The following is a 63,865-nucleotide window of genomic DNA, read 5'->3' as shown; positions in this document are numbered from 1 at the left end:
CAACGGAAATTAAATATTACGAGCGTACCTCCAGCCATTGCAAATTGAACACGAAGCGGCGCATACATGAACTTGAAGGTAGTTTTGTTCTTCCCGACCCTTACTCACTCTGAATAGATGGTGTATTTTTTCTGAATAGAGAAGTGAGTTTGGTGATACAAAACTGAGAGCACCCCATCCTATTTATAGAGTCTGTCCATCACAGAGCTCAACCAACTTGTTATCAGAACGTGAGATAAAAGTTATCAGTACATGAGATAAAGGATGGGTACGTGATTTGTTACTGAAGGTGGTTGCAAATATGTTGCAAAGATATGGGTTGAATGTGGATGGAAAATGGACCAGATTCAAAAATAACAAAATTTTCCAAAATAATGTAATGGGAATAAAAATTGGAACGTGGAATATGGGCTTCCAACATTCTCCCACTTGGTCCATTTAACTCAACATCAACCGTAATAAGAAACATAATATATGAGTCATGGTGATAGGTCCTCTGATGATGAGTAGTATCTTCCATGTACCATATTATATCAACTCTCTCAACACTAGCTCTCAACTTAATGAATAAACCATATGTTTATTCTATATCTAAACCGAATGATTTTTCTTGAAATAAATAAATATGTGCACAAAACCATATGAGAAAATATCTAACAGAATAAGAGTTTCATTGAAAATAATAAATGTACGTACAATGAAATTACATCATAGAACCAAGTCCCATTCGTACTACATGATCCTTAAAATTCTTTGGTGGCATGCCTTTAGTTAAAGGATCAGCAATCATCAACTCAGTGTTGACATGTTCAATGACCACTTTCTTTTCTTTTACACGTTCTCTTATGGCTAAGTACTTGATGCCAATGTGCTTACTTCGACTTCCACTTTTGTTGTTTTTAGCCATAAACACCGCAGCAAAGTTTTCATAATACAACTTTAATGGCCTAGAAATAGAGTCCACAACTCTAAGGCCAGACATGAAACTCTTCAACCATACACCATGCGAGGTAGCCTCAAAACAGGAAACGAACTCAGCCTTCATAGTGGAAATAGCAGTTAAGTTTTGCTTGGCACTTCTCTAAGATACAGCTCCACCGACTAACATAAAAATATAACCAGATGTTGATCTTCGTGAATCAACGTAACCAGCAAAGTCTGAGTCAGAGTAGCCAATCACTTCCAGACAATCAGTTTGTCTGTATATGAGCATGTAATCCTTTGTTCCTTGAAGATATCTCATCACTTTCTTTGCAGCTTTCCAGTGGTCAATACCTGGATTACTTTGATATCTTCCCAAGACTCCAACAACGAACGCAATATCAGGTCTAGTGCAAACCTGAGCATACATAAGGCTTCCAACTGCTGAAGCATATGGAATATTTTTCATGTGTTCCCGCTCAAAATCATTTTTGGGGCATTGAATCAAAGCAAGTTTGCCACCCTTCACAATGGGAGCTACACTTGGTGAACAATCTTTCATGTTAAATCTCTCTAAAACTTTTTGATATAGGTTTCTTGAGACAATCCTAAAATGCCTCGAGATTTTTCTCTATGGATCTTTATGCCTATGACATAAGATGCCTCTCCCATACCCTTCATATCAAAGTTCTTTGAGAGAAATTGTTTCACCTCATATAGCATACCCTTATCATTAGTCACAAGCAGAATATCATCTACGTATAATACAAGGAAAAAAATCTTACTCCCACTGACCTTCTGGTATATACAGTGATCCATGACATTCTATTCAAAGCTCAATGAAGAAATGACCTCATGAAATTTTAAATACCACTGGCGGGAGGCTTGTTTCAATCCATAGATGGACTTATTAAGCTTGCAGACTAAGTGCTCACCAACACTAGATAAGAATCCCTCAATTTGTTTTTTGTAAACCTCTTCTTCTAGATCACCATTTAGGAACGCCATTTTCACATCCATTTAATGCAACTCAAGATCAATATGAGCTACTAATGCCAAAATTACTCGAAGAGAGTCTTTCTTAGATACAATATGAGCTACTAATGCAACTCAAGATCAATATGAGCTACCAATCCCAAATTTAGTTAGATGCCATAGAATCCATCTCATCCCTCATAGCATTATACCACAAATTTGATTCCTTAGAACTCATGGCCTTTGAAAACGTCTCAGGATCATTTTCGGCTCCAATGTTTTAGTCTGATTCTTGTAGATACACTACATAATCACTAGGAATTGCTATCTTTTTTACTCTAGTAGACCTTCTTAATGCTGCTTGGTCATCCTGCTGAGGAACTTGTTCAACTGATTCTTCACCAGTTTGTTCAATATCATCATGTTGTTCCTCACAAACAACTTGATCTACATGATCACTTTCAATAACTTGTGGAACTTCAATCACTGGTTGTCTAACACCCATTTTAACTTGAGGGGTGGGAATGACTACCAATCTATTACTTGTCCCAGAAGGTTCAACTTCATAGTGATCCCTTTCAGAAGAAATGTTCTGAAATTAATCACTCCCACTAATCAAGCCATTTTCAAGAAACTTTGCATTCCTTGATTCCACAATCCTAGTGTTGTGGGATGGACAATATAACCTATACCCTTTAGACCTTTCAGCATATCCAATGAAATACCTAGTAATAGTCCTAGGGTCTAGTTTCTTCTCTTGTGGATTATAAATTCTTACTTCAGACAGGCATCCCCAAACGCGTATATGTCGCAAACTTGGTTTCCAAATCTTGAATAACTCAAAAGGTGTCTTTGAGACAACCTTGGTTGGAACTCAGTTTAATATATACGCAGCCGTTTTAAGAGCATCAATCCACAAAAATTGAGGAAGCTTTACATTACTCCTCATGCTTCTCACCATGTCTAATAAGGTTTGATTTCTTCGTTCTGCCACACCATTCTGATTCAGAGAACTAGGCATAGTGTATTGGGCAACAATCCCATGTTCTTGGAGAAATTTTGCAAATGAACATGGTGCTTGTCCATCCTCTGTGTATCTACCATAGTACTCCCCACCTCTATCTGATCTCACGATCTTAATTTGTTTTCCACATTGTTTCTCAACTTCAGCCTTAAAAACTTTAAAGGCATCTAAAGCTTCATTCTTAGAATGAAGTAAGTAGAGATACATATATCATGAATAATCATCTATAAAGGTTATGAAGTATTTCAGAATATTTGCATCCATGTCTGGACAACATATGTATGTATATATGATTTCTAATAAATTAAAACTCCTCTTTGCACCCTTTTTAGACTTGTTAGTTTACTTACCCTTAATGCAATCTACACAAGTCTCAAAATCAACAAAATCCAAAGTACTAAGTACTCCTTCATTTACTAATCGCTTGATTATCTTAATAGAGATATGTCCTAATCTCTGGTGCCATAACATAGAGGGATTCTTCATTCACAATATATCGTTTTAACCCAACAGAAACGTGCATAGAATTATAAGTAGCGTCGCTTTTCAATTCAATCGAATAAATACCACCAACCAATTGACCACAACCAATAATTTCATATTTATTCAGTAAATTAAAATCAAAGTCTGTAAAATTAAAATAGAATCCCAAAGGTGCAAGTTTAGAAACAGAAATTAAGTTTTTACAAAAACTAGGAACATAAAAACTTTCTCCAAATGTAATTTAAACCTTAGGCTTTCCATACCTTGCAAGATATTAGAAACATGGATTGTAGAACCAGAGTCATTCCACCATGTATTATGATTCACATTAATCATATTAGATTCATAACAAACGAAAGTAAATGGTGTACCTTTCTTCTCAAACCAACTTTTAAATTTAGGGCAGTTCTTCTTTATGTGTCCTTTCTTTTTACAGAAGAAACACTTTGACTCTTTTTTAATTGTTGGTTGAGTCGGAATCCTTCCTTTATTGGTGCCTACAGACTTCTTCCTATTCTTTCCAAAAGTAGAAGTAGTCAAATTTACCTTCTCACCCTCTTCCATTATCAATCTCTCCTCTTCTTGAACACACATGGTCATCAGTTCATTAATAGATCATTTATCCTTATGTGTGTTGTAGGAGATTTTAAAGGCTGTATACTGTTGAGGTAGGGTGCACAAAATGAAATGTACCAGGAAGGATTCTGACATGGTAACTTCTAGGGTTTTCAACTGAGTCACTATGTCCCTTAAGCGCATGATATGCTCATGCACACCTCTTATTCTAGTAAGCTTAATGGAAGAGAATTGCATAATGAGTGTGCTAGCGAGCGACTTCTCAGAGGTCGTAAATTGTTCATCAATGACTTTCAACTGATCTCTGACCTTATCATGCTGGTCAACTGAACCCTGGATACTAGCGGATATGTTGGTTTTTATGAACATAATGGAGAGATGATTAGATCTCTCCCACTTTTCATAAAGGTCAACAGCATCAGGTTCGCTAGTTTCAGTAATAGCCAGTGGCTCATCCCTCCTTATAGCATAGTCAATATCCATCCAGCCCAAATGAAGGAGAATTTTTTCCTTCCAAACCTTATAGTTATCACCTTTCAATATGGGAAGGTCACAAGAAATATTCATAGATTGTGAAACTGCAAACAAACACACATGTTCACTAACAAAATTTGAGACTAAACAAATGTCATGTTTTGCCAATGCAAATCATGTCTCAATATATGAATCTAGTGACACAACTTGCTTGTGGGCTAAAGTCCTACTCAATTAGATTCATCATGCAACTTTACAATAAAACTATTAAATCATGTTCTTTTCCTTAATTCCTGTGGGTAAATTAAGAAATATAATCTAATATTTTATCCTAATTAATCATACAAATACAACAAAATTCCTGTGGGTAGATTTCATCACATTACATATGATTAATCACAATTAATATTTCTAATGTGATTATAAATTTAGCATATAATTTTACTCAATTAAAGATGTTGTGGCTACTCTCTAATTTAATAAAATTATATTAATCACTTAACATTCAAAAATAATCTTTGCATAAACATACTTAATAATGCAAACGTGCTCAATATTAAATCATAAAAATTACATGTATACCAATTCAAAATAACATTGTCCGTATATCCATTCAACATGTAATAAACTTTAAAGAATCAAATCCAATGTATACCAGCATTTAACATAATATTGCATGTTCAGCATAACTTAGAGACACACAATTTTAAATAGTTTGTGCATAAATGATTTATCCTTTAGAAGTTATAAATATAGATGAACTGCACCGAATAAATAAGTAAATCACAATAGCTTAGTGGCAAAAGGAGTTATTTCATACTGCAGGGCAAGGGTTCGAGAAAAGAAAACAAGCAACAAAAAGGTTACCAATGAGATTCGAACCCACGATAGAGAAGTAATATAAACCAAATCAACCACTAGATCAAGTCATGCTTTGTTTAATATTGCTAGTTTACAATTTATATTAACAATTCCAAGACAGTAAACAAATCACGCACATCTTTGTCTTCAACTTCCAGCCGAGTCATAAAAAAAAATATGATTATTACCTCCAAACCCAATTTCGAAAAACCCACACCATTATATGCATTTTAGACACCCAAAAATACGTTTTAAATCATAGAAAAATTAGAAAACTCATATCATTCCTAATTTTGATGTTATTTCGAATTAAGGAGGCTTAAAACATAATACTCATATACTCAGAAAATAAAGTCCATAATTGCATAATAGGAACGACCCAATAAGCAAGGCAGAGGTACAAACAAGCTCTGATACCAAATGTAAATTAAAGAGGTACTGATCTGAACATGAAAATCAATTTAAATGGCATATTCAGATCAAACAGCGGAAATTAAATATTACAAGCGTACCTCCAGCCATTGCAAATCGAACACAAAGCGGCGCATACACGAACCTGAAGGCAGTTTTGTTCTTCCAGATCCTTACTCGCTTTGAATAGATGGTGTATTTTTTCTAAATAGAGAAGTGGGTTTGGTGATACACAACTGAGAGCACCTCATCCTATTTATAAAGTCTATCCATCACAGAGCTCAACCAACTTGTTATCAGAACGTGAGATAGAAGTTATCAGTACGTGAGATAAAGGATGGGTACGTGATTTGTTACTGAAGGTGGTTGCAAATATGTTGCAAAGATATGAGTTGAATGTGGATGGAAAATGGACCAGATTCAGAAATAAAATTTTTTTCCAAAATAATGTAATGGGAATAAAAATTGGAACGTGGAACGTGGGCTTCCAACATTACCTCCCACAACACAATACCAACTACCAAATGTCAAAGATAGTAACAATAAACCAGTCATGGCCGTTCCATTCAAAACAAAAGATGTCAACGAGGAAGTAACCTCTAAGGACATTAAAAGCCTAATGGAATAGGCAAATTATACCAACAAATATTTACAAGTTTTTGGAGAATCTATCAAAACTAAGGTAGTTCCTAAACATAAATTAGTTGAGGAAACATCAACAAGTATTCCTATTGAAAAGCCACTATTTAAACCTTTTAAAATTAGTGATAAAGCTAAACGAAAAATTAGGGAACTTAGAAAAAACAAGTCCTTGATTGAAGGAGTAGGTGACAATAATAGCGAATTACTAAATAAACTTGGTAGTTTACTTAAGGTCATCCCAGAAACTCCCCAAACTTCAGAAAATACATAAAAAATGGTAACAAGAAGTACCTCCAAATTAATTAATGTCATTAATGAAGATAGTGACCAAAACTTAGAAAACACAACTGAGATAGATCCCGTATCAGAAAAAGGTATAAATCCAATTAATTCTAAACACTGGAAAACACCTTCCAAGTTATATTATCAGCGTCCAACTGCCCCTGACCTTCTTTTAGAAGAAAGAGGTGAATTTTTTTTAAGAGTTTTAGTGCAAACAACATCTAGGAATGGAACATAGATGCACAAATGGAGTATAACATCATGAATACACTCCAACATATGACCATGGTAGCCACGGCCTACCAAACCTCCCATGAGTGCTCGGAAGAAACCATTATAGATATTTTAGTGGTAGGATTTTCCGAACAATTGAAAGGATGGTGGGATAATTATCTCACTAACGAAGAAAAATAAAAAATTTACAGCGCAGTTTACAGCGCAGTTAAGACGGATCTCAATGGAAAAGTCATTACTAATGACGATGATAAAGAGATTCCTGACGCTGTTAATACATTAATATTTACAATAGCCCAACATTTTATTGGAGATACGTCTCTTTGGAAGGATAGGTTTCCAAAATTATTATCAAAAGTGTAGAACTTTAGCAGATTTTAGGTGGTACAGAGATACCTTCCTAACTAGAGTCTACACCAGAGAAGATAGTCAACAACCTTTATGGAAAGAAAAATTTCTAACCGGTCTTCCAAGATCATTAGGAGATAAGGTTAGAGATAAAATCCGTAGCCAGTCCGCTAATGGAGATATTCCATATGAAAGCCTAAGTTACGATCAATTAATATCTTCTGTCCAAAAGGTAGCCTTGAAAATTTGTCAAGATGACAAAATCCAGTGACAATTAGCAAAAGAAAAGGCACAAACAAAGAGGGATTTAGGATCCTTCTGTGAACAATTTGGACTACCAGCTTGTTCAAAACAAAAGAAAAAATAGACCTCTGGGAAAGAAATCCATGAGAACAAACCTGTTTATAAAAAGAGATTTTCAAGAAGGAGATACTCGCATAAACCTTCAACTAGTAAAGAAGTAGAGAATCCTAGACAAAAACTAAAATAAAAAAATAGCATGCTAAAATTGTGGAAAACAAGGCCACATTAGTAAATATTGTAGGTTAAAAAGGAAATTAAGAAATCTTAACCTAGAACCAACTATTGAAGAGCAGATAAATAATTTGCTCATAGAAACTTCGGAGGAAGAGACAGAAACTTCATCCTCCGTGCTCTTTGATGAAAATCTCAATATAATCCAACAAGATGACCAATTATCATCAACAGATGGTGATGGACAAATCAATACTCTAACAAGGGAATAAGATCTCTTGTTTGAAGCAATCAATTCCATACCTGATCCCCAGGAAAAGAAAGTTTTTCTAGGAAAACTAAAAAAAACATTAGAGGTAAAACCTAGACAAAAGGATTTTATTATAAACAACAAGTTCGATGTTAGTACCATATTCAAAAGGTTAGAATACACTTCGGCCAAACCAACAACAATCCAGGATCTCCAAACAAAGATTAATAATTTAAAAAGAGAAGTTAGAGAACTTCGTCAACAACAAGAAATCCCCCAAATTATCCTTTCTCAGCTTGAGGAATGCAGTGATTCTGAGAATACTGAAAAGGATAATGAAAATGAAATCGAAAATGTGGAAGATGAAATCTTTATGGGATTAATCAACAAGATTAAAATCCAAAAATTTTACATAAACATTAGAATCATAATTAATGATTTTGTCTTAGATACAATGGCCCTATTTGACACAGGGGCCAATTCAAACTCTATTTTGGAAGGTTTAATCCCAACAAAATTCTTTGAAAAAACCTTAGAGAAATTAAGTACAACAAATGGTTCAAAATTAAAAATTAATTTTAAACTATCAAAGGAAATCATTGAAAATCAAGGCCTTAGGATTAACACAAACTTTCTTCTGGTAAAAAAACCTTAAGAACTAAGTAATTCTAGGTACCCCCTTTATCAGAGCATTATTTCCCCTTCAGATATCAAAAGAGGGAATAACTACAAATCATTTGGGTAGGAAAATTATATTCAAATTTTTCACTAAAACAATTTCCAAAAATATAAATCTTATAGAAAATAAGATTAACCAAATCAACTTCTTAAAAGAGGAAGTATCCTTTAATAATATCCAACTGCAACTAGAAAAACCTCAAATAAAAGAAAAAAAAATCCAATCTTTATTAAAGCATATTGAATCCACAGTATGTTCCGATTTGCCACATGCATTTTGGGATAGAAAGAAGCATATTGTTGATCTCCCATATGAGAAAGACTTCACAGAAAAACAAATTCCCACAAAGGCAAGACCGACTCAGATGAACGAAGAACTTCTTCAATATTGCCAAAAAGAAATTAAGGATTTGCTTGATAAAGGCCTAATCCGGAAAAGCAAAAGCCCATGGTCTTGTGCAGCTTTTTATGTCAATAAACAGGCTGAACTTGAGCGAGGAACGCCTCGCCTAGTCATAAATTACAAACCTTACGAACCAAGCATTACAATGGATTAGGTATCCTATTCCAAACAAAAAAGATCTACTCAACATATTAAATTCGGCAAAGATATTTTCAAAATTTGATATGAAATATTGATTTTGGCAAATCCAAATCCAAGAAGCAAATAGGTACAAAACATCGTTCACCGTACCTTTCGGGCAATATGAGTGGAATGTAATGCCATTCAGACTAAAGAATACCCCTTCAGAATTTCAAAAAATTATGAATGATATATTTAATCCTTATTCAAAATTTATCATTGTCTACATAGATGATGTTTTAATCTTCTCACAAAATATTGATCAATACTTCAAACACATTCAGATTTTTATCAATATTATCAAACAGAATGGATTGGCAGTCTCCAAATCAAAGATCAATCTGTTCCAAACTAGAATTAGATTCCTTGGTCATAACATATATCAAGGTATGATTATTCCTATAGAAAGGTCAATAGAGTTTGCCAACAAATTCCCAAATCAAATAACAGACAAAACCCAGTTACAACGATTTCTAGGTTGTCTAAATTATGTAGGAGAATTTGTTCCCTACTTAAATAACATTGTCAAACCATTACATAATAGGTTGAAGAAAAATCCGCCTCCTTAGTCTGACATCCATACCCAAATAGTAAAAGAAATCAAATTCAAAGTCCAGTCTATAAAATGTTTGTATCTTCCCATTCCACAGGCATTCAAAATTGTTGAAACAGATGCATCAGGCATAGGCTATGGTGGTTGTGACACCCTCTACCCCTCACATATATACTAATAAGGAATAAAAAAATTCAAATATTAATTAAAAGTATTTTTAAAACATTTTTTTTAAACAAGTCTTTCAAAGGGGAAAAAGGCTCACATTCATTTTCTTCTACATCATATTCAAACTTGTCCAAATAAATAATAAAGTATTCTCGACTCAACAAGGTCGTCTAAGCTTCATATAATTAATATAGAACCTATATCCTAATGTCACATCCTATCAGAGCGTTGTGTTCCGGTGTCCTCTAGCATGAGGTTCTTCATAGTCATCCACCTATTCATCTGCTCCCCCGAACACAAGTTCAAGATCATCACAGGATCCAAACACAACAACACACAGGGAGTGAGTTATCACATTCCTAGCTAATGGAGAAACAAGACAATTAAATATACATATTATATAAATGAGATACCACTTGCTTAAACATAGCTCACGTAACTTCACCACTTCGTCATTCAAAATTCACTTTTCAATTATCAATCACATTACACAAGAATCCCACACTTCGATCAAGATATAATAACACATCAATTAGCAAGCATATGCAATAGTTATGCTAAGACTCAATCCTATATGCAATGTGGTACCATGTTAGTGAAAAACCACCCTGGGGCGTTTAGGAGTACAAAACAAGACACACCACACAATGGGTTTGTCAGGTCACTCTCACTAAGTAAGATCATAGGGAGACCAGTCAGGGTCACGATGTTTTGCGAGAATGCTCCAACCTTATGGGATCAGCATAGGCTTAAAGGAGCACTCAAACCCGGTGACCCCCAAGGCCTACACTCCGAAGAGTCCGTCAGGGCCTCTCCCTCCTGATTCAGGTCAAACCCCTAAAATAATTTTTTTTACATGCAGACACTTCTCATGAATTATACAATACCCACGACCTTACACTCGTGTTTTAAACACGTTCAACACAATTGCGCTACGATTTAACACTGGTTCCTAAATAGGAAACCTACATTTTCTCTTTAACACTGCGTATCAACGCTTTTCTCAAGATAACACTGGTCGGGTTATTGTACAATTCATAGCTTACAACACAAGTAATTTCACATCAAGTGTTAACTACACACTTATCCACAAGTAGAACTCATTCACAATTTCACATCTCATAGTATCACAATTCACCATCACATGTTTACACGTATCTCACAAATTAACACATGTTGAACTTTACACTTATACTCAATCTCAATAACAATATTATAATCTCAAAGCAACATGTTCTTCTACAATTCATCACATACTCACAATTTGAATCATCATTTCATATCCTCAATATAACAATTTATATAAAAGACTATCACAACATTAGGACTAAAACCCTTAAATAATATTACACAATTTTATCAAAATCATAGGTCGAAATATACAAATATCAAGAGCACAATTTATCAAGCAATTTTCATTAGGACATCAATATTTTATTTATAATCATAAAGGAAAAAATTGCAATTTAATAAACATCTCAAAATAAAACCCCAATTTAATCCTCTAAGGATCCCTACACATGTTCTCACTAAGTTCCAACTGTGAATAACTCATCCCTTACCTCTGAGCGGACTCACGTGTCTTCAGCCAGCGATAGCAACATCTCTAGCGGTTCCATGAAATTCTTTCAATTATTCCTCCGACTGCTCCGATAGAATTCCCAAACGTCAGAGAGACGGAGAAGAGATTGAAACCTCCACTTGTACTGTCTTCATACGATTCCTTTTTCTCCCTCCACGAATATTATCTCGCAAATCCCAACGCTGAAAGTGTGAGGAATTGAATTTCAAATAACATATCCAAATTTCCTGAAAATCCAACGGCTAACGAAGCTGGGATCGTAGTTTTACCGAGACAGTTTTGGGTTTCTGCGGGAAATTAAAATGCTACAATGCGAAGGGTTTTCCTCTAAGCTCATATAAGATTTTGTAATTCCGAACGGTGAGAATGTTCGGAATTGGGTCGTGAACATGATACTCAAATTTCACGACGATCCAACGGTGAATGGGTTCGAGATCGTTGTTTTTCTGAGATAGGTTTGGTGGGCTGCGGGAAAAAGAAAGGGTTTTGAGAAGAGAAGGGAAGAACGAAAATGAGGCCAAAAAGGAGGCATCTGACTTAACATAATTATTTATACCTAGGGTACTCAGCCTACTATTTGCTCTATATTTATTTATTTATTTTTACTAAAAATCTTTTTAAATTTATTTACGAAAAACTGGGATGTTGTAGTGGTATCCTCAAACAAAGAGTCCATACCCAGGAACATGTCATTGCATACACATCAAAGCATTGGAATTCTGCACAAGAAAAATATTCAACAATTAAAAAGAAGTTTTAGCAATTTTTTTGTGCATTTCCAAATTTCAATTTGATCTATTAAATCAAAAATTTTTAATCAGGGTTGATTGCAAATCAGCCAAGGATATTCTTCAAAAAGATGTTAAAAACCTTGCCTCAAAACAAATTTTTGCAAGATGGCAAGAAATTTTAAGTGTCTTTGATTTTGAAATAGAATATATTAAGGGCACCTCAAACTCTCTGCCTGACTACCTCACACGTGAATTCTTACAGAGAAACACTGATGCCGCCTAAGGCGACGAGCTCCTCTGGTAGAGGAGGAAGGTCTAGCAAAGGAACAATATTGGCTCTACCAGAGCCAACCACCAAAAAGGCATCCTCAACATCTTCTGGGACACCTACCCACGCTGGGTCATCTACCCAGAAAACTTGAAGGGTCATTAACCCAACTAACAATCAAACCTGAGTCATCAACTCAGGAGTCCCCAAAACCAATCACCACCAAACAGACCATGGCAGATTATGCCTGGTCAATCCAAACCCTCCAAGCCCTTGAAGAAATGGGCCTCACCAAAGTCCCAAGGTTAGCCAAAAAGACCTCGCAGAAATGGCTTCCGAATCAGATGATGATTCTAAAACAGAACTCCGAAAACAAATCCAAATTGTCAAGCAAACCAAGACGGTTAGCAACCCCAAAGGCAAACAAACAATGGTTCAACAAGACCTAACACCTAAACCAGCTAACAGCTATGTTTCAAAGAATAATTTGTTTTTGTTTTGCAGATGGAGCCGGAGTATTGGGACAAGAATCCCTTTAAGGCGACTGCAAAAGCTTTCCCGGAGGGATTCCATTACAAGCCGACGACCCTCAACAAAACTAGAAAATTCTATGAGTTCATCTTAGTGGATACAAATTCAGTATCCATTAAACACTTCAAAGACCCCAAAGATCCAAACCTGAATACCCATTCAACCATTCAAATTCTAAAAGTAATGCAACCTCGGCATTACGGATCAAAGCTAAACCAACCTAAGAAATTTTCTGCTTCGTTTGACCCAGCAGGAGATACTTATTGGGATTACATTGATGCTTGAACCAATGTATTTTGGCATCAAAATAATAAATTTAAACATTCATGGTTAATCTACTTTAAAAACAACACAGTGTATAATTTCCCGAACTGGTTCCTCTAATGGTGGAATTATTTTGGACCAATTTAACAAATTTATCCAGATGAAGTCCAATAAGGATTTAACCAATTCAACAAAAGGTTTAATAACCAGGAATCAAGAATTCTAGCTGATTTAATGTATTTCTCCAGCTTTGCTTTGTCATGGATTTTCTCATGGCAATACAAAAAGACAGAAAACAGCAAACAATTTCCACCTTTGCAAAGACACGCTTTAGTCAAATGGTGGACTCAATTCAACACTTCAAAAGCCTCTCCAGACCAGGTCAAGAACTGGTTCCAAACCCACCCGGAATTTTTAAGACCTGCTGATCCAGAAACATCATTGTTTCTAAATCAAAAGTCTCAGCTAGCAGCATTCTTGGCATTCTTGAGAAAGCATCAAGAATCTGCCAAAAAACAAAAAAAAGGGCAATCATTTACTTGTCCAGAAATGATTTTTTTAACAAAAAATATATAAAATGGCCTAAGTCAGTGAATTAATGAATTGATAACTGCTAGTGATGTAAAGAACTCAAGATAGTCAAATTGTGAAAAATTATTAAAAGGCATAGTGGAAAGTCGATGTATATCTTGAAATTAATGAATATAACTAATACTTCAAAGCACCGAGTCAATAAAAAGCATTGTATTAATCACAAAAGGCATGCATTTATGCACTTTTTTCTTAACAACAATGTTACACTAGAAAATTTCTACATTAATATCAGTCTTCCAACTCCAAGAAATTCTTCAAGTCCTTCAAAAATTTTGAGTTAAAAAATTACAATAAATAGATGCTAACCTCACTACGATATTTTTGCAACCAGTTGTAGTAGCACAAATTCCTGAAACATTAGTTACAACACGAATGCTGGTCAACAAATTTGCAGGAATTGTTGGATTTATAGTGACTTTCTTAATCACTTCCATTAGTATGTCTGATATAACACAAGAGAAAATCAATGAAAGATTATACATCAACACTAAAGTATAGGAAGAAAAATAAGCTCCAAATTTCAATCAGTAATTGTACCTATTTCTTATAGAAATCCAAAGATCAAGAAAGTATATGTGACAAGGGGTGGAAAGGGGCACAATGTAGAGAAACATAATTAAGGCAGGGAAAACACAACTAACTACTAAGGTGGGGTGGGGTGGGAAATGTAAGAGAATGTTGTACATGATTTGTTAGTGGAGTGATGCGAGGGCAACCTGTATTAAATTGATTAATGTCATAATCTAATGTCAGAAAACAAAAAGATGGCTATGATGATACCATTTTCTGCTTCAAAATGCTTGTGAAGTAGAACAGCCCCATCAGGATGAAGAACTAGCATCCTTACAATATCAATGACTGCATAGAAAAAACACGTTGAAGTGAGGAAAACCAGACTTAAAAAGTTCACTGATTAAGGAGTGAGCATAAAATGAAAAAAAAAATTCTTCCAAGGGATTTTCAAATTAACAATGAAAATTTCTTTAAGTATAATAAAAAGGAGCAATGCAAGAGACAATAACTAACCAGGAAAAATCATTGCGATTAGCCATGAACGAAGCAGATTCAGACAAAGTTATATCAGGGTCTGCAAATTTACTAGAATGATAATGTGAAGTATCTTTCAGAATTTTAACAATGGCACCCAGTCTGGAAACATTGATCTTAGGAAAAGACGATTTCTACTTTTCCTACATGAGATTGACAATAGAACCAAATTACTCGATATTTGAATTGATGTAGCATCACAACACTAAGTAACGACACTAACAATTGAAGCATTCTTGCCAAAACATGCAACTTTATTTTATTAATTCTTATACATAGCAAATGTTGGAAACATGGTTTGCTGATGCGGTGTTTTTCTTTAGGAGGGTAATAAGTCAAGTGCATCATAACATGTAGATCGCAAGTCAAATCAAAAGGCATTTAAAAGTTTTGGTAGTCAACCTTATCCAATGTGAAGTTAGATCATCAAGTATATTGGAGTTTGAAATGATCATAGATAAAGTAGATTTAAAAGATTTAAAAATTTCTACAATCCTGACCGCTACAAGTGAGTTCATCACAATAAATTAAAGTTCCTTTTACCAAAAGAATATGATTTTAACATATCACAATGTAATAACTAAAGAATAAGAAAATCCCAACCATGCAGGCTACCTAGTCAAATTGTAAAGCATTATTGAACTTGGTAATTTTTTTAAGTATGCTGTCAAACTGAGCTGCATCAAAAAGAAGCATTCCTTTCTAACAACAGAAGAAAGAACTGGGCATGGGCTACCAAATTACATGATTAACTTGAAGAGGGAAAACATATGAAGTCACACAGAGGAGGTTTAACATAGGACTTGGTCTTAAAAAAAATATTACACTAGCTTTATATCACTAACCACTTCTAAGTGGGATCAAATTACTTGTACATGGAACAACATTCTATAAAGATGAAATACTAGCCTATCTGACTGTTTTTGCCTTCTTACAACAACAATGATGACAACTTTAAGTTCAAATTACAAAGAAAGCAAATTTGAAGTTAATACAATTACTCGTTAAGCAATTTCCTGAAGAGAAAATCTATTTGCAACTCAAATAAAACAAGGGCATTTATCAATCATTTCTTTGGTTCTTCCTATTGAGCTCCATCTAGAACCCTATTAGCCATGTACTGAATCAAGGAATCCTTATCTTTAATACACAGATACATAGACCCCGATTGCTGAAAAGTACAAAATTTGCAAATTCATTTTATGAATATGTCAATATCCATATCAGATGCAAATATTAAAAATTTACATTTAGGACACAAAATATAGCATGCTAGGGCTAAGAACATTGCCTCATAGCCAGGGTTTAGCTACCAAATGTAACCCAAGTTACCAAATAACAATGCTTTTTTTATTTTTAAAAAAACATAGCCACGTGTAAAAGGAATAATAGATCATCTACATTCTCCAGACATGAGAACTCCCAAGTCACTCTACCTTAGGTTGATCTGTTAATTTGTAAAGGAACCTAATTTGGAACAATTCACACCATTTGACACACACACTACATCACATGCTCACTAACAGAATTAAGCTCTCAACATGTAATTCTAACAGCATCTTCAAATTAAAAACCAAATCACATGATGGTAATATTTACATATCAACTACATTCAATTTTGCAAGAAAGAGCTGCAAAACAAGTTCACTTCTACATTCACACAAACTTGCCTTCACTAACACAACAATGTGGCATCGATCAACATAATTTTCAAGTCAATTGTACATAAGCCATAAGCAATTACATCCATTGATTACAAAAGAAATTGTAAAACATGGTTCAAATCAAACATCATCAACCATACTTCCAATTGCGACATTATCCCCATAAAACAAACTCTCACTTAAAAATCAAGTTGCAACACCAAATTTAAAAAACAGACATAAAAATATGAAAGACATACACCCACAATCAAAATATCAATTTTTTTTAACTCCAAACCTTTATGCATATTCTAGGATTATAATGAAAATCAAAAAATAAACGCCAATAAATTTACCAGTGGTCTCGATATTAGAAATGTCATGACAGCAAGTAAGTCTTTTATCCTCAAAATATCAGCAGCAGCATGTAATGCTAAAGCTATTCGTTGCCTACCTAGCCAACCAGCATCAACATTGTCATCTCCAACACCCATTTCCAGAATATACAATGAAAATAAAGTAGAAAGGGACTCCTAAAAATTATCAATAAATCATAAGATGAAAAACACATAGCAACAAAGTGAAAATTATAAATCAAACATACTTGTATAGAATCAACATGTTCATCCAAGGCAGCAGCTAATGCTTTTGCAGCTGCCACACAAACATTGTAGTTAATGTGAGAAAATACTCTGTAAAGTCCAAAAAAGTCAGTTCCAAAATCAAACCCATAACGATCCCATATGTCTTCTGCCAAGCTTTTGCACCACACTAAGGTATGTACCAAGGAACTTGGTATTGCTGGACTCATGCTTTATGAACCCATTCATATGCATTTCATATAGAACATGATCCTTTTGTGGATACTTTATAGGCAAAATGGCTCCATTCTCCCATTTAAATTTGAAATTTTGATGCACCAACCAGATTTTAAGAAAAATAAAATGAATTAATTAGTTAAACATTTCCAAATAACATATAAGAAATATAGATATTCAAATCAAAATGAATGAATGTAGTTTTCCAACCTGATTTTTGTTCTTGTGAATAGGGCTGTTAACAGGACTACCAAAATTCTCAGGTTGACAATGAGTTGCAAAATGGCAAGTGTGGGAGCACAAAAAACACTTATCCTATCAACACAGCTACACATTGCAAATACAAAGCTTTGTGCAAGGTCTTCGGTGCAGATAAGGGAGTAATAAACAAATATATATTACTGTTGAAATAAACGTCCTTAATTTACCAAAGTTGTTTATAATGTTAACAATAAACATGTTACGTTGCAAACAATTTCGTCCTGTATTATCTAAATCTTTGTAAATGGCATGTTTTTAACTTGTAAAACATATGTTGCCCATTTCTTGTGAAGTGTTGTTATAGCCCCGATGTCTAACGTTGTTCCATCATAAAACTACTACAAAATTTAAAATATACAAATTAGTCACGTACATGAAACAATGAATTAGAAATTGATACCAAACTAACAATTGAATCTTGTTATAGTAAATATACCCTGCTTCATTCATTCTTCAAACCCCCGCTGACTATGTTCCACATGCAATGCATGACATAATATCCACACTCATAGCCTCTGGTTTGAACATGGCTCTAAATTCAATATGAAATATATTTAACATGTTCTACTTACAAAGTTACAAAATGACACTAATCAGAAAGACCTATTGATTAAATAATGACTAACCTTTACTTCAATCCACCGAGGTACAGGTTGATCCGATTTACCTTCCAAACTAGTGATTAGTCTTCATTGCATTGGTTAAAAAAACACATAAACATATATAAGATTAAAATTATGTTTGCGTTTCCTATAATTGTTATATAGTAAATGAATTATAATTTTATCCATAACCTGATAATTGCAACTTTGATGTTAATATTAGGCTTCTTACGTAAAAAGCAAAACCAAACAACAATATGGTCTCATGGACTAACAACAAGCTACCAATGTGCCCTGAAGTCCACAAATATAATTAGGTACGTATAATGCATATATTTTTTGAATGTACTAGATAAATATTACTTACTGATTCAAGTAAGCTCCTAAGTACATGCCTCGTTATGATTCCTTCACTCATGTTTGAATGTAATGTCGAGGCTCGAGGAAACCATACATCGAACCATTACCTAAGCTTGTACTCTAGTCATCCATAAACCTATTTGGAATATTTCACATGAATATTTTAAATCATATATCATAAGGAATATCAATTATGAGTGAATATAAAATAGATGTTGTAATTCCATTTACTTACATTATCCATAACTATAGTATAGATATGCTCAAACATTTGTCACCTGATATTATTTCAGTTACATCTGCATCTGTGATGAAGAAGGATGCTTGTACATTAGGAATCCCAAATTTTGACCCATCCCATGACAACTCACCAAGCTTCTGGTAAACATCAAACTAGTTCTGAATCAGTTCTCCCAACGGATCAACTCCAACAACTGTATTGAACCTTTCAACAACTCCAACCGGTTTCGGCACACGATTACATGAATCCTATATGGTTAATGAAAATAAAAATTAAGCTAATTTTATGAAACATCTTTTAACAATGTAACATTCATTAAATAACTTTGAATGGAAAAAAATACCATATCAGATACAAGTTTTACGAGATGTGTCAGTCATCCAATGAATGTGTGAAGGACCTGTCTAACATACTAAATCTCAGACGTCAGAAAAGGGACCGGAGAACCATCGTCATAAATGTTGCAACACTCACCCTAACCACATCATCTACATAATGGACATTGTGTATAGTGGTCACATTGTCATACACTTTTCCCAAGGGCACTAGGCGTGTACACTGATCACCTACTATGCATAACCGCATAGTAGCCACATCAACGGCAGAAGGCTCTTCACCTAATGGATTTGCAATAGCTTTAGCACAACTCCCCTTGGTGCTCACACGTGCAACGAATACTTGTATATTTAGCACCTCAACGGGGGGTGAGTGCAACGATGCCATTTGGGATAACTCATTTTTTATCGTCTCCTTCAACTCTTGTTTCATTATCTCCAAACTAAATTTGTTTTCCTCTTCTACTTCTCTCCTCCACTCTTGCTTTAGGTTTCTGATGATGTCAACATATTGTTGCAAGCTGATTGATGTAAAGGAAGTGTTGGAGCCACGTGAGGCCTGTCCAAAGTACAGACTGATTGTGACACCAATCCCCACTACACGAACACAAACACTGACTATATAGGTCGCCTGTTCTTGTAAAGAGTCTTGTAACAATCACAAGATGGATTTAGATATATATCAACTTAGGTTCTTATTATACAAAAAATAACGCTTCAAATTCAGCCTTAACATGAACTCACAATTTTGTCAAATATTTCTTGTGCTTCCTTAGATGTCATTTGCCTGTATCGCTTTGTGCGGACCATCTTCCACTTCACATGTCTTACAATCAAGGATGGAGGGTTGACAATAATTGTTGAATCCTCAACAAACTCAGTTTGTTGTTGTCATGTCTTCCATTTCGCGTCCGTGAGTTTTTTTTAGAAGATCATAACCCCCACAAGACAGTAAGTTGGGGTAGCCATTGTATTTTTGAATTTCCTAATCCTCTTTTCCTATTCGCTATGATAAACTATAAAGAATTTCCACAAATTAATTAATTTAAGAAACATATTTGAAATCAAATTTAAAGAAAAATCCATAAACATCAAACTTACCAATTAGGGGTTTGGCGGCTTTGTGCAAATTCCTCCTGACTTTTTGGATCCAGACCATACTTAACAAAAAGATCATGTTTATGTTAACTCTCATTGTCAACATATACATATTTAGTGGTAAGGGAAGACTTAAATTGCCTCCATCTAGTGGTGATCGTTGACATCACCTTCTTGTTGGCATTCGAACCTTCAAGGATATCAAATTTTCCCTGCAATTAGAAATTGTTATGTAATAGTTAGTCAATGACGACATTTTCAACTTAATTAAACAAAATAAAATACAAATGATTAGTTAACTGCACTTACCAAAATGTCTTCCCATATTAGGTTCTTTAGAGATCCCAAGACAACTTTCCAATTGGAATGGATAATTGGAATTTTTCTCGTGCTACGACCCCAAATAACTATAGAACTATTCTTCATGGAGGCCTGATGCTCTCCCATTGAATTGACGTTAACCATTGGTCATGGCTAATCCAAGCTTCTGATAGTCAACCTTCTCAGTCGGGTGGGTTGACTAATCCTAGACGTAGTCTCTAAAGGAGCATCTGAATGTGGAAGGGACCTATGGAGTGTTGCCATGAGTCTGCGCAAATAAAACAAATTCAGTAAAGATAAAGAAATTAAAACAACATATAAGTATGAAATTGTAAATATCAACATTAATAAAATGTATTACAATTAATTTAATATGATATACATTACTTTGGTATACCGCAGTTACGTAGGAATGTTCTCCCATAAACCTTCATAATGATCATTACGATTTGCATGTACGTCATCTTCCTCATGTTCAGCACTTATGGAGGGCATTTGTAGGGAGAAAGCAGACATCTTATTAACATCAAGTGTTGAAGCATCAATTTGGTGACCGATACCACTTGTTCTTCCTTGTAGAACCATTGACCATCTTGAGTCACACAAATCTTGGACTTAAAACACTTGTCTGGCTTATGCTACCATGATGAAAGGCTCATCTTGTAACCCACCTTTTGAAGGTCTACTAAAGTAAATCCCATTTTGTCTTGACGCACATAGATATTTCCATTAACCCACTGACACTTAAAGATAGAGACTTTAAATTCATCGTCATCAAGCTCCCAGATTTCTTCAATCACTTCAAAGTAAGGCATGGACGCTCGAATTGGGTTGTTATTTGATGCACTACAAAAGTAATCCAAATGAGCATCAAGACTCACCTGACTGCTCTACATGCTACTTTTATCATCTTGTGACTTTGTGTAGAACAAATACTTATTGATATCATATCCCTTCTAAGTAAAGACATTGAGATTTGACCCAACAACTAACAATCTTAATGTTTTGGAAGCATTGTCATTAGCGAAGATTGTTTTTCTAAACTAGTTGATGAATGTTCTATTGTGTTCTTATATAACACGCTCATCATGTTCATTTTTGGGTGAGTAACTGTGACATTTTGTTTGTGAGCATCTATGTATGGAATAACCTTTGGTGTGTTAGTTAATACATACAGATGCACTTGTGAGACGTCCCGGTGATCCATTGTTACAACATTTAATCCTCGTGTACCCCTACCTTCCTATGTGCAGTCATGAAAACTTTGAGGAAGCCTAATAGGTGTAGCGGTTTCTATATACTCTGAACAAAACTCAATAGCTTCTTCAGCAATGTACCTTTCAACAATGCTTGCATCTGGTAGGTATTGGTTCTTCGTATAACCTTCAACACCTTTAGGTAGCGATCAACCAGATACATCCACCATAAAAAAAACAAGCCCACACAACCTAATTTCATGTACAAGATGATCAATTAAGTGAATTATTATGTCAATTAAGAAAGGTGCCAATTAAAGTATCACATACTTTTTTCTCGACATGCATTATTTCTATACAATGTCATACATCTAGATCACACCGGTAAGGAAGATCAAAGAATATTAACCTTTTCTTCCGAATGTTCTTCTCAGAAGCATCCTTCTTTTGTGTCTTCCCAAAGATAGTTATGATGTAGTTGGCCTGATCAACAATTTGGTGTCCAACTAAGGGTTTTGGTACACTTTCAATCTCCTGGCTTCCATTAAATGCTTTCTTCAATTGCCGATAAGGGTGATAAGGTTTCAAAAATCTTCGATACCTCGTATCTACTGTCTTTTTTCCATGTTTCAATTGGATGCAACTTGTCTCTTTCTCACAGATAGGACATGCATGGTGTCTTTTAAATATTCCCATCATACACATCAACCCTTAGGTTTCTTGGATATTCTCCAAAATTTGGATAGAAGCAATCAATTGTCTTCCATTGGGGAGAATCAAAGGGATGTTGAAGCAATCCATCATTTTTTCTGTCATCTGCATGCCATGTAAGGTTTTTTGCACCGTCTCCATTAGCAAAAAATCACTTAAATCTCGGTATTATTGGAAGATACCAGCACACCTTTGCTGGATGACTGTTGTTTATGATTGTATCATCATTGCATTCGTCATCATTCACTTTGTTGTGTGATACCCCACATGTTGGGCACTTGCGTATTTTGGCAAACTAACTTTTGTACAAAATACAATCATTAGGACATACATTTATTTTTCGATACTCCATACCCACAACACATAATATTTTCTTTGCCTCGTAGTGATTCTTAGGTAGCGTGTTATCTTCAGGAAGCATACTCTCAATAACAAAAACAATTCAGTGAAGCTTTTGTCACTCCACCCAAATCTTGCCTTCAAGTTCACCAAAGCTAACATTATCGATAACCGTGTGAAGGTTGTGCATCCCAAATACAATGGCTTCTTAAAATCACTTTGTAATTTTCATAATAAGGTGCATGAGCTTGCTAAAAACCCTTTTGCCCAAGATCACGCATCATGTCTTCTATACGATCTCCAATTTGTACATTAATTGCCTCAGCGTGAGGGACTATTGACATGTGTGGCAATTCACCATGCCATATCCATTTTGTATAATTCAGAATGATCCCCTCACATAAAGATGAGATCTTATGTCATTCACTGACTGTCGTCTCCCATTCCCACATTTAAGACATGGACAAAAATATTTGCCACACATTACAATTGCATTTTGTTGCGCAAATTGCAAGAATTCTTCAACCCCATTCTCATACTTGTCACTTATGTGTGATGCTTTCATTCAACATCGATCCATGCTTTGTGTTTTGTGATACTGACTAGGTTATCCAATATGCATGAAAATCTTACTTTTTCATAAAATAGGTATGGCCCTATCCCATTTAGGAAGGCATTTTTAATACTTGATTCATACATATCAGTTAAGTACGATACATTAAATTTGATGAAATTTTGGCAGCATTTCGCATTGATCTTCAAGTATACGACATGAAAGCAGTAACCATCAAGTATGCATCCGAAGAACAAAGCAATTTGCACTAAACCAAAATTGCATGAAATTTAATGCAACATATTTAACCTATGATTCACTCACAATGCACATAACTTTAAAATTAAACAATACTCACAGACGAACAAACATGTATCGCAGACATAAGTGTGATAATGACATACATACCTCGAAAGATGCTCACAAACAACAACAATGAGTGTGGTGCTGGCAGTGGTATATACAAGTTTCTCTTTGCTAAAGCAACAACAACATAAAAGTGTGGCTTAACTTCCTACACCATAGAAATACTTTTACCTACAACCAAAACCAATTGTTAAACATTGAAAATTAACAACTATTGGCATAACTAGATTAAGTACAACAAAGAATGTAGTGAATATGAGTTTTGTTGGATTTCCCCTACTGTTACTATTTGGTCCAATTTTTCTTTATACAAATATGTTCAAGGGAAATCTGATTCACTGGAAAGCGCACCAGATCGTCAAGTATTTAAAATTAAAACGGATGAATCTGAGTATCAAACTCAGGGAACTAGTATTAGACAAGGTTAAATTCAAAAATAAGGCATTGTTGAAACAAACATTGATAATTGATTGTTTAGAACATAATTAAACTAAGTCTGGGCTAAAGACAGTAAAAATGTAAGTAAGATTGACAGCAGTAGGTAAAAGTGTTGGGTCTTTCTAACAAACAAGCTGATGTATATTTAGATGTTTCTCATTATCAATCATGCTTTTGTGTTCTATGTTGTAGCCTAAACTACTAAACCTCGATCCCTAGTTAGGCTGAATCAATCCAAGCTTCATCCGCAGATCCCTCTTGTTGGACTAGGCTTAATTTAGACAACCCTCATAGGTTTAGACTAACTTAAACTAAGCTTCGTCCGTAGATCCCTCATTTAAGACTAGGCTCAGCTTAAATAGCTTACGAAAGTTTAGACTAATTTAACCTAAGCTTCGTCCGTAGATCACTCATTTAAGACTAGGCTTAGATCAAACAACATTATTGTAACAACATATTTGAAACCAAAACTTAATCTGCAGATCCCTCATTTAAGACTAAGTTTCAATCCTGCTTCAATCAAGTTCTAAGGAAACAATACATTTCCCAATGCTAAAGTCACCTAACTATGCATACAAATGGGTGATCAGACCAAGAGCATACAGAATTTAAGCACTGAAGGAAGCATTGAACACAATAAACACAACCAATTAGATATTAAAGGAATTACACCAGCTATTCTTTAGAAATCCCCAACAAAGGTGTTTAGCCATCCATTACAGAAAAACCCTAACAATAATGAGATTAAGAGTAGAGAATAACAACTCCTTACACAAGAAGGGGGATCCCTCCTCCTTTTCTCAGCATCTCACAATCACTCTGCAACTCACTAATCTCTCTCTAATTACAAAACCTAGGTCTCTCTGCAAAAGTTGCTCCTCTTGCTGCCTCCAGAGCTCTTTTCCTGAAATAGGCACTGTGGTGTGCTCTGGAATTCTCTGCAAAAGTTATCTTCTCTTTTTATGTCTCTGTTTGCCTTAATTCTGCACAAGACAAGCTTTCAATAGGCTCTGAATCTGTGACGTTGCACTTAGCGCCACCCTTGCGCTTAGCGTGAGTAAGTGGATTTGAGCTTAGTGTCAGTCATGCGCTGAGCCTAACTGAAGACAACTGTTGCGCTTAGCGCGCAGCCTTGATATTGATGCTCTACCAGATTCTTCTATCATGCTAAGCATGCTGAAGCTGTGCTTAGCGACTAATGAGCTGAGCTCAGCTGTCACTTTTAGCACTTCATGACTTAGCTTGTTTTTAACCTGAGAGTGCACAAATTTCATCATTAAATCCAATGGAAATATTCTAGAGACAACTTTAACAATAAAACAAGATTTATTTACAAAATTACTACAAAATAACCATAAATTGGGGAACTATACAAGTTTTGGAAAATGTTTTTTATACAAAAGTTAGTCGTATAAGACGACTAACAAGTTTTCATACAACATTACTATCAATGTATGATCTCAATTAATTGATTTTTATACAACATGTGTTCAACTTTTTTATTTAATTAACCAATGAGGTTCTGTTTAACCTATAAGGTTTTGTTTAATTGCTTTCTAACTTTTTGATTTTCTAAACAGTTTTTTTAAAAATAATTCTACCCTATTCAGCCATCTATATCTCATAAAAAATAGATAAAATTAATTTTGAATATTATTTTCAAAGTAAATATTCTTTTATTGTCTTATAATTAATAGTGCTAGCATAAAAGTATAGATCAATATCTTACATTAGTGTTGTATGTGATCATGAGACATTGCAGAAATTTAATCATAATCTAAAAAATTAAAATTCAGTTTTCAAACACATGCTAAATTTTGATTCTTCTCTCCCTCCTAGTCCTCTCTCTTGATGCTTTTCTCCTTTCAATGTATGTTGCAAAAAGGGAGCCACTACAATAATGAAAGTGTTATTGTTGTGTGCCCTTTCTTATATGAGAACAATTAGTACAAAGGCTCTTATTACCAATTTCTCTTGTGACAAATCCGTTGGTGATTTCATTGCTAACAAATTAAATCGATATTTTCATGGTTTCTTTGGATGGAGAAGGCGTGACACATATAAAGGGATAACTTTGGCACTACTGCAAAGTGAAAATTTACTTCTTCTCCTTCCATCACAGGTAAACATGGGTTGTTGTAAGAGGCCGGTCATGGTCGTTGTCCCTAACACACAAACCAAAACTTGCGCTGTGATCATGCCCTTGAGTTTCAGCCTGTTTTGAGGCGGGAGAACCCAAGTATCTCTCATAAGCGATTATGGTGACTATGTTAGTATGTTAGAGTTTAGACTATAGTATAATATAGTTGAATAAGGTGATAAATCTCCTTAACTTGTGATGTCCTATTTTTTTTGTCATGCATAAAATAATGTTTGCATTGACAATGTAAAAAAAATAAGTTCATACATCGATTTAATAACAAATTTATCATATATTATCTATTACCTATTAAATAAGACTAATGGAGAATATTATCTCTATAGATATATCTAACGATAAGGCACAGTTCATAATGGGATCAATAATGCATGGCTATGGATGTAGGATTTATTGTATGATTTGTATCGTAGATTTGACTTTCATTCATTAGTTATTACTTGTGACCTTCAAATTATTTAGCCAAAAGGATATCCAATATTTCTTCTATTTCTCTGTATAATCCTTCTAATTCAAATAACCTCTCCAACTGTTATAGTTGCTCTGATGCTAGTAATGTTCAAGATGTACTACAAAAGATGGAAGAAGTAAAATACAACCAATCAACGAATAGAGGTATTTTCTAAAAGACATGGATCCCTTCAAACAAAGAGGTATCGTTATTCTGAGATAAAGAACGTGACTAACTTTTTTAGAAACAAATTAGGCCAAGGGGGATTCGGTAGTGTATACAAAGGAAAGTTACAGGGGTGGACGTTATGTTGTAGTGAAGATCCTGAATGAATTGAAAGAAATGGTGAGGAATTCATCAATGAAGTTGCAAGTATCAACAAAACTTCTCATATTAGCATTGTAACTCTTTTGGGGTTTTGTTACAATGGCTCTATAGGAGCTTCATTTATGAGTTTATGTCTAATGGATCACTTTAGAAGTTTATCTATGAAGAAGATGTCCTAATGATAGATTGCCAATTGGATTGTACGTCAAACCATGTTCCACATTGCAATTGGTGTCATTGGAGGACTAGAATACCTGAATAAAGGTTTCAATACTAGAATTTTACATTTTGACATAAAGCCTCATAACATTCTCTTGGATGAGGATTTCAACCCCAAGATTTAAGATTTTGGACGAGCAAAACTTTGCACAAGAAAAGAAAGTATGGTATCAATATTTGGCGCTAGATAAACAACAAGCTATATTGCTCCAGAAGTTTTTTCTAGAAGTTTTGGTGTAGTATCACACAAGTCAGATGTTTACAGTTATGGAATAACGATCTTAGAAATGACTGGAGGAAGAAAGAATTTTAAGGCTGAAGTAGACCCATCAAGTGAAATATACTTTCCCTATTAGATCTACAATCGTCTTAAATCAAATCAGGAGCTTGGCTTACAGAACATAAGAAATGAAAGTGGTGACAAGTTGATGAGAAAGATAACAATAGTGGATTTAGGGTGTATACAAACCCACCCTTCAACTCAACCAGCCATAGGTAAAGTGGTGGAAAATTATAGAAAGCAAAGTTGAGTTATTGCAAATTCCACCTAAACCATTTTTGTCTTCTCCTTCAACCTCACCGGTCCATTTATCATGTGAGAAATTGTAGTTTGCAACTAGTGAGAATACTAAAAAATATGATGCAGTGACTCAGTGGTATTTGGCTTAAAATTCTAAAAACATCATTCACCTCTTAATTTGCTTGCTTCCATAACGTCTGTTCAAATCCTTTGTAGTTTATTTTGAAGTCAACAATGATTGCAACCCTCCGAGATTCTCAACAGTAGATTAGAAAGGTAATTTATGCAAGATATGAATATAATTGAGATTTTAGAAATAATTATTCTCTAAGTTTATTGCTTAATTTATATAGTCGGTCAACATGAATACAAAAATAGAACTAGTATAGGTATATCAACATGAATTCCATCAAAAATTCATGACTAAAACACAAGAAATTGAGGAATAATCCAAAGGTAAATTACACCAATCCATAAAATAAAAAAGAGTGAGAAATTCTGGTATCAGCGGGATTGAAATTAGATAGTCATAATAGATTTGAATTTGAGAACCCTCATGGTTTTGTATCCTAAACTTTTTTTTTATAACCTACATGTTTTAATCCCCTCCCACCAAGTCGGTTCATTAGTTAGATAAAATGATACTTCCAATTATTACTGCATGTTCAAATCAAGGATTGAACCTCATACCTTAGTTAAAGAATTCAAGTGTCCAATAATTGATTTCAACAACTTTTGATTTTTTTTTCCTTTTTATATAAGTTTGAATCCAACACTTTGTATTCTAACCAAATCTCCACTAATGGATTATATATCCTAAATTTTCTGATTGAAAACAGACATATCAGATAAAAAAAGGCTAATAATTAAGAAATAAAATGTCACCACTTACAATTTCCTTTGTTGTTGATATATATGTTAGTTTTTAATTAGGAAGACAAAAGGGGAACAACAAATATAAATAATTTCATTTATAGCCATGTCATAAGCCACAATAATACTTTTCTTTGTAGTTCAATGCTTTTTTTTATCTGGATGTAATTTCATTTCACTAAAGTCACTACTATTCCTCACCAAACAAACTAAATTTGCAAAAGCTAATGGAAAAAGCACTCCTAAAATGATAAACATAAACTTTCACTTTTTTCCCCTTTCAAAACAGTTTTAAGTAGACCTAGTCAAGTCAAACATAATGCATTTCAAGAGAATAAAGAAACCAAGTCCACAAAAGTCTTATCTTAGCTTTCAAGAAAAGAACAAGTAACGGACAAATGAAGACTATTGAAAGATAGCATCGAAATTGCTTATACAATGAACAACAACAAGCATGTAGTAGTGTTAGTGGCATTGTGGTGGACCCTAATATTGACCTTATGTTAAGGCAACAACCTCAAAGGTTTCCAGTAGCCCTAATATTGTTATGTTTCCATTTGAGGTAAAACCAAGTCTGTCATTATATATTGTTTCACATACTCAGTTTTCTCCTTGGTCGTTAGTGCATTATTATTCTAGAGAATGGCTTGAAAATGGATGGTAACTATGGTTATGAGGGAAACATTGGTTTAAAAGTAAAGCCACACCAAGGAGATGGTATTTTATTTTATTCATTGCTCACTAATGGTACAATTGGTTCGGTTAGTATCATTTGTTCTCATGATTTTTAACTTGTCTGGTTGTCGTGTGGGTAATACTAGATTAACAACCACAAAGGACAAAATGTAAGACTGCAAACTCTTCTCCCTCAATGTGGATATCGATTCTAAACTCTAAACGTGTTTCTGAGTGGTTCACCAACCAAAGATAAATGGGTGCAATTACTTCAGAACATCTCAAATATTGAAATTTTTCAATCTTTTTACCACTAAGTTTTCTCGTATATACAATATATGGAAGGGAAAATATTTAAACTAACCAAATTTGGACGAAATTCCTTTAAGGATTTTTAAATAAGTACACCCTGATATGTCAAATTAACATTATTAGAAAATATGTTTTCTACATCAGTTATTAATGACTTTCTACATCGGTTTTTAATCGATGTTGAAAGTGCCGATGTTGAATGTATTATCGTTAACATTGGTTCCAAAAAACTGATGTTAACATTAAATTTACAACATCGGTTATTTAAATAACCGATGTTGATAATAAGACTTACACCCAAAAAAATGTATTAATGTTGACAGTTAACATCGATTTTTTGGAAAAACCGATGTTAACGTAACTTAACATCGGTTTTTTTTACAGAAAACCGATGTTAACATATGTGTTAATGTTAACAGTTAACATCGGTTATTTGGAAAAACTGATGTTAACATATTTGGAAAAATCGATGTTAACGTAACTTAACATCGGTTTTTTACAGAAAATTGATGTTAACATATGTGTTAATGTTGACAGTTAACATCGACTATTTGGAAAAACTGATGTTAACATATGTGTTAATGTTGACAGTTAACATCGGTTTTTTGGGAAAACCGATGTTAACATCGGTTTTTCCAAATAACTGATGTTGTTTTCAGGAATTTTTTTTAAATACTCTCTTTGTGTTTACAAAAAAAAACCAAAATTTAACCTGTAAATTTAAAATCAGACCACACAGCATATATGATTTGCATTCTGCTTGCAAATAGGTTTTATCAGAAAACTAGCTAGTAAACTATTAAAATGAAACAACAATTGTAAAAAATGTAATGCAAAGTACGGTAAACTAATTAAGTAACCTAAAGTTACATAGTTCCCTTACATCCTATGTTTGATTTCAAACTTTTAAATAATACTATGTCCACTGGATGCGAAGCGCCTTGAATCTCTCTGCTTCCAATGGTCTAACATCATTAAAATACTGCATGATCAAATAAAAGACAAATTAATAATGTAATAACAACGATAAGAAAATTAACTTCGTTTGAAATAAACAATTACTGTTCCCAATTATTCTTGAAAGTTCCTGAGATTATCGTGGACATCTAGTGCATGACGTAATAGCCACACTCAGTGCTTCCTTTTTGTCTATTACACTAAATACATAATGAAATTTGGATATTAATTAAACATTAACTACAATTAGTGTACACACACATAAGCAGTATATATAAGTATAAGTTTTATTTAAATCACGTACCTTAACAACAATCCACCTAGCAGCAGCCTTGGATTTAGGTTGTGGAGTATTATGAAGTCCTTTCAAAGCACTGTTGAATACGAGGAACATAATGAAATTTGGATATTAATTAAATGTTAACTACATAATGATGTTCTTACATATCAAGTGGGTAAGTTACCTTGCCATTAGACACAAAGGCTCGAGAATTTTGGTTTTAGAAACATTGAAAATAATTTGTTTTGGTTCTTTGGATAGTGAAGAAAATTATGAGGATTTTCTAGATAATATAAATATAAACATTTAGTAGGCAGTTTAGAAAAACAATAAAAAAAAGTGCAACCCATGTATATATTCAGTACAGTCAAGGATGTGTATAGTACTAACTTCACTGTCAGACACTAGTTTAAACCAACGTAAATAGCATACTCTGCAGCATCAGTCATTAAATGAATCTCCTATTGGACATAACCAATCCCCTAAAGTTACCTCAAAAGTTGTGGTCATTGCTGAAGATATTAATGACATGTCATTTATCAGTGCACAATTAGTTGAAGTCACCTCACATACAATAGACAAGGGACATGATGGTTTATTGGAGGAAGATGAAAATGGAGCAAAGGATAGTATAATTAAGGATCGAGATGTAACTGATGGATTGAGGAATATGTCAGAAAATCTATTTGCAGTGGTTGTGAATGTAAGTGACAAGTTTAGATTGTTTCTTAACTGCATAATTTCTATAAACTTACATGCTGGGAGAAGGCTGAAAATGAAGTGACAAATTTAAAGAAGCAAGTCCAAGCACTGACTCTCAGAAATTCAACACTTGAAGATAGAGTGACCCATCAAGACAGTGTGCACTTAAGAAGTGTGTTAGGCAGCTAAGACAAACAAGGTGTTTATAACCTGGAAAAGAAGGTATTGTGGTTCCAAGTCTCTATGTTGATTTCTATTTTTTTTCTTTCTTGGAATGAAGGCTGATTAATTTTGCCTAATGCTGATATGACTTGTATATGTACTATGTCAGTATTATATTTCTCTAATTCATATTGATTTATGTAGTCATTTGGACCAAGGGATCATTCAACATTAGGGTTTACTTGCTTATTATTCAAAATAGAATATATCTAATACATGATGTTTCTATTAATAATATAGCTTATCCATCACACTAAAAGAATAGAACAACATTGCTAGTTACCTCAAACTTGAAGAGTGCAATTGATGAATGGATAGCCCAGAAGAAAACAAACCACCAAGGTAGAGGTAGAGCTACTCCCTACGCCTTGCAACTAAATATGCTGCAGAGAAGCAACCAAAAGCTAAAGAAGAGAAAATAAATATTAGAACTTGGCATCAACATAGAGATATACTTGCCTGAGAGGTAATTTGTTGAATTAAATGAATAGTACTGCTAGTAATTATAATGTCATCAATATACCCAAGGAGATATACAGGGCAAATTGACCAAACAGAGTTATTTATAGAATAACAAAACTTGAAACTTTTGGAAAAATCGGTGGTTGAATCTTAAATCCTATTTTTCACCTACTTAGGGGCATTTTTTGGAAAAATCGGTTGACCAAACCCCGTTCGAAAATTTCAAGCGTTTTGACATATTATGGGTCTCAAACGGATATTCCTATCAAAAGTTACAGTCGTTTGAAGTTTACTTGCACAAACCCTAACTAAAGTAAGGTAGTCTGAAGCATGGAGGTTAACTATGGAGTATGGGGGTGGTGAAAAACAATCATATAGGGTATAACTTAACAAAGCTCATTTCAAGAAATTGCAGAGAAGGAATTACCTGACTGAAACTGCAGTGTTGGTGTTAGTGTTGAATGTTGAAGTCGGACTCCAACGGACCGTAGTGTTCACGAACCCCGACGACGGTCACGAACCCCAGCGACGACAATGGTGTGGAGGAGACCACAGTGACAGGTCTTTGCGGTGAGGGAGAAAGAGGCGTTTGTTTTTTAGACTAAGCTAGCACGCGGGGGGAGAACCTTCTGGGTTTTAATTTATCCATAACCCAAACCGATGTTAACATCAACTGGTTAACATCGGTTTTTAAAAATTGATGCTAACGATATTATGTTAACATTGGTTATTTAAATAACCGATGTTAACCAGTTCATGTTAACGATATTATTTAAATAACCAATGTTAACCAGTTGATGGCAACACACGATGGCGACATGACACAGGTTCCACGACAGCTGAGTAGATGAACGTAGTGAGGCCACCGTCACAGGTGATTAGAAGAGTTAAGTGAGGGAGGGCATGAATGAGACAGTGACTCAGGAGTGGATGACAGAGAGAGGATGACGAAGGGCATGACAGAGAGTGGTTAATGGAGGACACGACAGAGGTGAGGGACGAATTAACTAGATAGGGATTTCCAAGGGGACGCGATGACAATTTCATAATTGCAGGGAATTAAAACGATGACAGTTATCACGGAAAATCATTATGATTTTTTCCTCTAATTACAAAATAGCCATTGCGGTATATTCTAAGACGGTTCATTAGAAAACCGTCTTAGAATGTGCATTGTAAAAAACAAATTTTACTCTCCTAATTACAGAATTGTCACCATGTCACATTTAAGATGGTTATGTATAACCCATCTTAGAATATGCAAAGTAAAATAACCCTTGTTTAGTAGTGATACCTGGGCCAGGTTTTTGTTCAGAACCAAAAATAATTTAGTTTTTTCTAAAATAAAAATTGAGAACTAAATTGATCATTAAACCCAAAAAGTATAATAGTGTTCAAGGTTCAACGTGCCAGTATACCCGGTACAATGAATTGATCTTTAATGCTTCATAATAATAAACTCCATATTGAAGAGTCAGGATAATATCAACAATTTGACAATTTTATATTTGCACCCAAATGCTTCCAAGATAATTTGACACAAGAATCTAATAACAAAAGAAATGGGGTATTGACATGACAATATAAAAATGAAATGAGCATGAGTTGACAACAGAGAATAAAACATTGGAAAATAATTGACCTCCCTAATATCGTCAATAGTAGTGTGCAACCTCAATGGAATATTAGTAAATGTCTTTAGTCTTTTACATAACCATCACTCGGCATATTCAAATTCAATTCCGATGCCATATCCAATAAAATTCGTGTTCTTCTGCAGATAATAAAGAGGGGTAAATTGAGTGAATTTTCTTCTTACAATAATCAACCACAAAACAACTTATTTAAGACATATCGCAATTCTCTCTGGTGCTCAATCCAAAGGCAAAAACAGTATTACTTAAAAGGTTTCCTTTGCCAAAAATACCCACTTTGTGTTAAAAAAAATGACGAAACTCACATCTGGCAGCTATGTCAAGCATTCCCAAGGAATAAGAGTTAGAAAATTACAATATGCCCACTCCAAAAGTTGTTAGAATTATGATTTTGTCATTTTTTTTTGCCAATAGCGACATTTTAAACCATAACTATATTAAAAAAAAAAAAACATAATTTTAGTCTCTGTCTTCTTCTCCTTCTCTGTATTAACGTCAACAAGCGCACACCTAACACTACCACACCACCCAAACCCACCTATAGCCACCATTAATCTGCCACCAAACCACCATCAAGTCAACTTCATCTCCTTTGCCAAAACATCACAGCCCCTCCACTCCTTTACCACACCATAACCAAACACCACAGCCAATACCCATAAACCTAGCTCCGCCCACATATTTTTAAAAACTCAATTTGGTCCTTTATCACATCATTGAAGTCTTACCCTAGCAAAACATCCCATTGCCAGCATATTAAATAATTTAAATCTTATATTAATTTTCAAATATCATGCCCGTACAATTACAATGATATGTACTTTAAAATCAGGTTTTCATTTATAATTAGGCAAATTAAGTTTTTAGTCCTTAAATTATTCAAAATTTATATTTTAGTTCTTGAACTTTTCTAATATGTTTTTAGTATTTTAACATTTTGTTATTCTTTACTTTTAGTACCACAAGTTTATTTTTCACAAATTTTAACACTCAAATTTTCAACTTTTACACATTTTACCCATACTAACGTGTCACTAAAAAAGGTCAGCAATTTTTGCAAAATAACATTGTTTTATTACTAACATGATGATAAAATATGCAAAAAATAAAAAAATTTAGATAATAAAATTTGTGAAAGACAAACTTGAGTAGTAAAATGTACAAAAATAAAAAATTCGAGTGATAAAATTCGTGAATAAAAAACCTTGAATGGTAACATTAGCAAAATGATAATAATTAGATGGTAAAGTATACAATTAAGCGTTTATTGAACTATGAAACTCTAAATTTGAACAATTTTAAAGAAAAAAAAAAGGTGTACTGCTTCCTTTCAATGTTAACTAGTAAATTTGTACTTGCCTTTTTTTAATTTCAATTTTACTAACAAAAATATTTTTAACCAATAAACAAATAAAAGTTAAACAGAATATTAGATGATATTATTAACAATAATTATTTTTATGTTATTCGATAAAAATAAATTGAAAAGATAACTTTTATTGATATAAATTGCTTAAATTAAGAGAAATTAATCAAATTTATTAATTTGTTGTATTTCAGCATTTAAAAAAAATTTAGAGTAAGATTTTGTTAAGATTATATACAATTATGATATCTCTTTACCTTAGGAAATATAAAGTTCACTACTAGAAAACGCAGTTTCAACATCGGTCAAAAAACACATTTTACATCGATGGTCGACCGATGTTAAATAGGATGTTGTTGAAAGTTTAAAGTTTCAACATCGATCCCTATATCACCGTTGTAGAAAGTTTCAACATCGGTGCTCAGTTAAGAAATGTTGTAAAAATTCCACCTTTTACATCGTTTTTATCTCAGTGAACGTTGTAAAATAACGTTTTTCAACATCGGTGCTCAGTTAAGAAATGATGTAGAAATTACACCTTCTACATCGTTTTTATCTTAGTGAACGTTGTAAAATAGCGTTTTTCAACATCGGTGCTTAGTTAAGAAATGATGTAGAAATTACACATTTTACATCGTTTTATCTTAATGAACATTGTAAAATAATGTTTTTCAACATCGGTGCTAAGTTAAGAAACGATATTAAATATTCTGCAATTAAAATTTTTTTAATTAATGATATTTTTATATTTTTAATATTATCAATATTGCTAATAATCAATAAATCAGTATTTACAATACTGGTTTTAGTATTATTTATATTTATTCTATCATTTAAATATTGAATATTAATTACAATTAATAGAATTTCATGTCATTCACTAGATACCAATTGATATATTATCAGTAAATTGGTAGTTACTTACTTGAAAATGTACTCTCGCAACTTTAAATGAAAAGAAAAAGAAGCTTAAGTTAACAACTAGTAGCAGAACGTGAATAAAAATACTTATTTCGTATTGCCATGGAAATTAAGAAGTGTTTTCACAAATTCTTGATAGTATAAAAATCAGTTTGATCAAAATGGTCTAAAAATAATAAAATATAAAAATAGTATAAAAATTATTATGAAATATGCACTTCCACCGCTGATTTTATTAAGTTTGCTTGTGATATAAATAGTATAAAAATAATAAAATACTGATTACAAGCATGTAATCAGTAGTTGGCAGCAGTCTCACAATTACAGGTTACAAGCATGTATAAATACTAAATAAAAAAGACAAGCAAAGATCAATTTACAACCAGCTCGAATGCTATGTGTCACTCAAATTAAAGAAGCTCAACCAATCCCTGCACAAACCATATGTTTCAAATCCTTCCATATCTACTTATTACTCTATATAACTATTACAAATTATCCTAAAATGCAAAGGCCTACCTTCTCGATAAGGACCCCATTCATGTTTGCGCAAATGGTGTGGAGCATCAAGGGGTGGCAACAGGCCCTGCAAACAAAGAAAAAGAGGAATACAGACAACTAAATCTTTTGCATAATTATAAATGAAAACAAAGTCTGCATTCCATTTCAAAAATCCTTAAAAATATACCTATGTACTGTCTTTAAAATAACACAACACCTAGTTAGATACCCAACCAGGTCCACCTTATTAGATACATATAAAAATAAATTTGAAAAACAGTTAAAGATTAATGATAAAAAAGTTATTTAAAAATTAATTTATCACCCAATTTATTAATCAAATTAAATAATTTTATTCACTTAAATTTTTTAGATTCTATCATTCAGTTATGCAATTAATTATTTATCATGTTTTAAAAAATTAACTTTCATAACTATTTTCTAATAATATCCATTAGAAAAATGTGAAAAAAAAAGTTTCAAGTCAGAATTTTCAGCATAAATCGAACTCATTTATTAAATTTAGTATAGCAGTTTCTCCCAAATACCAATTCTCTATTGGAATAAAAAATATTATAATTTAAAAATATGTAAACAGTTTTTTAATCTATTGTTTTACAAATTTAGTTCCATTTTCTAGCATAAAAAATCAAATGTCGCATGGTATTTCTTTATCTTTTTATTATTTTATATACACACCTCTCAAATTAAAATTAAGGCAAATAAAGCATCCAAAATGAACCAACGCATAGTCAATCTTAAAAAGACATGGAAGAAGAAAATTGGGGTACTATAAACTACGTACACTAATTAACACAGAAAAATCAGTCAAATAAAGCATCCAAAATGAACCAACGCATAGTCAATCTAATCTACCTGTTGCAAGTATAATTAAATTCTAAATCTTAATAAAAGCAATGAATTGAGCAGCGTTGTGAATATGAGCAAAGATTTCAATAATACAAAAATCTACAATATTTTTTCAAAAGAGATTAAATGAGTTATCTTGCACCTTTTTTGCAACTTTTGGCTTCAGTTCTACCATCTGAGCATAAGCACCTCGATTGCTTAGTGGCTTGGTCGAATTTGCAATAGCCATTAGACTCCTCGCACACTGCACAATCCTGAGCTCTCATCCAATCAAGCACGAATCCTTTATGCATAGCATCACCAAAACCAGTGATCAAACCACTAATTTCAATCTCATCCTGCTTCACTGTCACCACAACATTATAGGAAACTCCCTGCACAAGTCAGAAGGGAGAATTTATAACAATTATGTTTCCAACAAAAAAAACAAGAAGTAGAATACCTGTTTCTAAAGGCAAAAGAGGTCTGGTATATCTGCATTGTGGTTTCATACAATTCATCATTCCAAGGTACATACTTTGGTTTCCCCTGGGTAGTGCCAGAACTGCAAGAATATCATCCAAAAACTTCTCAATCAAGCACAATTGTTCAAAATCAACGACTATGATGAAAAAAGAACAACAACAAGAAAGAGAAAAATAAAATTAACTGCACCTTAAGGACATGGTTGTGATGGGTTTTCCAGTGAGAATAGGAGAAGCATCACCATCAATAATTCTGTAGATATAAGGTTCCAATTCTTTGTGGGTGACCATTGGAACACAGGCCTTGAAACTCTCAGGGTCAGTTCTTCCATTGAGACCCAAACTCTGCAAGTACTCTGCTGATGCGTTATCCTCCAAAATCCTCTTTAGTGTTTCCCTCTGAACTCTTTCTTGCATCCCTTGTCAATAATTCAAACTCTTGCATAACTTTATCCATGTTAAACTCCTCCACTTTCTCTAACATCCTCACGGCCCTTCAACTGCACCACTGTTATAAGAACAACACAACCATACGGCTATTATTACTAAAAAAATAATTCAAAACCAGATTCAAAAAACCAAATCTAAATAATTCATATCGAGCAAACAAAGAGAAATTTCCCAAATCCAAAACCAGATTCCACATTCGTTGCTCCACTCCCGAGATTCAAACCCGAACCCGTCGATCTCCTCTGCCATTGAACAAATCGCCAAGAAGCTCCACAGCCTCGGCATCACCGAACCCCTTACCTCCTCCTCTGAAATTCACGTTCTGTTCCCCCATGATCTCCTGAAGCGGCGCGTGGGGCACACCTTCGAGCCGAGCTGGAGCATGCCGCTGAAACCGGTGCCGATCCCAGGAACCGGCATCGCGGCGCTAAGCAAGAGCGAGGTGAGGAGGCAGAAGAAACTGCGGGTAGAGGAGTCAAGGAGGAGGAAAGAATTGGTGCCGACCCAGGTGGAGCTGAGCCTCTCGGACTCAGAGATTCGGCACTTGACCACGCTAGGGTTTACGACAAAGAAAAAGGGAGATACAAGGCAACAATGAGAGAGAGGAAAGTGAAGGCTGAGTGGAAAATGAAGGGTCAGCAGGGGAGATACAAGGCAGCAATGAGAGAGAGGAAAGTGAAGGCTGAGTGGAAAATGAAGGGTCAGTAGTAGTGTACCCGAGAAGATAAATAAGAAAGAGAAAAAACATAACAATTCAAAGACGGATTTTTAAAAAACGTTGTTGTATTCATTGGCATGCTGTGAAATACAAAGACGTTTTTTTATTCAAACGTAGTCATTGATTGAACCGCTCAAATACCACATCGGGCAGCACCAAAAACGTTGTCGTTAATGTCGGGGTATTTACAAAAATGCCACCGTTACAGATTCAACAACGTTCGCATAACACCGATGTTATATTGATGTTGTGGAAATGCTTTTTTATAGTAGTGGTTATCTCAAAGTTTAGTTTATCTTTTTTTTTTGTTCTCTCTCTTTTTATCATATTACATTTATTATGTACTTTTCTACTGTTTTGTTATACAATTTTGAATTTGATTTATAATTTAAATTTTATTTGAATTTCAAATTTTTAATTCAAGGATTCTTCCTTAAGTCTCATACAATTGATTGACTCTACAGAAAGTTGAAATTCTACAATTTTTCTTTTATCTCAACGCATTCTAGAAACATCAATCCACTGTCTACACTTCTAATTAGGTGTCTATGGTTAATTTTTCACAACAACAATTAGGTGGAATGACCCAAATGAAAACTAAGGAAAGTTGAAGCAGCCGATAAAAAAATTTCAGGAACCTTATTAAAAATTTAATAAAAGTATGAGGATTTGCTAATTAATTTAACCTACTTTTAACCATAGTTAAACATATTTCCTTTCGAAATTTATTTCACTTCATTTATAATAAAATAAACTTGTTTCTTTAGTTACAATGTTATAATATTCAATTCTTTTTTTAAACTAGGTTTAATTTAAGTCATCGTAGTTTTACCACTCAACTTTTTTCTTTTAGGGTTCATGTAGCAATAACTAGAGTTTATTCTTTTTTTTATAATGGTAGGTTAATGAATTTTGCACCCTTTCACCTGTAATGGGAAAACTTATTAAAAATGATAACAAGACTATAGATGCCTCCAAACGTGCGTGTGTGTTGGAATTAATTTGAACCAATTAGTGTTAGGACCAAAGACCTGTAAAATGTTTATCTCCTAAAACGGATCATAATTTTGATGATAAGAAAAATATTAAAGTTTGATGAACGAATGGCTTTTAATGATTCATGCAGCACTACAAGAAAAATGACCTATACCTACAGACAAAAACTATCACTATAAATAAAAAATCCGTAGGCAAATGTATGATAGACTTTGTCCTACGGACGTTTCTTCCGTCAACTTTGAGGGGGTGTATAATGACGGCTAATTGTCTATCACTATAGGTTTTACCTACTATGTATAGTGTGTAGGTAAAAGTCATTAACTTCTACTTACATCTCCTAATTGTAGGTAAAAGTCTTTAATATGTATCTATCATCTTCAATTGTAGGTAAATGTTTAGATCTTAGAGAGAGCTTAGAACATACATAATTGAATGTGGGCAGTGCAGCAACCCAACGATCCTTCTAGCTCCAACTCCAACTAGCTTTGCCAAGTAGTTCATAATTACCTAGGCCTTGGGTAGAGCAGGCCCTCCACTATTTTTCATAAGATATTCATATGATTTTAATTAGAACCAAGGTGAAACATGGTAATGTGACTACTACTCATGATTAAGATTAACCTACCTAATGAGAGAAGGCATATGCCATGGTTCTTTCCCTCTTGACTGCTGCTTCTACTACTCATGAGGTTTGCCAATTGGATTGCACCATATTACTAAAGACACCAATAGCAATCACCTTTGCAAGCATCAAATGGAACTCAGCTCATCCACAAAAATTAGACACAAATTTCAATTCTTACTATAAAAATCACTGTCTATCTCTTTGTTGCTGGATATGTAAAATACTTAATTGTAATTTGTAAGTAATAACATACAGACAGACAACAGTTATTGTGTGTACAAACTTACTTGTGCTCTGATTCATCTTGTATGAATGCATGAAGTGCCTCAACTGCTAGGGACAATGACATAATCAAAATAAATAGTTGTCTACACAAGCAACAGAACAAGAAAATTCAAGATGTTAGTGCATATGATGTAATATACCAAACAGGAGAAAATATTGAATTAAGTTTGCCATAGTTAATTCAAAACAATGTCATACATAATTCTTTTAGCCTCATACATGCAGTCATTTAAAGACTCAACATTGTAAAATTCAAACCAGAATGTCATGTATTATCCCTTCTTTAACAAACTAAATTGCCTTGGTAAAATATATATATCTTTGGGCAACTCAATATAGTTAAACATGCCAATTCAGAATTTTTTTTTACCATTTATTATGCAATATCATTTAGCATTTTACAAGATTTTTATGAAAAATAGTTCTACATAAATATAAAAATTCTGTTTTGTGGATATTTACATTCGGGATAAAAATTACATGTCAAGTTGTCAAAAACCTCTCAAAAGGAATCAAACCTGATTTGTAATCAACTGTAACACTATAATCTCTACAACTTACTTTTACTTTGGTTCCAGCCAACATATATATCAGCCAATAGACCAGCATATATATCAGCCAATATATATATCTGCCAATAGACCAGCATCAATAGAGCATAATAGGTTGGACTTAAGTGCCTAATATTTTAGTGAAGCTAAAATATTTAGATTATGAAAAATGTAAAGTTGATAAGTTTTTATTTTAAAAAAGTATTTGCTAATTATATAAACAAATTGAAACTGAACTTGAATATTTTAATAAGAAAGATTTCAGATTTGAGATGGAAAAGAATGTGACTAAAATAGGAGACATTGAAGATAGCAATTATAGATGCTTCACAACACTAACAAAGGTGCCTAAAAAAATACCAATACCAGGAGAGAGAAAAAACAAACATAAAGAAAGAAATAGTAATTAGCTCTACTCAGCAAGCAAATATCATAAAAGAATGAAATAGTTGTTTTCCATCATCAGTGAAAAAACCGCACTTGCTCCGACAATTTTTTTGTTCTGTACATTGTATCCATACACGATAATATAATTGATGCCTGCTAGTATCATAAATTATTTTTATTTTCTTAATTTATGCCTGCTAGTATTCTTTATATTGATTATTACAAATATTTACTTATTTATTAACTCATATAAACTATTTTAATTTCGTTCTATCATTGTTCTATTTAGTCTGTCATATCCTCCTCATTTTCACATCTTTTTGTAAATATAAATTTTTAATATATAATAAAAAATAAAAATGTGGACAGACATGTGCTTGTCTCTCCACTTGTTTAATAGGAAAAAAAATCATTAGAGCAACAAAACTAATTAAATATAAAAATTAGACACCAATTTTAACAAACAGAACAAGATTGCAATACAAGCTGATTGTAATTTCTGATGTTTGGTTTTGTTTTTCTTTCGTCCAACTAAAAAAAAACACAAGAGGATTGTAGCCCGGCCCACTAGTCTCCTATCAAAGTTTCAGTTGTTTTAAAACGACGACACATATTTTAGAATTCTACCTTTCGTATTGATTCAAACTGTATACTATATTTTAGACGAATGCTTATTACTTTGACGTTTAGCTCTCATTGAAGGTTTTACTTTTAAATCTTAATTTACAATTCAAACATTTATTAGTTAACATAGAAAATATGAGATTCGAATACATGCATGTTAATTACTTGAAAATCCTAACATTCAAATAATCCCAAATTTCCAAAGAAGGATACAGGTTTGACAACATCTCTAAATAATTATTTTAAAAGTGTCTAGTCATAAAACATAGTTTAGTTTGACACTAGTTTTAATTTAGCTTAAATTTAGTTCGGCAAAAAATTAAACCAATTTAAATTGAAAAAAATATGTATAATTAAATGAATGATTTCTTTAAGTATATTTTCCCCAATATCAATGAATGTTTCGCTCTTTATTATTAGAAGATATTTATTAGTTCAACAAATAATGTGAGCAACACCCCAAGATTCACTCATTTCATTCTTCTCTATTTTCGCCACTTGGCATGCACAGACTCACACAAACATACATATTTGAAAACAGCAAGGTGGCAGTTTTGTAAATTAAAAGTGAAAACTGAAAAGGAAAAAAAAGTAAACAAAATGAACTCAATAGCCTTTGGTTTGAAATATCTAAAGAAAAAAAAGAAACAAAATAACATCTGATTACCAATATTTGTTGGATTAAGTAAGGAGTCTAACCGGTATAGTTCTGATTTTCTGTACACATTAGTGAAGTTGACCTTAAGAGATGCTTCTATGCCTGCTGATGTAACTTTCAACATCCAGGTTGCAGGATTATAACCTTCTTTGATCTTAGGAACTCCTTGAATAGCCTACATCAATCATGCACTATAGTGAATATGCTAAGTTCCCAATGCTACAGAAGCATCATATGTTATATGTGTTAATCTTGTTTACACTAAATTCGCCTCATAGTACAGAATCAGATCAGAACAGTGGTGGCCTAATGGACCAGCATATATTTGCTCCCCTGCCAACTTCAAAAGTAACATCCATTAATGTAGTCTTACCGGCACCACTTACACCCATCAGAGCTGTTAGTACTCTTGGCCTAAAGACACCACTAACACCCTTCAAAAGTTCTCGATGTTCCTCAAAAACTCCTTGCTTTTTCATTTCCTACAATCAAATAAACACTCAAATATATTTTAAATATAATCAATACCATACAAATAGAAAGATTACATTTTTTAAAAAATTGTGTAAAGTACCTGTGCCATGTCTAAAGAATATTTGATCTCATCAAATGTGAGAAATAGAGGTTGAAAAGGAAGAACCATACCCTTCCTTCCACTTCTGTTAGCTTTATCATCACTAACTCTTCCAGAAAAAGATTTGGATGATAAGTTTGCTTCTTCTACAATCTTTGTTTCAAAATCATCATCAGATTCGATTGGTTATGAACATAATAAAAAAGCTCAAGCTAAAAATTTAGAAACTATAACTAGAGCTCAAGGACTCACCAAAAGAGATTTTTCCATTTGGTAACTGAATCAACTCTTCAGCTGTTGAAGCATTTCTCTCAACCAATTTCTCAATTAATTAAGGATATTATAAGATAAAAATAATTAATGCATCAGACTTTTAGAAAAGAATCTTATAAAAAAAAAAAGGGCAAACAATTGAGTAAAAATAATCTTATACATAAGAAAGGAGGTAGTATATTAAGATCTCAACTAGAAATAAAGTTAATATAATCCTTATAAAACTAAGCCAATCCTAGAAGCCAGTTTTTTTTAGATTGATTAATCCATAAACTCATTCTAAGAGCACAATCCATTTTTGTCTTTGTGAACCTAAAATAAATCAAGAATATCATGCAAGTGATACATATTTTAACCATAAAAAGTTGCTACCCAAGAAGCTTGGCCAATTAGAAATCAATGTCAATATTATTGACAAAGTAAAACATCAACAATACAATTATTATAACTCCGCAAATGTTGATCTACAAATAATGTCTCATCAGTCACCATGTTTTGTCATTTGTCATTCTGTTTATAATCTCACATGGTACACTAGTCATGATGCAGGGATTATTTCTCCTGAACACGATCCTGCATCTCTACTTTTACAGTTTAGTTACCAACTCGTTTATCTCTCTAAATCAAAATAAATTGCACTAAGTCAAAACACTATAAAAAAATTGCAACATGAAATACATAAATACCCGATAAACTCATGCATATTGAAGAACATGCTAAATAAGTTCTAGGATTAGCAAGTTAATGAAGATTCAAAATTTTATGTAATATATTGAAAAACAACTCTTATTGTACAAAAGGAATCCCACATTCTGGACCGCGTTGAATGGTCAGAAAAAATATAACCACTGAAATACATCTTCCCAGGAAATCCAATTTTCCCGCATTCTGCTGCAAATTATCTGCAGTCGGCAACAGAATAGATGAACACTATTGGGCTAAACTTCTAAGCTTGCAGGGATATTAGCTTAAAATGCTTACAATTAGTAGACCAAGGAATTATGATTTAGGCTTTTTTGGGGTATCCGAGCTTGATGGTTCAGCTTTCCTCTTAATTCCCAGAAAATGCTCTACCTGAATCAATTAAAAAAAAAGATTTTAACAGAAAAATGCAAAGCTATTCCACGAAAGCACTTTTTCTAAAGCTTAAACACGTCCTAAATTACCTTTCGATCACCAAGTTAAACATTATTAACATTAAACATTAAACATAGTTACTTACTTCTTAGCATGCCAAAATCACTTTTTGCCATAATCAATTTAAATTTTTTTAAAATAGGTTCTGAATGCTGCCATAAATCAACTCTCTTACATCATCTTTGGTCAATTTCCTTCTCTCAAATTCAAACTCAAGTTTTGAAATGGGTTGAGTGGATGGTTCACAATCATGTTCGCCAAGCCAGTGAAGTAAGGATCAGATAATGCCTGATATCACAAACATGACAGAAATAATGAAATATACTCTTAGGTAATTATCAATGAAATTATATATAGGTGATAGGAGATCAACCTCTTCAGCTGATGGAAGTTCTTTAGGATCATTAGGTAACTTTCCTTCTCCAACATAAGTATAACATGCAAGAGTTTCGAAAAACTCCAACTGTATGCTTTGAACATTGTCGTTGTTTCCACATATGAAAACTCCTCAGAAACACTAATAAATTGAATTCTTTTTTTCAAAGAATAAAGAAACGCAATGACATCGATTCAGAATAATGACTTACACAAAAACTTCGGTAAAAGCACGTGAGAAGATGCAAATTCAAATCCGTGTAATTTGAAAATCGAAAGGAGGCACTCTTGCTCGTCGATTTCCTCGAAATGTCGGCGCTAGCGATCCTAATCCCAATCCTCGTCGCCACCGCCGATGCGGACGCGATCGTCAGCGGCGGCGTTCCCAAGGGACTTCTAGTAGGCATTGACTCGGTTGGCGACCTCGGAGAACTGGTGCAGCACGGAGTCCCAGCCACTGCGTTTGGCGTCGGCACTGCGATCGTTGGAGGAGGAAGAGGCGAGGCAGCGATAGGGGGGTTACGATGTGAACGAGAGGAGCAAGGGCGTCCGTTGTTCGGGGAACGGAACGGCAAGCTTCTGCGTCGGGAAGGTGAGCGTTGGTGCGGAAATGGAAGAAGAAGCCATGAGAGAGAGAATAAAAGAGTGGATATGCGTGTTGTTGAAGAAGAAGGAGATTGGGAATATACTGTGTGTGTTGAAAATGTGAAGTGAAGGCGATGGAACATGAGGCTGGGAACTTGGCTGTGAAAATTTGAGGGATGGATCTTCTTAGTGCCTCAATAGATTTTTTATTTTTTCTAGACACGAGGGGATAAGGATGAAATGAAAATTTTTATTCTTACCTTATCTTTCCTTCTCTTTATGAATTAATGTCATGTAACTTCCTTTTATTTTTATTGATCGGTTTGGGTTGCCATTCAAAAAGGTGAAATAGGTGGCACTAAACAAATTATTTTTTATCAATGTCATGTAACTTTCCTTTTATTTTTAGTCTTTTAAATGGATTATGTCAAAGAACATACATAAATAATTTGAAGTGTAGTTCTATTAGTCTTTCTTTAATATGATAAAATAATTATTTTAATATGAGAAAAATAGTGAAAATATTGTATATTATTGAGTTTCTGATTAACTTTCTTAAAATAATTATTTTAATATGTATTTGTTTTATTGTATTTTACTTACACTATTGTTTGTGGGTAGAAACTTTATAAATTTTATCTACACCAATGGACTGTAGGTACAAGTTTTATAGGATTTTACCAACACCGAGTAATCGTTGGTATAAGTTTTTTTAAATTTTACCAATATTAAGCATTTGTAAGTAGAAGTTATTTTGAGTTTTACCTACACTAATAGTAAGTACAAATTTTTTAATTTTACTTATGACAAATAAGTGTAGGTATAAGTATTTTTTGACTTTTACCTACACTAATTTATGTGTGTAGGCAAAAACCTCCGTAGGTATATGTCTTTTTTCTTGTAGTGAGCTAAAATATGGATATCATAGGTATAACCTTTTTGATCTTAGATGCCAAAAATTTGTTTTAAACATGTCCAAAAAAAAACTTCGTACCCCATTGCCCAGAGGCTCTTCGCTATGCGAAGGTATGGGGGAGGGATATTGTACGCAGTCTTACCCTTGCATATGCAAAGAGGCTGTTTCCGGATTCGAACCCATGACCAACAAGTCACCAAGGCACAACTTTACCGCTGCACCAGGGCTCGCCCTCTAAACATGTCCAAAATTCTCTTAAAAAAGGATTTCAGCCAAAGCCTTTATAAATACAAAGCATCCAACATACTAAAAAAAAAAAATGGGTCCAGAGCTTTATAGAGAACCCAACGTCCAATATGTTGTTGTCCTTAGTTTGTCCAACGCCTTAAGAAAACTTACACATCATTTTTTACTTTCGCCATGTTTTCTTCATCCAAAAACGGAACATGTGTCTAGCTTGTTTTGAATATTGATTCTCCAAAAAGTTTCAAATGCTCTTATATCCCTTCTCTTTTATATTTTGCCTAAACATTTGAGTTCCAAAGTTTGATATAAGCCAGTATAAGCACTACCACGAATGATATAAGTTGAGCCATACAAGGTAGTGGAAACAAGAGAAAAAAGAATGTTCAGAAAAGGACACTCATCTTTGCAGAAAAAAGATGATAATTTGTACTATTATTTTCTCTCTCCTGACTAGAAAAACACACTTTGCAAGAAGCATATGTCATGTTCTGAGTTAGAAGATTTGGGCTCGCACTTTCACAATACTTACTTTTTTTCTGTTAAGCCTATAAAAGATCAAGAATGAAGGTTTGAAGATAGACATCATAACTATTGATATTAATTGGACAAGGCTCTTGAAATCACCTTTGAACGAAACATTGCTCTAATAAAAAGTTCACTTCTTTGCTTTGCAAAGTTACTATATTTTGTGCTTGTATTACATATCCTCCCTTTATGAGTAAATTTCTATAATATTTTAAACATTTATTGTTCTGAAAGCCATGAGTGCCTAGGTGTGAAAGAATACTTAGGTTTTAGAGGATATTTTTTGTTTGTATAGTCAAGAGTAGTTTACAAAATACTTGGTGCAGCCAAAAATGAAAGTGAAGAATATTTGTTTTTGTAATCATTTTTTTATTAGTCAAACCCTTCTCAAGCTGAATGAGAATTGGGTGTAGTTCAGCTTGAGTAAACTAGTATAAAAATAAGTATTTGTGCTTTTCATTTTGTTCATCCCTCACGCTTTCAAGGGACAAAATCTTTTTGATTTATTTATATAAATCTATGCCTTTGTGAATATGTTTTCTATAGACAATAAGTTTTAAAATTTATACACATATTATTCAACCCCTTCTAGTGTGTTTTCCTTTTGTTTTAATTAGCAATAGGAAGAATATGGTTCTGAAACCACTTGTTCAATAGGGAGTATAAAGGCCTCCACCTATTATGCTAGTGGTGTGGTCTATACAATCATACGACAAAGAATTGTTTGAAGATAGAGGAAGATTCATAGGGACGAAAGATAATGCTTATGTAGCTGGTGGGGACGCAAGCGAGGGCCTAATGACATTGCAAATGCTACCCGTAACTCTCATGGGGCTAATAAGAAAAAGGTTAGATGTTATTTTTAGTCCTTTATATTTTACTTTTTTCATTTTTGTTCATTAAATTTTAAAAGTCTCATTTTGATTATTTATGCTTTTTGAAAGTTTCATTTTAGTTGTTTCTTACGTTTTCCACTAACAACATTAATGTTTTGTTAATTTTTAAATTTTGAAATAATTAATTTTAAACAACGACTACTAAAAACTGCTGCTATGGGTTAAAATCACATTTGGTTGCTGCAAAAGTCCAAAGCCAACATGGAAGTCAAAAACTCAAGCCACACCCACTACCACATCACCACCATCTTTCACTCCATCTCTCCACATTCCCCTCAATGGATGTCCGGATCAAGTCATTATTGCGTAACTCGTGTGCTTCCTTTATTTACAATGATTGTATGGTCAGAGAAACCGCATGGGAGAATCAAGGCAACACTGTTTCAAATTTGGTTGTTTGTGTTATCGTGCTGCATTTCGGATTTAGTTTTCCTTTGTCGTTGTGTTTCATTTCAAATCTGGCTTCAAATCTCAAGCAAGAAGGTGATGGAAATGCGTTTTAGATCTGGTTCCTTTGCCACCGTGCTGTGTTTCAGATCTCAAGCAAGAAGAGGATGATGGAAGTGGGTTTCAGATTTGGTCCTTACAAAAGACATAGTTGAGATTTTTAGCCATCACTATTACTACTTTAAATAAATTATTTCAAAATTTTAAAGTTAAGGAAATAGTAACATTGTTAACAAAAATGAAAGAAATGGCCAACATGAAACTTTTGAAAACATAAAGGACTAAAATTAGATTTTTAAAACTTAATAGACAAAAATTAAAAAACACTAAAACATAAGGGACAAAAAGTGATATTTTGCTTAAGAAAAATAAAAATATTAGTGGGAGTAAGGATCTATATAGGGATTAAAATATTGTTACAAAAGGAAGACGACCACAAAAAATCAAAAACCAATTAGAGGGTATCGATACTAAAGGACCTAATGAGGTGGGGAGGAAATTATAAGAAATAATTTGGTGGAAATAAATTTCATATCTTAAATGTGTTTGAAGAGGTCTAGTGATTCAAGGACAGTGGAAATAAAAATATTAATGGGAGGGAGGATCTATTTAGGGATTTGAATATTGATACAAAAGGAAAAGAACCCAAAAAAATAAAATAAAAATGTAAAGGTATTGATATTAAAGCCTATGTGTGGAAGAATAATAAGAAACAATCAAGTGAAATTAAATTTCAAATCTTAAATGCTTTTGAGGAGAGTGAAAACATCATACAATTATTTGATAAATGCAAACAAGGTTGTTGTCCCGAAATATTAGGTGCATGTTGGGAAAAGACGAAAAGAAAAACCTCACAAGGATTCAAGGATAGCACAAAAGATTCAACCTGTGGAACTAGGGCAAACAACAAAAAGATATCCCTTACACAAATGGCGACAACATACGCCAAGGTCATGATCATATTACACATGCTAATCGTAACTCTCATGGGAATAATAATGAAAGTAGCACTATTTATGGGAAAAGACATACAATCATATGATTTAAATTCAAACAATCTGATTGTTGCAAGATACAAGGTGCATGTCATTCATGGGAAAAGTCAAAAAAGAAAAAATTCATAAATATCTGAGGACAATTCAAAATATTACATCTATATTTGGATATTGGGAAAACAAGATTGAGACTACGGTGCGAAAGGGAAACTACTTTTGCACCGTACGCAAGTTTGGGTAAAAAAAAGAATGCATCTCGTCCATTCGATTTTAAAATTAAAAAATCAAACGGTGGAGATCGATTAAGCTACGATGGAATGGTTTACACCAGATCAGATAAAAAAATATGAGATTTTTTTTCTCTCTCCTTCGAGCCTCCAAGCTTCTGCCTTTCGTCCCCTCCGACCACCCTTCTCTCTATCTTCCGAGCTTCTCCCTTTGGTCTCCGACCACCCCTCCTTTTTTGACACCATCTCTCTCCTTCGAGCTTCTCCCTTGTCAACCCCAAAGACATCGGCATCCTTGTCGTCGACTACAGCCTCTTCAACCCCACCCATTCCCTCTCCTCCTTGATCGTCAACAAGTATAAGCTCCGCGGTAACGCCAAAAGCTTCAACCTTGGTGGCATGGGCTGCAGCACCGATGTCATCTCTGTTGACCTTGCAAAAGACATGCTTCAGGTTCACCCGAGCACCTACGCCATCGTCGTCAATACCAAGAACATAACCCAGAATTGGTACTTCAAGAACAACAAGGCCATGCTCATACCCAATTGCCTTTTCCGCGTTGGTGGGGCCGTGATTCTTCTCTCCAACAAAAGTTCCGACAGAGCAAGAGCCAAATACAAGCTGGTGCGTGTGGTTAGGACTCACAAGGGGCCAAATGACAAGGCGTTTAGGTGCGTGTACCAGGTACGAGCCGCGTTGCAGCGCGTGGGAGAGTTGGACCATGGGTAGAGGAGGGAAGGGAGGAGGGAGGGGGGAGGGGACGTCGTAGATGGTGTCGGAGAAAGAGGGGTGGTCGGAGGGGATGAAAGGCAGAATCTCGGAGGCTCGGAGGAGAGAGAAAAAAAATCTCATATTTTTTTATCTGATCTGGTGTAAACCATTCCATCGTAGCTTAACCGATCTCCACCATTTAATTTTTTAATTTTAAAATCGAATGGACGAGATGCATTCTTTTTTTTTACCCAAACTTGCGTACGATGCGAAAGTAGTTTCACTTTCGCACCATAGTCTCCATCGGAAAACAATTGAAAGCTGAAATGACCTACAATCATCTTATTTAAATGCAAACAAGGTGGTTGTTACAAAATATTAAGTGCATGTCATGCGTGGGAAAAGACAAAAAGAAAAATCTCACAATGTTTCAAGGATAGTGCAAAAGATTCCACCTATATATGTATATGGAACAAATTAAATAACAAAAAGACATATATATATATATATATATATATATATATATATATATATATATATATAATGGCAACGATGTAGGACAAGGGTATGATAGTATTCCACATGATAATTGCAACTTTCATGGGAATACTATAGGGATTGGAATATTGTTAAAAAGGAAAACGACCACAAAAATTGAAACAATTGGAAGGTACTAATATTATAGGGGCAAATGCTCTAGGGAGGAATAATAGGAAACAATTCAGTGGAAAAAATTTCATATCTTAAATGCTATTGGGAAGGGAAAAAATGGCATAAGCTTATCTGATTTAAATGTAAACAAGGTGGATGTTACAAAAAAAAAAAATTAGGTACATGCCAAGGGTTTGAAAATACCCAAAAAAAAAAAACTCAATGATTCAAGGACAGTGCAAAAGATTCCACCTATGGATCTAGGGCTAATTAGAAAAGATACCCTTTATGTAACTGGCAGCAACATAGGGAGAGGGCAGGATGACATGGTGCATAATAATTGTAACTCTCATGGAGCTAATTGCATAAACAACAATATTAATGGGAGAGAGGAATTGTATATATAGGGATTGGATTATTGTTACAAAAGCGAAATCGCCATAAAAATCAAAACAATTGAAGGGTACCCATATCAAAAGGGGATAAAGGTATTGGGAAGAATAATAGAAGACAATCATATGGAAATAAAATTCATATCTTAATGTTGTTCAGGAGGGAGGAAATTGTTCGCACTCCATTTCCTCATCCTCTAATCCTCCCATTATTGCAATTTAAAACTTATTGTTGTGTTTTCATTTTTTGACAATTAATCAATCCATATACATTTAACTTCTAGTTACAAGCTAGCTACTAAAACAATTTGTTTATCAAATACTACCAATAAGATCATCCAAGGTCCAACAACAAAAACTTTTTCTGTATCATTTGCGAAGTCAATGCAAATTTGACCATAAAGAAATAATGGCCGATATCAACAAAATCTAGACACCCTGAGGGTTTCTAAATCGCCTTTAGACAACCATGCATTGTAAGAAAACCAACCTATCACCAGTTTCCAGTTCAATCCCGAGTAGATTCCTCCGGATCAAATACATAAAGTCTAGTCATCGTAACAAATCATGTTATCCTTGCAAGTAGCAGCTTATCGTTAAAAGAAATCTTGGGATAGCTACTACTCACACCTCTATCAAAGGGTTTCTGCAGCAAAAGAGAAGTTGAGAACCATTATTGCAGTTTAAAGAAAACTCCATCTTAGCACTACTTCATTAGCATTCCTTAATTAGAGTTGTCAAATGTAAATTTGATGTGAATATATTTATCGAATAAAATAACTTTATAATTGACTTTTTTATTATCTAATCACTCCCTCCGTATTCCCATGTAAGCATTCTCACAGGAACATCAAAGAATTTAATTTTGCTGGTGGCAACTGCATCGTCCACAGCCAGAGACCATATCCACTTTTCAGACTAAACAAGTAATATCTATTTTCTGTATGGTAACACTTTTAAAAACATTTCTCAAACAAGCCCTAAATCAACATCTATTTTCTTTCAGAAAAAAGAAATTAATATCTATCACCCATGAAAATGTCAAAGCAAGGGAGATGTTCTGATTGCACCTTTTGAACATTTCTTTGCAGTAAAGATCGTTGCACTTTTTCTCCTCAACAATACAAGATTAAAAATTAAAATGCTTCAAATTAAAAAACTACTGATATGCATGGCACAACTTGGTTTCTTAATGGAATGACTATAAGAACAAACAATTATCAACTACTCCATTTCATTTTCAGGTACCCCGAAATAACCAACAAAACATATAAACCAGAATAAAAACGAACAGGGATTTTATGCCCTCCTATGGATTAAACATAACCATCTGCAATTATAAATAATATTCCAGGATCAAGTGCAGACATTGTTCAAGAGTACTATAATGACTGAGTTCAATATAACATAAAACATATGCTATCAGCTATTTATACTAAATATAACATAAGCCTTTATCAAGTCTCAAAATTTGGTTGGTCAAGGAATTGCAGCAGAATCAGGCATTTCAACGGTGGATGGATTTCCCGCTGCTGTCATCATTACACCGGACTGATTTCCCAACATTTCAACGGATGGATTTCCCACTGTTGTCGGCATTACACCGGACAAATTTCCCGGCATTTCAACGGACGGATTTTCCACTGCTGCTGACATTATACCGGACAAATTTCCCGCTGCTGTCGGCATTTCAACGGATGGATTTCCCAGCATTACAATGGATGGATTTCCCCCTGCTGCTGGCATTACACCGGACAAATTTCCCGCTGCCGTCAACATTTCACCCGATGGATTTCCTGCTTCCGTCAGCATTACAAGGGACGGATTTCCCGCTGCTGTCAGCATTTCACCAGACGGATTTCCTGCTGCTGTTGATGGAAAGACTTGGTCACAATCCTTGGCTCCAATTTGTGTAAACTCTTTAATAAGCATATGCACAACTGCAGCCAAAGAAGTCCTAAACTGGATTGAACTACTGTTGTCACCCTGATCAACATCTTGTGCCCCTCCTTTGACCACACAACCAACTTGAGCCCCATCAATGTATGCTTTGCATGTCTCAAGAATATCATGAGCTCGGCGGCAGAAGTGCCCAACAACAAAGTCCTCGAAATTCTGAAACCAAAAATAACCTAAATGGTCAATTTTTAACCCAAAAACAGAAGTTCCAAATACTTTAAATATATATATAAAGAAACTCCTTGCTTCTTATTTACTATTCATTTACTTCCAAGGATCTGCAAGCTAAATTAGCACTTCATTCATAACAGCAATGAAAATATCTTATAAGAAATCTAAGGTGAAAAACTGAAGAGGAGGGCTGAAGGATAAGGTGCTAACCAAGAGGGGCAACATAGATGATAAGAAACATTTTAGCATGAAATTTTAAAGATTAAGTGACTACGGGTATGTTGTTGAATTGATACATCATACATCGATGAAATATGTTCTTCCCAAATAACCATTCAATAAACTGATAGGCAATGCATGCAATATTATGGCTTCACTACATGATAAGATATATCCAATAGTGTGCAATAAAGTATGAGTGAACATGAGAATTAACAACACGTTCTCAAACAATATATACTTCGTTTGATATCAAGGTTTTGAATTGCGGTGTGCAACTGCAATTGTGGCCGCAACATAAAGGTATTTGGGTTCACCATGACCACAATTGCAGTTGTATTTTACTGCAGTTGACTGCAATGTAAAGGATTTTTTTACTTATGACCACATCAATTTAAAATCATGTTTGATATATAAAGAAATGATACGAGATATTTCAAGAATCAAACCTTTGGAGGCCTTTTCATGATATACATCATTGTCCTCAATGATAGGATGAATGAGTCCTCATTGTACCGCAAAGAACTAATTTCACCATATTGTGAACCGTTCAAATGTGCATATCCAGGCTCATTAAAGAAAGGCTTTGCAACCAAGATTAGACCCTGTATAGAGACCAGAACCTGTAGAATTGTTGAAACACCTGAAATCCACTGCTCATTCTGATGGCCAGTCCAGGTGTTAAGTAGACTAAGACAAACTTTGCCACAATTATATAAATTTGGGTTGAGCCTAAGCCCTCCGGAATGGTAGTGGACGTTCTGCATTGAAAAATGGCCCTTGAGTTAGAACAACAACAACAATAAAGTCTTATCCTACTAGGTAAGGTTGGTTACTTGGATTACATGACATCATTCGACACGATTAAAAACGAAAAAATAAATTACTCTTCAGTTAGACTTGTAAAAAAAAAACAGTGGACATGAAAATAATGTTCAAGTCAGATTAGTAGAATAATATCCTTACCGGCGGTACATGGGGATAGCCACTTGGGAAGTAAACATCAAAAAAGAAAAGGCCATCATGATAAGGTGTTCCCTCTGCTGCAATAATCACGGCCCTCAGAAGATCTATTCTTGATTCATAAACTCTGACAAATATTGAATCTGTTCAAGATAAAATTAAGTGTCAAAGCACATTGCTCATTATGATATTCAAAACATAATTTTCAGCCATTTGTAACTTCTAGTTTCAGACCAAGTATCTGGACTCTACAAAGGGAAAGAATCATAAGCACTGTTTCATAAGGATATATATTAAAAAACAAATCAGCCATATATACTAATGGTCTTTTGGTCTGACAACAAGTAACCCCTTAGCATATTAATGACAATATTGGATACAATCATACAGTACAAATCCATTGGCTTGTAAAAGAAATCAATTTAATTAAATACAAAAAGTTGGATAGATAAGGAAAATATTTTAGCCAATTTATGACATGAATACTAATCGAACTAACTCTCACCTGGTAAATCCTTCTCCAATGACTTCCACTCTCCCTGGATTCTTTTAGCCCAATTCTTTGAATGCTGTTCATGAAATAAATTGACTGTATGTAAACCTAAATAATTAAGATTAAAACTGGAAGAAAAAAATTGCATTAAAAGGCTACCTGTTGCATGGAAGAGTCGGCATTAACAAAGTGATGGTCTGAAACGTCTTCAACAACGTCAAATTGTTTAAAGTTTCGAAATTTCACCAGAATTTCCTCTCTAGCTTCATCTGAAATTGTAGCAACAGTACTATTGGTAGTTGCTCCATTATTTTCATCTCCCACAGAATTTTGAACCAAAGAGTTATGAAACAATGGCGCAGGAGGGACATGGTAATGGTGAACAACGGGAGCTGTATAATTATAATCATAGGTATAACTATAAGGATGAGGATAATTATAATTAGGGATCGCCTGCAAGTGATGAGCATTCGTCGACCACATCTGATTAATAGATTCAGCTCCTGGATGATGATATGAAGGTCCAACAAAATTTGAATGATATGGACTGTAAAGTGTCATCATTGGAACTGTGGACGGCAGTCCCCATTCTGGTGCGCCACCTGCAGGCGGCAGCCCCCAATATGTTGTCCCACCTACCGCCTGTGGTGTCCCACCTGCAGACAGCAGTCCCCAATCTGGTGTCCCACTTGCAGGCGATATTCCACCTGCAGGTGGCAGTCCCCAGTGTGGTGTCCCACTGACCACCTGTGGTGTTCCACCAGTGGACAACAGTCCCCAGTCCGGTGTGGCACCTGCCGGCGGCATCCCACCTGCAGGTAGCAGTCCCCAATGTAGGGTCCCACCTGCTGCCTGTGGTGCTCCAGCTGCAGGCAACATCCCCCAATCTGGTGTCCCACCGGCCGGCGGCATCCCACCTGCAGGTAGCAGTCCCCAATGTAGTGTCCCACCTGCTGCCTGTGGTGCTCCAGCTGCAGGCAACATCCCACCTGCAGGTAGCAGTCCCAAGTGTAGTGTCCCACCTACTGCCTGTGGTGCTCCACCTGCTGGCAACAGTCCCCAATCTGATGCCCCACCTGTAGGGAGAAGTCCCGAATGTGGTGCCCCACCTGCAGTCACTGATTTCTTAGCCTCAAAATTGTTTGCAAATTCATGGTTAGAAGAATAACAAATGTTTGGCTTCTTTTTACTCTCAAAAGATGTAGATGACCCAATTTCCAATGGCAACTTTAACTTCTGCTTCCTTTGTTGTGAGTCATTTGATTTCTTCTTACTCAGGGGAGTTTGAGAGTATTGTACTCCAGAAGGCTCCAGTGACAACGAAGGTTGAGATGTTGTCATCGTATGATCTTTTGAAAAAAAATCATAGTATTCAACATCATCCTTGTGGTTTGAGCTGTCAGAACTAGAACTATGCTTGTCAGTCCATAAAGATTTACCCATTACATCCTCACACACTTCCTGAAAAAGATTTCAAGCAAAAAATGTTAGTCTTTTGATATGTTGGAAATTTAAAAGATAACACCAACCATTTCTAAGAAACAATAAATCCTATACCATGTTTTGATGGGTGGTCTGAATTTCCTTCCCCTTTCTAACTCTTTGCCCAAATAATATTAACTCAGTAGAATTATCATCGCTTTCGACATTGATAACCTCAGGATTCAAAATGGCCTACAAAAGTAAAATACTATTAATATACATGAGAAAGAAAAAGTGAAAAACATAAATCCCATATATATTATTTTTTAGTTTGATTGCAAAACAATTACTGAAAGCTTCAACAAGAAGTCCAGTGGTTCATCTTATCTCAATGTTCTATTAGTTAAACATAGAGCACATTTTACATCTATTTCAAACTCTTAAGTGAGTTTTGTGAGGAGACAAGCCTATCATATTGTTCCCACCCTTATAAGGCATCAAGAAAGCTTGTAACCATGTCTTTAACATTGTTCCTACTTGTATTGCTTCTCTGATTATGAATGAAATACCATAACTTTATTTCCTCTAAATAATGTTCAAAATAATGTTGCAGACAAGAAAACATTATTCAGCAACTCAACAAAACAACATATTCCCAGAAATGACTCAACTGGAGAAGAAACAACTGCACGATTAGGAATTACAAACACGAGATATTAACAAATCATTAGTGCTAAGCCTACTGAGTGTTACCAACGGAAAAAAAAAACCCAAATTTAAATATAAAACCCAGCTTTGCATGTAACAATGCCAAGTAATATTTCAGGGGGAAAAGAGAGAAAAAAAATGCTAGAAAGAAAACACTTATTTTTTTTTTGTAAAATTATTTGCCATGCTTGTTAATTCTTGGATTGTTGAGCATCCAAACCACTTTAACTCTGTCAAATTTCTTGCCGTTTTTGTTTTTCTGACACAACTAAAAACAAAACATACTGTAAAAGATTTGATCACGGCTACAGTGATATCTAATCTTAGCTAAATCCCCATCCAATGTACCAAAAATCCGAAAACTACAACTAATCTTGGTAACTAGCTGTGTAATCATTTTAAAAGATCCGAAATTAATATATCAAAAGGATATTCAATAATATGAATTAATATGATAAAAAAAAGAATATGAAATAATTTATAAGAAATGGCAAAAATGCACGTGTTTTCTCGCCTTGTTCTTTTAGATCAAATTAATCATTTCACTCGATTTATTACACTAACTTGATGATTTGCTGACACATGGACATGCCAAATGTTTGACACATTAGCCAAAATCAATATTGTTAGCCTAAAATATAAAAAATATCAATTTAGTCTATCAAATACAATTTAAAGTAAAATTTAAAAGAACAAAGTAAATTTGTTTTACCATACTAGAAAAAGTGAGGACAAAAATGTATCATTGAAAAAAAAATCACAAAATTTACAATGATGCAATAAAAAAGCTATCCCCTCACTGAATTTCCAACCAACTTTGATCCCTCACCTAAAAACACAAAACTAAGAAATTAACCTCATAGCACAAAAACCTAGAAACCTCAAACTCCATGAAATTCATGCCACCACAACATAAAAATAGCCTTTAAAAACAACAACAAAACATGTCAACCAAACATGATTAGATCACTCCCAAACCTCACATTAAAATAAAAGAAGTAAAAAAAAAAGTTTAAAAGCATAAAAAATAATAAGTCAGAACAACTCAAAAGCATAAATAAAATAATCGTGAGAAGAAGAAAAAAAGAAAGCTAAATTTAAAAAAAAAGATTAGTGATGTGAAGATAGTGAGATATGTATACCTCTTTCTGCTTAGTAGAATTAGGAGGGTTATTATATAGAGTTGGAGGTGTAATTTCAATGACATTAGGGTCGAAAAACACTTTACTCCTGCAAAAACAAAAGAAAAACAACAATGTTTCAATGCAGAGAATTAAAAAGAGAGTTTGGAAATTGGAATGGATAGAGAAAGAGAGAAAAGAAATAAACAATCACTTGAAATGTTGTGGTTCGACGGGTGGAGTCATGGTGATGATGGTGAAGAAGAAAAATAGAATTATGGAATGCTACGCTTCAGAGAGCAAAGAGAATGAGAGCGGAAGAGAAAGTTGAAGGAAGGATGCAAAGAAGCAATGAGGGAGGCTTTATTGTAGGGGGTTTGCGCCTCGTCGTGAACACCAACATGAGTTTGTATGCGTTTCTTTTCTCTCTTTGTTTTGTCTTGTTTTCTAGATGGACGTTATTTTGGGATTATTTACATGTCTACCATTGGGATTTGGATGTGAGGGTGTCAGAGAGACACATTCCCCTACATTTGGGTTTAGTTGCACCTATCTTGCATTCACCAATAAGATTGATCTATTTGGTGGTCAAGTTATTAGTATTGAATAACATTTATTACACTTTTTTTTAATGGAGTGGAATGATAATAAATGTGAAATTTGAGGAGTAAATTACCAACCGCTTGCATTAACTGATATATGATGTAATAATAAATAAATAAATAAATAGTTTTGACTTTATAACAGTTTTTTTTAGATAAACATAAACAGGTTTGTTAAACACTTGAAAAAGAAGAATTTTAATATCTATAATAATTTTATTTGATTTGATCAGAATTATTACTACCTCCTTAAAAGAATACTTATATTCTCATAAAATATATATTTGATAATAACTAAAAATATGAGATTTGTTTTATTTTTTGACTGAATGAGATTCAACTCCAAAAACAAATACATACATTATTAAATATTAATAAGTGTTTAGTTTTATATTTAAATTTTATATGCAAAAATTATTGGTGGAGACTAAATTTTAACCCGTTATAAATATTTTAAATTTAAATATTTTATATAATGAAACATAATATTTAAACTTTGGACTTTCGGTCAATTAGACCGACCTTAATATTATATCTCATAAAAAGTATTTATGAAATTAAATGAAAAGTAATATAATTATTGTATTTTGAAAATCTGTTCAAAGATGTATATTAATAACATTCCATTTATTATTATAAAGAATATGGATGTCAAAACAGGAATGGTTGATAAATATTTAATTATATTATTAATTATTTATAATTAGTCAAGTATTTAATAAAAATCATTTTTGTATTTTGAAAATAATTAATATTTTCTATTTAATTTTGTATTCCCGTTTTTAAATTAGTTTCCATTTTTTATTTTAAAACATTTTGAAAAATTATTACACTGTGTAAATGGCTCATGAGTCGTGACTCTTGGCTCAACAAAATCTAATATTTCCCAAATAATTAGCATAATACAGTAAATTCTTTTTTTGGGAAAAAAAAAACTTCAATAAATTATTTAGACAGTTCTATGAGTTTCAAAAAATGTAATCTTATATTCTGTTCCACTTCTAAATAATTAATATAAAGAGTCTTAATTTTTTTTAGTCACCTACATATTTATATTATTATCATTAAAACAATTACTTATTAGTAATTAAATTACTGTAGTATAATATTTTTAAATTTAATCTGTTTATATTTTTATAAATATATCCTTGCGTGAGATTCTTACCATATAAATTTATGAGTAATTATATTCATTTATCTATCTTCTCTTTCATTTTATTTTCACTTAATTTTTCATATATATATATATATATATATATATATATATATATATATATATATTTCCTTTATACCACGTCATTTATTACACTTATTAGTATTTTCTCTAATTATTTTTACTTTTTCTTCTTATCTCTCTTTCCTCCACTGACATCATAGAAAAGGAGTGGGATGAAAGTGTAAATTTCATCAAGACAGTTTTTTTTTTACAGTTATTCAATGTAATTTGTCTCTTTAGCTATATGTAAATTAATTTCCCACTTTGAAAAGTTGAGCATATTTAGGGGACAGTTTAGATTTTTTAATGATCCTGATGAAGAGAGAGATAAAGATTTAGCTACGTTTGTTAAAAACGGATGCTGAATTAAAATTGACTAAGCCCATGATTTTGTGTTGACGAGAAATCATTAGTCTCCAGCCGTTGATTAAAACATGAACGGTGTAGAGATTAAAACTATGATGGAGCATGGTGGTATACCAAGTCCACTAGAATAGAACCTAGAAACTGAAAGTGTATTTGTTTTCTCTTTTGGAGCAAAAGTAGTATATATAATGAATTAAAGTTTCTTAAATGAATTAATTAATGTTCTATTTTGGAAGCTTGTTATATATATTTTGAACTTTGGTCCTAAAACATTCTGGAAGTGGGGCCCCATAAATGCGAGATATGAGAAGTGAAAAATTGAAACTTTAATAATAAAGGATGATAATAAACAAGTTTTGTCTTTTCTTTCTTTTGTCAAATGTAACTGAAGATGCAAGACGGTGTGGGATTCATGAGAGAGGAACCATACTTAGGCTATGTTTGATAAAGTTTTTTCACTTATAAGTTACTTTTAAGTTAAAGTTAAAAAAAAAAAAGAACTTTAAAATTTAAGTTAAAGTTGTTTATTATTTTTTATTACTTTTACTTTTAAAGCTAATTTTAAGTTAAAAGTTTTTTGATAAAAAATTACAAAATTTTTATTTTATTTAAATTAACATATATTAATTGATATTAATATAAGGGTTAACAAATTCAATTTATTGTATAAAAATAATAATTTTATCTAATTAATAAATAAAAATTATTTTGAATAGTCAAATAATCAGTTACCATCCTAATCACTTTTTATACTTAATTGAGACCATATTAGAAAACTGATTGGCATAATATAGTTTGAGAGAATTTAGTGCCTAGCTACAATGTGGGGGAAAAAACACGTGTGATTGTGCACAACATAGATAAAATTAAATAATATAAAAAAGTATTCCATTTGGACTCGATAACCACTGCACTTGGTGGTCAGTCAAGTAGACTACTTAGATTCTAAATATCCAAGAGATTTAAATAAGATAAGAGAAAATTTTATTTCATACTCATAAGATAAAGATATAATTCTAATGTTAGAAAGTATCTTTTATTGGAGGAAATATAAGATAATTACTTAATCTTTCACTATTCACATTATCTGAAAAAGGAGAAAACTGAGAATAGATTATCGAATCTCTTCTTATATAAGAGACTATCAAGATTCAGGTAAAGCATTTTGATTCCAACTCACATACTATTGTTTACATACTTTTGCGCCTCTAACTTGAGCGTGAGAGCGTCTTTGTATGTCTCCATCATAATTCGTGGAGAGACTCACGAAGGAGCACCACCGTGAGCAAGTCTTGCCAAATCTGGTAAGAACATTTGGCATCCACTGTGGGGTAAGGTAAAACTTTTCCTTCAACCACATCATCATCATCAATGGCAGCAAACGACGACAACACCTCCGCATGCAACCAAAGAGTACCACCTGTAACACCCCATTTTCTTTGAAAAAAATAATTAATTAATTAAAAGAGTATTTTTATAATTAATAAAATAAACTAAAAAAATAGGAATAAGAATTAGGTCATCAAATTTCTCACTGTATAAAGAAACATTTAAAAAAATATTTTTTTTCTATTCCTTTTTCTTTGAAGCTCAAGAACCCTAATAGAGCTACCGAAAGAGGAGCTCTAGAGAGCACTGGAGACAACACCATTGCTAACGAAGAACGCTTGAATGATTACATCGAGGTAAGGGATGAGTTAATCATGCTTGGATATTAGAATGAACATGCGTAGGGATCCATAGAGGATCAATTTTGGATTATTTTGGGTTGTTATATGAATTTCAATCTCACATGTGTGTATTGCATAGTTCATAGGTAGAGTCTGTGAGTTAAAATATTTTTTGGGTTAGACCTGAATCAGGAGGGAGAGATCCTAACAGACTCCTTAGAGTCTAGGCCTTAGGGGTAAATACACTCGGTTTGAGTGCTTCTTTAAGTCTGTGTCAATCCCATATGGTTGGAGCATTCTCGCAAAATAGAGCAATCATGACTGGACTCCATATGACTTCATTTAGTAAAAGTGACCTGACTTACCCATTATAAGGAAAGTCTTGTCATATACTTCTAGGCGCTCGACGAGGTTTTTCACTGAAAATGGTATCAAATTGCATGTAGGTCTGATTCTAGTATATTTGTTGCATAACGTTTGTGTTTGACTTTCATTAAGTTAATGATTAAGGTTTTGGTGTTGTTTTCTGGAGTGTGT

General features: G+C 33.7%; 2 protein-coding genes and 1 pseudogene across 3 annotated transcripts; all 3 read right to left on the bottom strand.

Annotated features, from left to right (window-relative positions):
- Window positions 1-36,536: 36,536 nt before the first annotated feature.
- Window positions 36,537-41,165, bottom strand: LOC114416878 (annotated as a pseudogene).
- Window positions 41,166-44,990: 3,825 nt separating this feature from the next.
- Window positions 44,991-46,662, bottom strand: LOC114416877. Of its 2 annotated transcripts, XM_028381920.1 has the most exons (4): window positions 46,040-46,662; window positions 45,826-45,915; window positions 45,628-45,740; window positions 44,991-45,389 (listed from the first exon to the last, which is right to left on the bottom strand). In XM_028381920.1, the coding sequence occupies exons 1-3, from the start codon at window positions 46,553-46,555 to the stop codon at window positions 45,639-45,641; spliced, it is 708 nt and encodes a 235-aa protein (XP_028237721.1). In that variant the 5' UTR covers window positions 46,556-46,662; the 3' UTR covers window positions 44,991-45,389; window positions 45,628-45,638. The 2 variants fall into 2 exon arrangements, with proteins under 2 accessions (XP_028237721.1, XP_028237722.1); XM_028381921.1 differs by lacking the exons at window positions 45,628-45,740; window positions 45,826-45,915 and having other exon boundaries at window positions 46,040-46,660.
- A 7,037-nt stretch (window positions 46,663-53,699) lies between these two features.
- Window positions 53,700-59,828, bottom strand: LOC114416876. Its single transcript, XM_028381919.1, has 9 exons — window positions 59,689-59,828; window positions 59,496-59,583; window positions 57,781-57,897; window positions 57,414-57,684; window positions 56,383-57,332; window positions 56,236-56,299; window positions 55,734-55,873; window positions 55,217-55,528; window positions 53,700-54,533 (listed from the first exon to the last, which is right to left on the bottom strand). Exons 1-9 carry the CDS (start codon window positions 59,718-59,720, stop codon window positions 53,898-53,900), a joined length of 2,610 nt encoding a protein of 869 aa, XP_028237720.1. The 5' UTR covers window positions 59,721-59,828; the 3' UTR covers window positions 53,700-53,897.
- Window positions 59,829-63,865: the final 4,037 nt, after the last annotated feature.

Source organism: Glycine soja, chromosome 6 (genome assembly GCF_004193775.1).
Source record: "Glycine soja cultivar W05 chromosome 6, ASM419377v2, whole genome shotgun sequence".
Taxonomy (NCBI): domain Eukaryota; kingdom Viridiplantae; phylum Streptophyta; class Magnoliopsida; order Fabales; family Fabaceae; genus Glycine; species Glycine soja.
This window is presented reverse-complemented; position numbering and strand designations above follow the sequence as displayed.

Bases quoted from the DNA above. Each gene is read 5' to 3' on its own strand.
- LOC114416877 (XM_028381920.1), bottom strand. From the start codon at position 46,555: ATGTTCCATCGCCTTCACTTCACATTTTCAACACACACAGTATATTCC. The intron at 45,916-46,039 runs GTAAGTCATTAT...CAAAGCATACAG, and splicing joins GCTTTTACCGAAGTTTTTGT to TTGGAGTTTTTCGAAACTCT. The intron at 45,741-45,825 runs GTTGATCTCCTA...TTGTGATATCAG, and splicing joins AACTTCCATCAGCTGAAGAG to GCATTATCTGATCCTTACTT.
- LOC114416876 (XM_028381919.1), bottom strand. From the start codon at position 59,720: ATGACTCCACCCGTCGAACCACAACATTTCAA. The intron at 59,584-59,688 runs GTGATTGTTTAT...TTGTTTTTGCAG, and splicing joins GTCGAACCACAACATTTCAA to GAGTAAAGTGTTTTTCGACC. The intron at 55,529-55,733 runs GTAAGGATATTA...TTTTCAATGCAG, and splicing joins GCTATCCCCATGTACCGCCG to AACGTCCACTACCATTCCGG.